Here is a 58,629-nt window from a genome sequence, read left to right as displayed (position 1 = left end):
ACTTTGATTTTTCTTTCTTCCTTAATTGACTAAATGAATTGATCACTGTGCTGGTGTGTATAAATAATTTGATCATCCTAGTCACAGTCATCTGAAATTCTGAGCTCAAAATGCAAAGCAATTTTGAGAAACATATACACCCATTTCTTCCTATATGCTGCCTTCCAAAAAAATCCATTTTGAATTAATATCAGCATTTATTGAGTATTCATTGTGCCCTCAAATGGGGCTTACATTGGTTTACATTAGTCATGACCATGATTAGAAGTTTGCTAGTCTAAGTGACATATAATATCATGACAATGAAATATACTTAAAATATCAGACCACAGTGTAGTATTTTCTATACACCAGAAATAGTCACACAATTCTGAGAACAAAAACACACAGTTTCTATTAGAACAAAACTTCTACGATAACCACTAATTCCTAATTCATGTCCTTATTTATCTTAGAAAAATCTAAGTGCGATTAGGTCTTTGCGGAAAATAAAGGTATGGTGAGATAGATACACACACACACACACACACACATATATATATATATACTTTTAGACTTGCCTTTGGGGGCCAATTGCTTCCCTCTCAGTCTCAATTTCCCTGTTACTAAAGTGGTTTCCCACCTATAGTTTGGTTTCCTACAGTCTCAGTTAGCTTGTTATTACTTTCTGCCTTGCTTTTGTCTCAGGATTATTGTGAGGACCAGACGTCCTCAAGTGTGGAAACCACCATGTCCACAGCATCAACCTGTTACACATGAGAGACTCCCACCATTACTGCCACATGGCAGTTCCCAACTTTCTCACCAAAAAGCAGCTTTTAAAAATATTTATTTGTTTGTTTATTTATTTGTTTATTTCAGTAGCTTTTGGGGTACAAGTGGTTTTGGTTACATGGATGAATTACACAGTGATGGTGAATTCTGAGATTTTGGTACACCCGTACCCGAGGAGTATACATCGTACCTAATGAGTGGTGTTTTGTTCCTGGCCTGCTTCCCACCCTCCACCTTTTGAGTCTCTAAAGTCCATTATATCACTCCATATGCATCTGCATACTTAGTTTAGCTTCCACTTATAAGTGAAAACATGGTTTTTTGTTTTTGGTTCCTGTGATTTCCCACTCCATTTCACTCAGAATAATGGCCTCTAGCTCCAACCAAATTGCAGCAAAAGACATTGTTTCATTCTAACAGCTGAGTAGTAGTATTCCACGGTATATATATATACACCACAGTTTCTCTATCTACTCATTGGATGATGGATACTTAGGCTGGGCATCTTTTTATTTCTTGAAATATGTATTTTTCCCAAATGGCTTTCTTAAAAAAGTTTAATAATTCCTTCATTTTTGTTCATAAATATGTTTATAAATATCAATGAAATGTTTAGGATTATTATAGAATAACCTTTGTTACCATGCCAAGTTACCTTTTTCCTAGTCAAAAACAAAGAAGTTTCATGTTTTCATACATGCTAGTAAGGGATAAAAATTTAGAGTTTGTTTTTAATACTGAAAATAACTCGAAGTTCCTACTACTACTACCATGGGTCTTTAGCATTCACGGGCCCTGGCCTAGTTATAAATCCCCAACTGGAAACCAGAAGATGTGTTGTTTTAGCCCTGGCTCTGCCTTGAGCTGCTTCTGTGGCCCTAAACAAGTCAATTAAGTTCTTGGGGTCTCAGGTGTTAAAGCAGTAAAATGGGTTGGTTAATCAGACCATCTCTAAGGTTGCTTTTCGTTTTAACATTCTATGATTCTAGATCATCCAGAAGCATTCTAAGTAACAAGTACCCCATGCAACTAACCAAGCCCATTCTACCTCATTACTTTTACTGCTTTCATTGGGAATAGCTCACATTGAGTGAATACCTACTGGGCATACTAATGAGGTAGAAGGTGGGACTCTACTCCAGAGGTGGGGCTCAGATACCAGACCAAATTGAGGGCTAGCTAAAACAGGATGGGGACAGAAACAGCTTTCCAATCAGACATGCCCACCAGCATGCCCTGTCAATTAACCGTTGCCATGGCAACACCTCAGTTACCACCCCTTTCCAAGGCAAAGACCCAATGACCTAAAAGTTTCTACTCCTTCCCTAGAAATTTCTGCACAAACTACTCTTTAATCTACATCTAATTAAAAGTAGGTGTAAATATGTAAAACTGCCCTGAGCTGCTACTCTCGGCCTGCAGAGGTAGCCCTGTCTGCAGGAGCAGTCATGGAGCTGTAACACTGCTGCTTCAATAAAGCTGTTTTCTACCTCTGGCTTGCCCTTGAATTCTTCCCTGGGCAAAGCCAAGAACCCTTGCAGGCTAAGCCCCACTTTGGGGCTCCCCTGCCCTGCATCACTAACAAGTGAAGAAAGGCCACTAACAGGTGCAGAAACTCAGGCTGAGAAAGACTAAAGTACTTGCAAAAGTTATGTAAATCGTGAGAGAGAAGGAATTAAACCCCAAACTAAGTCCCAAGTCCCTTCTCTTTCCACTACACCAAAGCACTCGCCTTCTCCACAGACAGCAATATGTCAAAGAGAAATGTGATTATAGGTGGCTGTCTTTATTCAGGAGAAAGTACATGACACTTGACAATATATTCTCTACTATCCCTGTCAATTGTATGTTTTGTTGTACACAGCAGCTCTGCTTTCTCTGTGGCGATTACAGTCTAAAATAAAATGAGGGTATACGATGAGTATTTAAAAAGGTATTCATGTTTCCAAGGTAAGAACAAACCTTTTTTAAAAAGTCAGACTTCACTGATTAGCAGTGTCAGCAGAGAAGAAATATTGGCTGGATCATTAACTTTGAATTGAAATGCAGAATGTTTGGCAACTCAAACACATTTTCAGTTTTCTGATGAGCATCAATAATCAAGGTAAAACAACTGCCCTTAACGTTAATAATTGTTTATCCTTGATAATATAATAATTTAAAAAATGGTATTTCATTTTTCCTTCAAATTGATCTTGAGGCTGGGCGCAGTGGCTCATGCCTGTAATCCCAGCACTTCGGGAGGCCGAGGTGGGTCTACTGTGAGTCTGTTAAACTTCTTTCCTTTATAAATTACCCAATCTCGGGTATGTCCCTATAGCAGCGTGAGAACTGACTAATACAATATGGAAGTGTCTACATGTGAGTAAGTGGAAAACTACACTGACACCATTTTGAAACTACAACAGGAAGCAAGTTTGAATGTAGCAACACAACTAAATGAAACTCAAGGAGAGCTCATCCCGTGTCTGATACACAAGAAGTTAGGGAGTTATTTTTACAGGATTATGTAAACAGCAACAAGGATGTTCCGTCCAACATTCTGATGGACAGAAGCCATGTTCCCTGAGATAGGTGGATATAAAAGACCCATAGAGGACAGCTTTGTAGAAGAAAGCCTTTCTTTGCAACAAAACATTTTCCTGGTCCACTGTCACCATGTCTTGCTGTGATTCCTAGCTCCAAGGATGCTGCAGTGTCCCCACTGGCCTGGCCACCACTATCTGTCCCTCTGACATAAGCTGTCAATGTGAAGCCTGCCTGCCCAGCATCTGCCCTCATGAGATCAGCCTCCTTCAGCCCACCTGCTGTGAAACCTGCTCCCTGCCCTGCTGCGTGCCTGACTCCTATGTGCCATCCTGTTGCCTGCCCAACAAATGCCACCCAGCTCCAACCCTGAGTAGGCTCTCTGTCACCACCTGCGTCCAGCCTTATGAGTGTGAACCACTTTGCTGCTAGCCAAAGAGCTTTGCCCACATTGCCCTGAGGACCTTCAGTAGTCATTAAGGGCTGCTCAGCAAATGGCGTTTAATTAGGCCATTTGGAAGAAAATATTATAGCACTGTGCCTTCAGTTTTACAGAAGTTTTCTTTTCCTGTTTCGAACAATGATTTCAAATGAGAAATGGGAAAAAAAAAAATGCTATCGTGGATCTCCTTACTTCAAAACTAAATAAACACCACAACTCCCCAAACCACATACTGTCTCAACATTTAATGCTATAATTACCCAACGACTCTTGACACATGCATCATGAACTTATAAGTATATCCAGCAGAATTACACTTTCTGATGACATCAACATAAATTTCATAGCCAAAAAGAGGCCTCACAGGCATACACAGATACCTGAAGAAAACTGTGAGGATAGTGAAATGCATTAGGCTCTAAGCTTAGAGTCGTTTTAAATGCCAAGGTCAGCATCTAACTTTAATTTTTGTTTTTTCCCTGCCTCTAAATAAACTCACATGTGTCCTTAAAGAAGGAGTGAAGCTGGCAATTTGAGATCAACATGCTCACAGAAAAGACCTCAAAGATTGAGCTAACCCCTATTTTTTTCACCATCTCATTTAAGTAAATCTTCGAATTTAAAAATGTTGGTTGGGCGCGGTGGGTCATGCCTGTAATCCCAGCACTTTGGGAGGCCGAGGCGGGTGGATCACCTGAGGTCTGGAGTTCGAGACCAGCCCGACCAACATGGAGAAACCCCGTCTCTGCTAAAAATACAAAATTAGCCAGGTGTGGTGGTGCACGCCTGTAGTCCCATCTACTCCGGAGGCTGAGGCAGGAGAATGGCTTGAACCCAGGAGGCAGAGGTTGCTGTGAGCAGAGATCACGCCATTGCACTCTGGGCAACAAGAGCGAAACTCCATCTCAAAAAAAAAAAAAAAAAGTTTTGACAACTGTAAAGCAATTCACACAAAAAATGAATCACTCTGCTTATATAAAGCGTTACTGTTATAAAAGGCCATTACAAAAATAAATAAATACCTTTTTAATTCTAATTTGAAATGTAATCCAATGCAACAAATATTTATCAAATGCCTACCCTGTTTCAGGCATTGTCCTAAGTGCTTGAAAAAGACAAATAAGGCTAACATACGATTACCACTTCCAAAACCTTGCACTGGAGTGAGGAAAACAAATTTAAGTGACAAACTATAAAATACAGCAGAAAGAAATGAGGTTGAAAGGGAAGAATAGGCAGCCCATTTTGTGAGAGCAGAGAAAAGGATGCAAACATCTAGAAGAATCACCTAAAGTTTCTTTATGAAGGGGATGTTTGGCTGAATCTTGAGGGATCAACAGGATTTGGAAAGTAGAGAACTGGGAAAGGTCAGTTTAAGTTAAAGAAACAGTATGAACGAGGTCACAGAGGGTAAAGTACCTAGGAGACTCCCGCCTTCACTTTATGTGATGTGCTGTATGATTAACATATGCATGATTCACATAGCTATCATTTTTGTGGTGAGAACACTTAATCCATTCTCTCAGCATTTTTCATTGCAGTATATGGTTATTCACTATAGTCACCATGTTGTATAGTAGATCTCCTGAATCTATATAATATTTCAAGATAAATTTTAAAAGAGAAGTCAGAGAGAACACAGAGAATGGGAGAGGGTCTTCTCCATATATTCTACTTGCCAAGCCACTGGCTTCTCTATGAGAGAGACTGGTAAGTCAAGAGTAAGTAAACATTAAACATTTCCTTGACGGTTTCAATACTAGTTCATTAACTTTGAATTTTATAATATACTCGGAAGGCCACTTGAATTTGCTTCTCTGTTCTTCGGTGGTAAAGTGTAGGTATTGAGGCAGGAGAATAGCAAAGGGAATTAAAACTTGGATAAAGAGCGGAGTGAATAAAAGCAGGGACCAGAAGCAAGGTGAAGGGGCAGGTAAGCAAGAAACAAGATATGAAGCAGAAGTTAGACTAGGTGCGGTGGCTCATACTGTAATCCTGGCACTTTGGGAGGCCAAAGCAGGTGGATCGCTTGAAGTCAGGAGTTCAAGACCAGCCTGGCCAACGTGGTGAAACCCCCCGCTCTACAAAAAGTACAAAACTTATGTGGGTGTGGTGATGGGCACCTGTAATCCCAGCTACTTGGGAGTCTGAGGTAGGAGAATCACTCGAACCCAGGAGGTGGAGGCTGCAGTGAGCAGAGAATGCCACTGTACTCTAGCCAAAACAAAAAGTAAGTTAAGAGAAGAAAGCAAGTCCCCCATTGCCAGAGCAGGATAAGGACCAAACCAGTAAGGGGCAACTCTTCATGGATAAGCATGTGCGTTAAAGAGAAAAAGTATCCTTAACATCACCTTGTATGAAAATCAGCTCATTCAGGCTTATGCATATGGACCGCATATCACGTATGTACTTAGAATTATGGGCTGGAGGTGGTGTCCAAGCACACAGAGACCAAAGTAACTAAGCAACACACCTGTCCATCAAAGAGGCAGACACTGGCTAGAGATTAGGCAGTCTTGGGAAGACACACACACACACACACACACACACACACACACACAAAGACCCAAACTGCACCAAGCTGGGGGCTGATCTCATCTCATAGAGGTCGGTTTGCTCTCCCCCTCTTAGAGTGTAATACTGTGCTTAATACACTTTTGCTGCTTTGTTTTGCTGTGTGTGTCTCGTCCGATTCTTTGTTTGGGACACCAAAAGCCCATGGCACCATCTGGTAACAGTATGATGTTCAACACCCTTGGCATTTGTTGTAAATTCCTGCTAATAAAAATGATTTGAAAGTTGTTTTCTGTTTTTTTGTTTTTAACTTTTAAGTTCAGGGGTACACGTGCAGGTTTGTTACATAGGTAAACTTGTGTCATGGGGGTTTGTTGTACAGATTATTTCATCACCCAGGTATTAAGCCTAGTGCCCATGAGTTATTTTTCCTGATCCTGTCCCTCCTCCCACCTTCCACTCTCTGATAGCTTTCAGCGTCTGTTATTCCCTTCTATGTGTCCATGTGTTCTTATCATTTAGCTACCACTTATAAGTGAGAACACGCAGTATTTGGTTTTCTGTTTCTGCATTAGTTTACTAATGATAATAGCCTCCAGCTCCATCCGTGTTTCTTCAAAGGATGGGATCTCCTTATTTTTTATGGCTGCATAGTATTCATTGGCATACATGTGTCACTTATTTTTGTTGTTAAAAAGAATAAAAGATAAACTGGTTGTTTTAACATATAACATATAAGGCTTACCTATGAATGACATTTGATATTTTCCACTGATTTTAGTCAGTTTTCTTCTCTTTTAAATAGATCTTACTGGTTTTTGGTAATGTGACCTCAGAAACAACCTACCAAGAATCTTTGCTTTCTGTTTATTCAACAAATTGCCACACAACGAGTATGTAACTTAAATTATACAATATTATCTGAAAGGATTTGTGCTGATCATGGACAGGTGTAGGAAGATGTTGGAATCTAGACTATCACACTTTTGAGATTATCTGGTTCAATTTCTGGCTGACTGAAGTAAAAGATGTTGTTTACGGCATACCTCAGAGGAATTTCAATCTAGTTCAAGATCCAAGATACGAAAACAAATAAACAAGCAAAGTAGGGAGTAGGTCAGTGAAAAAGTGATTTTTATGAATGCCATAGTTCTAAATTGCATTGGGTCAGATTTCCTGCCAAAATCCACTGTTGTTCTGTGACTCTTAAGGTTTCTCCTTTTAATTCCTATTTCATCTTATTTGATGAAAATGAATCAAGGCTGAGGTGGTTTTCTTTTAATGGTACATTCAACAAAGAATTGTCACTGTGTGGATCCTTCCTTCCTTCCAATGAATTTATACTTTGATTCACCACAAGATTGGCATAACTTTGGGACTCTTTTAGAAAAAAACAATCCATAGAATAATACAACTTTGAGAAATTCACTACGAATTTATTAAAAATAATAAGAAGGAATTTCATCCTGTACCACTCTGCCTCTTTGCTTGCTCAATAGAACCTGAATTATAATATCACTAAATAATGCAAACGTATCTGAGATGCCTGTAGTCACATGAAACATTCATCTGTAAATAGCCATATTCTTGTTGACTTTATTGAGTTGAAAATAGTCCAATTCATCATTTGAGTTACTCATTCTGAAATTAGTCATTAGAAATCACATTATGTGATCCACAGTATTTTAAATTAAGAGGGAAAACAAGAAGAGTTTGGCCTCCAAAATTACAGCTGAATTGTCACTTGGATTGATTACCCATAAAAGTCATGTAAGGTTTGGCATGCCAGAACCCTGTGAAGACAAAATGTGATGATCTTGTGACAAAAATGACAAGTCAATGACTCAAAAATATGATTAACTTAACAAGAGCGGGAACTCTTAATGGACATGTAAATGCCAAACAGATTAGAGAATCTCAGTGAAAAAGGGTGCCATAAACAAAACAGGAAGCCTTCCAGCTGGACCAATGCCCACTTGGGAGGGTATATAAGAGCCCTAACAAGAGAGGAGACATTTGTACCTCACCAACCTCATCTGTCTAAGAAACTGAAAGCTAACTAGACACCAATTGCCATGGATTGCTGTGCCTCTCGCAGCTGCAGTGTCCCCACCGGGCCCGCCACCACCATCTGCACCTTCGACAAATCCTGCCGCTGCGGAGTCTGCCTGCCCAGCACCTGCCCACACACGGTTTGGTTACTGGAGCCCACCTGCTGTGACAACTGTCCCCCACCCTGCTACATTCCTCAGCCCTGCGTGCCCACCTGCTTCCTGCTCAATTCCTGCCAGCCAACCCCAGGCCTGGAGACCCTCAACCTCACCACCTTCACTCAGGCCTGCTGTGAGCCCTGCCTCCCAAGAAGCTGCTGATGGATGGCTACTTTGCTCAGTGCCCGACAACGAGGAATCCAGAAGCTGTCTCGTCAGTAGTCACTTGCCTCAGTAGTTTACCAGATGTTAAGGCAGATCAGATGGCCCAGATATGAAGAATTTACCTTTGGTTTTAATGGCGGGAAAAAAGAAAAGTATTTTTCATGGTTATTTAGCTGAATAACCATTTGGTTCCTGTGGGCAGGTGAATGTTTTATTAGCAAACTACTGTTTCAATCTGTAAGACCTCAGATTACATGTTCTTGATCATACTGCTTCCTGGCTCTTGTTTCTTGTATTGGGTATTTCCATAGAAGAAAATTTCTTGGTGGTTTTTCCAATAAACTATATTTCTCTGGCAAGATGTGTCCTTTGTTTATGTTAGTTTTGGGTATATTTCTTCCATTTTAAAAAGGTAAAAAAAGATGATTATTTTAATTTTTTAAAAAAGAATCTATTGGCAGAATGACTAACATTCTGGATACTACTAATATGGCTTGCTAACTTTTAACAGGTTCTCTTTTATATTTGCCTTCTCTTCTCTCTTCCTCCTCAGACAAATGTAATTTTGGTGTGAACCAACATTTATTTGTCTACTCTTCACTAGTAAATCATTCATTTAGTCCTTGAAACAGCACTAATGGACAAGAATAAATGAAGTTTTAAGAGTTATTCAACATTCTCAAAGTCATAAAGTTACTTACTTAGAAAATCAGAATTCAGCCTCTTGTATGTCTGACTCTAAAGCCCAATTTTTCCTACCACAATACTACCTTCAATACTAATGAAGCCGGAAGCTTAATGAGCACAGTTATGAAATAAACCCAAAATACGCAAGAGAAATAAAACATGTAAGATTCTTTAACAAAATCCACATTGTATTATAATAGAAAAAGAGTACATTGGTTCATAGATTAAAATTGGCAAGTATTCAATTCTAAAATCTGGGTATTTTGGAGGTGTCCCTATTTCAACTTCATCTTCTCTTAGAGAGAACTCAAAGTGGTCAACTCTAGTCACAAGGCACCAGGAATATACCTCTATTTGCCACCGTACTCTGCACAGATGTTCTACCACAGTAATCAATAGAATGCTAATACTTTTCAGGTGTCTCAGGTTAAGAGCTAAAACTCTGATTAAATATGCTTTAATTCATTACTAAATTTTATCAGCCTACTTAATTTTATCTCACAAAGATTTTTCTTTTCCAAGCCTAGAGAGAACAAGTACATATATGTATATATACTATATATATAATACATCCAATACATTTATGTAACACATATAAATATATGTGTGCATGCATATCTATACACAATACATATATAAAGACACAAGTCAAAATCTGAAAATGCCTTGAAATAAAACCACAAGAATACATGCAAGGAAAAGAGGAGGACAAGCAAGGGGAGAAGAAAATGCTTTTAAGCATGCTTGTTTTAAAATGTCCTCAATGTACCTGTTAGTCCCTTCAGAAAGAAATTTCTCAGGGGATTCCATAGGCTTTTTACATCTCAACCTTAAATGAACAGAACTTAGCAGCCATGGAGTCTATGGGACACAACAGAGGATACTGTCAACAAGAGATTCAGTCCATTCACTCATTCATTTGTCCATATTTCCTGAGTGCTTATCCTGTGTCAGGCATCACATTAACGCCAGGAGTAGAAAGATAAAAGAAATGCTATTGCCTCAAGTCTCTAGTGCCCTCAAGTCTCTCCCAAATCTGATGAAGGAGAAAGACAAGTTATAATCACAATAATTGCAATGCTGAGGGATTCTGCTGTGACTGGGAGGTGAACAGCATGGCATGCAAGCATACAGAAAGAATAACTAAAACCCAGATTTGGTGATTCAGTGTCAGAGGTGAGAAATAGTTATGGAAAGCCTCTGAGTTATCCAGCCTAAGCTTTAAAAGATGAATAGGCAGCAGGAGAGGTAGGAAACAGTTGTTCCAGACAGAACAACAGCTTAATAAATCATGGAGGCAGCAAAGAGGTTGGGGTTTTTAAGCCACAGGAGGTAGTTGGGAATGACCGGATGAACAATGCATTGAAGAGGGTGAGGCAGAGAAGACAGAAATACAAAGACCCAGACACAAGGGACTCCCCAAAGCAAAGGGGTTTGGACTGAAACTTTGAAGCAATGAAAGATTTCAAGCAAGAGACCAATATAATCATGTTTTGCTTCTAACTGTCTCTTTTCATTATTAATCTTGGATTTACATCTTCACTGTCCTGGATCCCTCCATTGACTGTAGAAAGATACAATTAAAACTGGACTTCTTGGATGTGTGCTTGTGCGTGTGCGTGTATGTGTGTGTCTAGATTTTTAGCACTCCGAAAATCTACCATCTCATCAAGAATCACCATGCTTTTCCTACAATTGCTTAAAGAAAAAAGATACCCTTTGTTTTTAAAAATAAAATGCTTAGTATCTCTGACACATAGTTTAAACTTCCATTTCTAACCACATAAAAGGTAGCTCTATCCCAATAGGTCCTATATTTAGTTTTTAACACACTGGCTCCCAAACCATCTAAATCATCTCACCTCTCTATGAATCACTATCATCATTTATAAACAAAGGAGAGTAATTCCCAGGTCTCTTAGACCACTGCAGAGAAAATACATTTTAATAAAGTGCTGCACGTCTTGTTAATAAAAGAGAAGAGCTTATTATAATAAACTTGTTGCATTACAACTGTTTGTAATCTGTAACCTTGTCTTATTTATCATTAGAGAAACACAATGTTCTGCATAAACAGTAACAGTTTCTCTAAGCTTTTACGGTGAACTTAAAGTAATATTGTATCCCAGGTAAGAAGCTGATAGCTTTCTGCCATGAAATTCTAACCCTGAGGGTCTGCAAGCCATGTTTCCTTTGTAATGTTTCCCTCAAAATAATTTTTTTTCTTTTATTTATTGTCTTTTGCCCTTAGAATCCAATCTTTTTCCTTCCTATTATAATGTATAATAGCAGCAACTTATAATAATATGTTATGTGTATGAAAAATTCTTCCCCCAAACTATAAACTTCATGAGGGCAAGGATGGTGCCTATTTTGTTTATTGCTATATATCCAACATTTATTACAGTGACTAGCACATAGTAACTGCTCAGTAAATGTCTGTTGAATTATTTTTTTAATAATAAGTGAAATAATAATCAGTCCTAAGTAAAAGGATGCATACTTTGGCAGGTATTCATACAAAAATAAATCTGGTGAAAGTCCAGGAACCAGCAGATATCATGAATTCTGTCTTTCAAGCAGAGCCATAGAGAGATTTTCAAATTTTTAAGTTTGTTAATTTATATGCCAAGCACTTTCTCTAATAGTAGATGTGATTATTTATTTATTTATTTGTATAAACTTCTAATATAAATGTTTGCTCTTTCCTGTAAGGTTGCTCTCTTGCTTACCTTCATCTCTTTTTCTTTTCTTCTTTTGACTGTTTCTTTTATCTTTACCTTGCCTTGAATTTGATCTGTAATTTGCTTTAATCATGATAATAATTTATTTTTGCATAGCACTATATGGTTGTCCATGAGCTTTCACCCTTTTTATCACATGTGAACCTCACAGTAATCTCCTGAGTGGAGGAATATGTATGTTATTACCCTAATTTTGCAGAGAAAAAAGATGAAGCTCCTAAAAGTGAATTACTTACCATAACAAGGAAGGTAACCAGCAGCACCGGGAACAGTCAAGAGCTCTTCTGACTCCTAATGTGGTCCTCTTAAATACACATCCCCATTCCCAAAACATACAGACATGCACCCCACCATGTACCACTCTACAGGTGTGCCTAAGGAGGAGGTGGGAGGAATGTGAGAAGAACCATGGCTTGCAGGATGCATGAGACCAAGCTGAGCGGAAATGGTTTGAGGTTTCTAAATGATATTGGCCACAAGCCCACCTTGTGCTCCCTCTTAAACACTGAACTATGCCTGCAGTCTAAACAGCGTACTGATACTAGAATCCAGGTCTTTCCTACCACAGCTACATTTGATTTCAGGAAAAAATGCAATACTTTGTAAAAAAAAAAAAAAAAAAAAAAAGGAAAGAAAAAAAGAGAATGAAATCAAGTGTTAACAGATTAATTTAGCTCAGGCTCATAAGTTTCCTTTGGTGATAATTTTACTTGAATTTTAGTTTTGTATTCTTATTATTTTATTTAGTCTATATAGACAGAAGCTAAAAATTCAATTTGCCTACAATTAGCAGTGAAGGAAAGAAAGCAAGCCAGCTCTCAATAGAAGACAGATGGCCAATATGCATATGAAAGAATATTTCAACCTAGCTGGTTATAAAAGAAATACAAACACAATAATCATAAAATTGTGTTTTTCACCCAAGAAACTGGAACACACCTTTAAAATAAAGTATCTGTCAACGGTATAGGAAATGGGAATTCTTAATCAAACACACCTGGTAGAAATAGGTAATTTGAAAAAAAAAAAAACCAGGTAAATAGAACCATTCTGAAGAGCAGTATGGCAATGATATGAAAGGCCTTAAAACTACTAGAAATTAACATTTGCCCCTATAATTCTACCAAATAATTAATTCTGTTTCTGAAATAATCAAAAATATGCACAAAGATTTATATACAGAGGTGCTCTATTGCCACAACTATTGTAGAGAAAAGTTGAAAATAACCTCAATGCACAGTAATATACATTTTTAAAGTAACATAGAAGTGCAATTATATAATAAATACTAAAATATTAAAAGTAACACTATCAAATATCTTTTAAAATATAATTATATACAGATACATAGATATACACAAAGGCAAGTTTCAGAACCTATGCACAATGTGATTCCTCCAGTAATGTAATGTAATACTAAACAAATGTATACAAAATATTTGTAGTAAAAAACTACAATAATAAGTGTTTTATAAAGTTTTTCCATATTTCTCAACAGCATATTTCTCCATATTAATGTAATTTTGATCTTCAAATCCTCAAAGCTAAAAGAAAGTAAAATTAAGTTCAACTCTTTAAAACAAGGATACTTTATCAGACAAATTGGTATAGATAAAGTGACAGATTAAAAATAAAGCAGCACTGGAGAGCAGGCCCACATATTGTACAGACTCACTGTCATGCAGTATTCCCCAGCAGGGCTGGTGTTGAAAATATAATAACAGAAGGCTTTGGTGATACCTCATAAAGCTTGTGTTCCAGTGACAAATAGCAAGGGTAATCAGTTCAGATTTAGCAATGAACTCAAATAAAAGTTAATTAGGAAAATGGGGACTCTTTACAGTGTCTAAATGTCAAACAAATTAAAGAATAATGGGTACACTAACATAAACAAGAACCAGGAAAGAAGCCTCTTGGCTGGACCAACTCCCAGTGGAGAGGATATATAAGAGCCCCAGAGAAAGGAGAGATATTCACGCCTCAGAAGACTTGTCCTTCTTTTCAATCAAACCCATAAATACCACAGACACTGATTGCCATGGATTGCTGTGCCTCTCGCAGCTGCAGTGTCCCCACCGGGCCCGCCACCACCATCTGCACCTTCGACAAATCCTGCCGCTGCGGAGTCTGCCTGCCCAGCACCTGCCCACACACGGTTTGGTTACTGGAGCCCACCTGCTGTGACAACTGTCCCCCACCCTGCTACATTCCTCAGCCCTGCGTGCCCACCTGCTTCCTGCTCAATTCCTGCCAGCCAACTCCAGGCCTGGAGACCCTCAACCTCACCACCTTCACTCAGCCCTGCTGTGAGCCCTGCCTCCCAAGAAGCTGCTGATGGATGGCTACTTTGCTCAGTGCCTGAGGCTGAAAGAGTCAGCATAGAAGCTTTAGCGTTCACGTATCTCAGTACCTACAACTAATGTGCTCTGTTTTAGAAATTGGAACAAGGATGTTGCTATCACAATCACCCCTTGCAAATAAAAAGAGACCAAGAAACTTTCAATGACCATTCAGCTATAACCAACTGCAGCTGTAGGTGGATGCCTACAGCTTCCCGAAGCTGTCCGATTCCTTCATATTAAAGTGTCTCTTTCTGTGGGTGCTTTGGGAATTGTTTCCAGTCTTGGGTGCTATCTTTCTGGAAATTAAGGAAGTTCTTCATGATTATCCTAATAAACTTTACATCTCTGGCATAGCACAAATGTCTACAATTACTTCTGTTTATTTCTGTTCATTCATTAAATGTGTTTCTTAACTCTGAACATTGGCATTTTAAGAAAAACTGGGAACCTTAGTGAAACTAAAAATGGTGGCAGTATGGACAAAAATTTAATTTTGCTGTTTTAAGAAAATTAAACGTCCTTGCATATAAGATGGTCTAGTACATCGGCATATTTGAAAGTAGACTTTTCCTGACTTGTCCTCCAAAAAAAAATGGTTTCAGACAGGTTGAGAAATATTGAACATTACCCAAACACCAAATATGACAAAATACATAAACTAATCCATATGACATGAGCTATTTATGAAAAAATTATAATAATGTCATTATTTATTCAACTAAGATTTATTAAATGCCCATGGTGTGTCGGGTGTTTTATTATCCTTGCTGAAAATAAGCTAACCATCTGGCAGGTGAAACAAATACAAACACAACATCCATTTGTTTCTTCCTACAGTTAATAATTATTTGTCAAATGTCAATTGCTGTGTTACAATAAAAAAAAAATGATGTGTTCTACCAGGAGTATTAGTAAAGTGCTGTGGGATCATAAAATTGAGAACAATGAAGACTGTTGTCATGGGGGTAAAATGGGAAAGACATGGTCAAAGAGGAATTGACTGCAACCTAGAAGGAGAGAAGGAGGAGAGAATTCAAGATGGAAATACTCTGTTCTTCTTGCTCTAGACATGTCACATTTGCAACACGAGTAGCTGTATCTAAATGGAGTTTGGAAAGCTATTCTGGAGAGGAAGAAGATATATGTAGGTAAGTGAAGAAGACTGTGTAAAAGTTCTCAAGTACTTACAGAAGGTGCAGTTGCATATACGCTGGCTGAAATTCCATCAGGCACAGCAAAGAGTGGCTGCTGGGTGGTTAGAAGCTGAATGGAGATACCAGAGGTCATTCACTATTAACAGACTTTGAGGTTCCAGCCTACCAGAGTAGAAAAAAGGATTGAAAAAAAATTGAAGAAGCTAAGAAGCCTGTGGGAAAGTATCAAGTGGTGAAACAAGGATGAAATTGGAGTATCAGAATTGACAGGAGTTAAAGAATAGAAAATAAAAATTTGGGAGGGAATGAAAGCAAACATTTTCAAAATTTGATGACATATTTTATTAACCCACATATTCAAGAATCTCAACAAACTCTTAGCAGGATAATTGCAATACACACACACACACACACACACACACACACCACCTACACATATCATAGTCAAACTGCTGAATAACAGTTAAGAAAAAAAAAAAAAATCAAATAGAAGGCAGCAAAGAAAAAATGAATGTCTGACTTCTCTTTAGATAAAATGAGTGTCAGAGGAAAATCAAACCTCATTTATAAGGTCCTAAAGGAAAAAAACTGTGAACACTACAGTCTGCAAAAACAACCTTCAATATTAAAGAAAAAATAAAAACACTTTTAGGTGAATAAAGCTGACTTCTTTTTTAAGTGCCTGAAAATCTATACTATAAGAAACACTAAGGAAGTCCTTGTGGTTTAAGAGTAATTTTACCTCAACGACAAAAAACAAACAAACCAGTTCAGAAAAGGACAGAGAACTTGAATAGACATTTCTTCAAAAAAGATATACAAATAGCCAATAAGCACAGGCAAAGCTACTCAGCATCACATCACTAATCATTAGCAAAGTGCAAATCAAAACTACAATGAGACATCACCTCCCACCCATTAGGATGGCTACCATAAAATAAATAAAATACAAAAAACAAAACGGCCAGGTGTGGTGGCTCATGTCTATAATCCCAGCACTTTGGGAGGCCAAGGCAGGCAGATCACTTGAGGTCAGGAGTTTGAGATCAGCCCGGCCAACATGGGGAAATCCCGTCTCTACTAAAAATACAAAAATTAGCCAGGCATGGTGATGGGCTCCTGTAATCCCAGCTACTTCGGAGGCTGAAGAAAGAGAATCACTTGAACCTGGGAGGCAGAGGTTGCACTGAGCCAAGATGGTGCCACTGCACTCCATCCTGGGTGACAGAGCAAGACTCGGTCAAAAAAAAAAAAACCACACAAAAAAAATATATATACCTATATATATTATATATATATATATAGAGAGAGAGAGAGAGAGAGAAACTGGAACCCTCAAGCATTGCTGGTAGGAAGGTAAAATCGTACAGTGACTATGAAAAACAATATAGCAGTTCCTCAAAAAATTAAATGTAGAATTGCCTTATGATCCTGCACTTCCACTTCTGGGTATATGCCCAAAAGAATTGAAAGCAGGGGCTCTAAAAGACATTTGTATACTTGTGTTCATAGCAGCAATAATCGCAATAGCTAAAATATGAAAACAAACAAGCATTCATTGATAGATGGATGGATAATCAAAATGTGGTACATCCATACAATGGAATATTATTCAGCCCTAAAAGGGAAGGACTTTCTGACACATGCCACATGAATTAACCTTGAAGACATTGTGCTAAGTGAAGTAAGCCAGTCACAAAAAGATACTATTCACTTATATGCTTTCACTTATATGAGGTAGTTAAATGTAGTAAAAAAATCAGAGATGAAAAGTAGAACAGTTCTTGCCAGGACACAAGGGTGGGGTTAATGGACAGTTGTTTAAAGGAAACAGAGTTTCAGTTTTAAAAGGTGAAGAGAGTTATGGAGAAGGATGGTGGTGATGCCCACACAACATTTGAATGTACTTAATACCACTGGGTTGTACACTTTAAAACAGTTAAGATAGTAAATTTTATGTTACTTGTATTTTGCCACAATAAAAAACATTTTAAGAGTAATGATACAAAATGAAGTCTCAGACCTTCAGGAAGGAAAAAAAATCACTGAAAATGGTAAATACATGGATAAAATATGAGACTTTCTCTTTTTTGTTTTCTCAATATTCTAAAAGACAATTATTTCAAGCAAAAGCAATGGCATCGTGGGGTTTCTACATGCAGAAGTAAGCAAATTGACAATAATAGCACAAAGAACAGAAAGGAGCAAAAAGAACTCTACTGTGGTAAGGTTCTCATATTTTACATAAAGTGCTACATTATTAATTCCAAGTGGACTGTAATAATGTAAAGATGCATATCATAATCCTGGGAGAACTATCCCACCCTTTAGAAAAGCCATTAAAAGATATATACTTATAAAGCTAGCATAGAAAATAAAGTAGAATGTTTGATTGGCCCAAAATTAGATGAGAAACAAAGGGGAAAGGAAGCAAAAAGACATGGAAATAAAAAACAGATAGCAAGATGGTAGATTTTAAACCAACCGTATCAATAATTACATTAATTATAAAGTAAGCACTCCAAAAAAAGTCAGAGGATGTCAGATTGGATTTAAAAAGAAAACCCAACACTATGCTGTTTAAAAGAGATTTGCTTTAAATATAAAAGCACAAGAAAATTGAACGCTATAGTCTGAAAAAAAGACATACCATGCAAATAGTAATGATAAGAAAGAAGTTTGGTCATTTAAATATTAGATAATTTTTAAAGTGATATTTCATAATGAAAAAGGGAAAATTCATCAGGTGGTCCCATAATCCATAAAAATATGACCCAATAACAGAGCTTCAAAATAAATAAGGCAAAAAAATCCCAGAAGTCAAGAGAGAAACAGATAAATCCAAAATCACATTTCATGATTTTAATATCCCCTGTCAGTATCTGAGAGAACAGACAAGAAAATTACCAAGGATAAAGAAGATTTGAATAATAGTATCAAGCAATTTTACCCAGTTACATTCACAGAATGTTACCCCTTACAATTACAGAATATACATTCTTTTCAAATGCACAAGGAACTCTCACCAAAGTAGACTATATTCTGGGCCATTAAATTTGTCTCCATAAATTCCAAAATCTAAGAAAATATGTTATCTGACCACAACGGAATTAAATGAGAAATCAATAAGATATTTAGAAAAATCACCAAATACTTGAAAATCAAACAACACAGTTCTAATAACCTATGGATCAAATAATAAATACCAATACAGCTTAAGAAATATTATGAGCTGAATGATAATGGAAACACAAGATTTTAAAAATTAATAAGATACATACAGCATTGGATTAGTAGAAAATATACAGCAAATGATTATATTAGAAAATAAGATTTACATCTTTATCACCTTCATTTATATCTTCTTTAATCACTTAAGTTTTCATTTCAACTAAATAGAAAAAGAACAATTAAAATTCAAAGTAAGTAGAAAGAAAGAAATAATAAACATAATATCAGAAGTCAATGAAATAGAAAGCAATGAGGAAATTAATGAAGCTAAAATATGATTCTTTGAAAGGATTCATGAAGTACTTCTATTTAGTTATTTTTTAGTTGGCAAATAATAATTGTATATATGTATGTTTGTGGGGTGCAATGTGGTGTTTTGATTTATGCATTGTGGAAACAGTAAATCAAGCTAATTAACATATCCATCACCTAACACCTTATCATTGTTTTATGGTGAGAACATAAAAAAATCTACTCTTTCAGCAACTTTGAAATACACAATACATTAGTATTAATCTGATGAACATCAAGCCAGATTGATGGGGGAAGCATGAAATAAAACACAAATTACCAACATCTAGAATTAAATAGTGAGAATATATAGACACTACAGATACTAAAATTCATGATAAGGATTATTACGAACCACTTTATTTCAGTATTTTTGCAACTTAGGTGAAGTGAACAAACTCCTTGAAAAATGCAACTTTCACACAAAATGAAATAGAACAACTGAATAGCTTTGTGGGGTTTCTATATGTAGAGGTAAGCAATTTGATATTTTTTAATATTTGATGTAGAGGTAAGCAAATATATATATATTTGTGTGTGTGGGCGTGTGTGTATGTGTATGTGTGTTTGAAACGGAGTCTCACTCTCATCCAAGCTAGAGTGCAATGGTGTGATCTCGACTCACTGCAACCTCCACCTTCCAGGTTTCACCAATTTTCATGCCTCAGCCTCCCGAAAAGCTAGGACTACAGGTGTTTGCCACTATGCCCAGCTATTTTTTGTATTTTTAGTGGAGACAAGGCTTCAGCATATTAGCCAGGCTGGTCTCGAACTCTGCCCTTAAGTGATCTGCCTGCCTGGCCCCCCAAAATGCTGGGATTACAGGCTTAAGCCACCATGCCCAGACTTTTTTTTCCTAGTTAAAAACAAAACACAACTTTTTCACATGGGAGACTCCTGGAAGAGATGGCCTCACTGGACTCCATCAAACATTTAAGGAAGAAATAACACTAATCTAATAGAATCTCATGAAATAAAGAGGAAACATTTCTCAATTTAATTTATGAACAGTATTACTCCATTCTCACACTGTTATAAAGAAATATCTGAGACTGGATAATTTATAAAGGAAGGAGGTGTAACTGAGTCCCAGTTCCACATGGCTAGGGAGGCCTCAGGAAACTTACAATAATGGTGCAAGGGGAAGCAGGCACTTCTTACATGGGGGCCAGTGAGAGACAGCGGGTGAAGGAGGAACTGTCACACACTTACAAAACCATTAGATTTCCTGAGAACTCACTCACTATCACAAGAACAGCATAGAGGAAACTGCCCCTATGATCCAATCACCTCCCACCAGGTCCCTCACCTAACACGTGGGGATTTGGGGATTACAATTCAAGATGAAGTTTGGGTGGGACACAAAGCCAAGCCATATCGTGAACCCAGTATACAACTTGATACCAAAACCTAGCTAGGTCATTAGAAGAAAGGAAAATTACGGGCAATATTTCTCATCAACATAGATGGGGGGAAAATCCATTTGCTAATCCTGTCAACTAATTGAATAAAGCAATTTATGTAAAAGATAATGTAGAGTGACCAAGTCATTCAAGATGATTGATCGTACTGTAGGGTCCCCCAGATCAGCCCCCACTTCCTTCTTTGCCTTGGGAAACAGAGTGCCTTGATCATCCCGTGGCCCAGCCAGCTGTGTGTTCCCCTTGCAGCTTGAACCCGAGCCGGGCCTTGAACATTCCCAGACACTGTTAAAGTTACTTAGGTTGTTGCCCAAAACAGTGAAAATCAACCTTGTTACTGCGTGTATATACTAGCCTTGGCCCTGAGCCAAATTTCTTAAAGCCGCATGTAAACTCTTATAACCTGATGCACAAATGTTAAAAGCCACAAGACAACTGCTATAGCAGAAATGCATGCGAAGTGCTCTGGGAGGAGCCCCACCTCCACATGAGGCAGCTGAATGATGTTTCAGCTAAGTCTTGACATGTGAGTTCATCCAGGAAAGGAATGGCAGAAGAGCATTTGACCAAGAAAACAGTACCTACAAAGCTTGAAGGATGGCTGGAGCTTAGGGTTTGTGAAAGAGAACATCATGAAGTGAGCCCAGAAAGGTAAATGGGCACTAGGTTAGAGAAGGTCATATTTGCCAAGGTAGAAAGCTTGCACTCCATAAGTGGAGGGCGACGAAAAGCAGGTGTGTATTTTAGGGAAATGATTCTGGCAGCCTAGGTGGATGTTGTAAGTATTATACAAAATAAATAATACAGAGTATTATACAAAATAAACTACAGTGTTTTTGTTTGTTTTTGTTGTTGTTGTTTTCTGTTTTTTTGGTTTTTTTTTTTTATCATGGCCTTTCATGACATCTATTTCTTTTTCTGTATTCCCAATGTTCCTTTCTTCTGATGATGGTGCACCACAGAAATTGTCACGGGTGATTAGCGACTATCTGGGGCTGGCGGCATGGGGGTAAAAAGAATTTATCAACATAGTTGTAGGTAAAGAAAGGCAGATTTATTAGAGAAAGTATGAAAATACGTTGCAAGGAAGCAATGGGCAGCACAGCAGAGAAGGGGCTGTCTGCAAGGAGGAAAAGGTGTGCTGGAGATTTTACAGCATGGTGCTTGTGCTGTGTGCTGAAGAGGGTTTGTGCAGTACTGATAACACAAAGGTTGCAGTGAGCTAAGTTGCATTTTTCTATCAGCTGAAAGTCTGGTGATAGCTGGGTGCAGAAATATTGTGCAGGAGGGTTATGTGTCCTGGACCATGATGAAGAAGATGAATCTTATAGCGTATCTGCTTTCTTTCTTTTTTTTATTTTTTATTTTTTATTTTTATTTTTTTGCTTTCCTCTGGTCCTGCCAGCCTGACTTCTCTTCCCTAAGGAGGACTCCACAGAAATGAATTCTGGGTGATTTCCATATTCTACGATGGAGACTATAGCTATAGATCATTATTATACAACACTACCTAATTAATCAAGAACAAAACAAATAGTCCTACCCTGCAGGACACTAACTAGTAACCAATACTTTACAATTAGAAATTAGTTCCAGACAAAAGGAAATATTTCTTATTTTACCTGCAGTTACATGACTGCGCTTTAGCTAACTGGAACCTGTGATGGACAACCAAAACGTGGGTTTTCTTCAAAGATACTTTTCTTTTGACTCATTAGGTTACTGTGAAAAGATAATTTTCTTTCAGAGATTTGTAATTTTTCAGAAGTGTTTTTGAATCCTTGAACTCATATTTGTTGCAGAGCAGCGTCAATATACCATGAGACACTCTAAGAACTTTTTGCATAAGTGTTGATGTGTAAAGAGAATCACTAAATTCAAACCTAACTCTGCCCAGGGAGTAATAAATCCTCAGAGACTATTTTAACTCACTTACATATGTTCTTCTGGTTTGGTTTCTATTATCAGCTACCCAGGAAGTAGCCCTCAGGATTAGGGGAAAAAATAAGTTTATTCTGGATCAAAAAATTTTTAACTTTTTCAGATTACTGTGTTTTCTTTTCCTATAATGTTCTCAAAAATTCTACAGGCAATTTTCTCTATGCACCTTTGAAAATGAAATAAACATAACGACTAAAACCAAGCAAAGTGAAACAGATTATGCTTCATAATGGAGCTGAAATCCAAGACAGAATCCAAAAAAGTTACACATCTCAAGTTCCTATCTGTCAGATTTGGCACCAGAGATTTCATCCAGTGGAATCACTGATTTGGAACCTAAATAAAATTTTATTTTGCAAGTTCCAGCATTATTAATTTTCATGAAATTCAGGCCTTCATAAATAAATAAATAGGAGAAAACAGGCTGTACATCTCAGAAGAAAAGACTCCTGTGGGTTCCTTGTCCCTACTCTGAAGTATAATCATTGAGGAATTCCCAAGGGACTAAAAGGTTATAACTTACAATTTATATTTCACTCTCATTAGAAATACACGTAAAATAGTATAACTTATCTAATAACAAGAAATGAGAAATGGGGAGAAGGCAAGTTTCAGAAAATCAAAGATCATAATTCCAGCTCTAACCAATTTATATTTTAGCCTGCAGAAAAACAAGTTATTCCTATCAGTTACGTAAAGTGACTTTTCCATTTGTACGCAGGTAGACATGTTTGTATACACACACACAAACACACACACACACATTAAGTCTAATATATAGCTCACTCCTCCAGTCTTGTCAGCACATACTCTGAGAACACAAAAAGCATTGAAAGATTGCTAATCACACTGACCATTTTTATGGTGTGGCACAAACAAATAAATGTCATTTTATGAGCTGTAATACTAATTTTAAAAGGGGACCCAAGCAATCAATGCACAGAATCAAAATCTGTGGACATGTTATTTTCCTGATTTGTAATGAGTTGTATCTATAATTATTGATTGGCCAAATTTTCTCTTTCTTTTCTTATTCTGTCAAAAGGACAATGTTTCCTATGACAATTTTCTGAAATAAGTGTTTTGTCTGGCACATGGAAATGGTGTAGGTCCTGCTTCGGTAACCTAAAGTTATCCCTCTTTTATGAGGCATAAAACTCTTCCTCAGTAAATAAACAACTCTAATGAGATGTTTGTATGAAAACTGGCACCATCAGTGATAAAGAAAACATCCGGTGCAGTCTGTAAACACCCATTTTGGGGCGTTATAAAACTCTCAGGAGGGAAGGAGAGTTTTGGAGTCAAGGCAACTGAAGTTTTGCAGCCAGCCTCTGTCTTTGCTTCTGGAAGGATGACTTCTGACTGTTCCTCCACACACTGCTCTCCTGAATCCTGTACCACGGCCTCCGGTTGTGCACCTGCCTCAAGCTGTTGCATAGAAACAGCTTGTCTCCCCGGTGCCTGTGCTACATCCCGATGTCAGACTCCAAGCTTCCTATCCAGGTCTCGCGGGCTGACCGGTTGCCTCCTGCCATGCTACTTTACTGGGAGTTGTAACAGTCCCTGCTTGGTGGGGAACTGTGCCTGGTGTGAGGATGGGGTGTTCACTAGCAATGAGAAGGAGACGATGCAGTTCCTGAATGACAGACTTGCCAACTATCTGGAGAAGGTGCGCAGCCTGGAGGAGACCAACGCAGAGCTGGAATCCAGGATCCAAGAACAATGTGAACAGGATATCCCAATGGTGTGCCCGGATTATCAGTGTTACTTCAACACCATTGAAGATCTCCAACAAAAGGTGTGTGTCCTGTTGCCCTAGTGCTCCACCTTCCGGATCTATGACTTGCTTTATCTTTCTACCAGAGGGACGGTTTTCCAGAAGGCAACCAAGGGAAAGGGGAATTCCAGGATTAATGGTACATAGGGGAGACCACTGGACTGAAAGTCAGAAAACCTCAGCACCAGCGCCAGAACTACCCCTGATAACTGAGTGACTATAATAAAGTAACTCGCCCTTAGGCTTTTCCTTCATCATCTATAGAATGCAGAAAAACTGTATTACATCCAAAATCGCTTTTGTATTTGACACTGAACATTTATATTATCTGAACACAAATCGTCAAATGCCATCTTTTTAACCACCTAGTAATCATTTGCTTGTCTCCTTGATGAATTTCTATTATTATGGGAGAGGATAGAGTCATAATACAAACTACTGATGGAGAAAACGTTAATGGTGTTCAACTGCCTAGGGATGTTGCAAAGTGTCTTATGTTATTAAAAAACTAAACCTTTTTATTTCTCTATTTTGCTTCTAAATTGGCACTGCTTTTTTCTTCATGAAGCGACAAGGTCAATAAGAAAAGCAGGCTGAGGGTGATTTTATACTTTCTTATAAAGACTTTCAAAAGATAACTAATGGCATAGCTGTTGGATAGAAGTTTATTTAGGTTTCTCTCAAAGAATCATTTGTCACATAATGGCTTGCTTCCCAGATCTTATGCACGAAAGCAGAGAATTCTAGACTTGCTGTACAGCTTGACAACTGCAAACTGGCCACTGATGACTTTAAGTCAAAGTAAGTTTAATTTAATTTAATTTAATTTAATTTAATTTACTTATTTTGAGGAGTTTCACTCTTGTCGCCCAGGCTAGAGTGCAATGGCACTATCTCGGCTCACTGCAACCTCTGCTTCCTGGGTTCAAGCGATTCTCCTGCCTCAGCCTCCTGAGTAGCCGGGATTACAGGCAGGCGTGCGCCGCCACCCGCACCCAGCTAATTTTTGTATTTTCAGTAGAGATGGGGTTTCACCATGTGGATCAGGCTGGTCTTGAACTCCTGACCTCAGGTGATCCACCTGCCTCGGCCTCCCAAAGTGCTGGGATTACAGGCATGAGCCACCACACCCCGCCTTAATTTTAATTTGAAAATAATTTATGGCTCGCTCTCTCTCTCTCTCTTAATCTCTCTCTCTCTCACACACACACCCACCCACAAATATTCTCTATATAATATTTTAAAGTCAAGAATGTTTTAAAAGCTTGAATTTATCATTACTTAGGAATTAAGAGAAATTATGCATGTGGCTTCCTGAAGTCCATGTGTCGATCCTCCACGTATCCCCACACTTTGCACAGCGTTCAGCAAAGTAAGCATTGGATTTCTCTTTTGCCGTGAAAGGTACGAGAGTGAACTGTCCTTTCGCCAGCTATTAGAGGCAGACATCAGTGGCCTGCATGGGATCCTGGATGAGCTGACCCTGTGCAAATCTGATCTGGAGGCCCATGTGGAGTCTCTGAAGGAAGATCTCCTTTGCCTTAAGAAAAACCATGAAGAGGTGAGGAAAGCGGCAACGCCACTGAAGGACTCCGAGAGTAACGTACTTAACACTGACAGATGATCTGTTGATGTTTGTAAATCAAATTTGGGCAGATGTTGCTTAAGCTGGAATAAAACTACTCCAGGCAGGGCCAAGCGTGGTGGCTCATGCCTGTAATCCGAGCACTTTGGGAGGCCGAGGCAGGTAGATCACAAGGTCAGGAGTTCGAGACCAGCCTGGCCAATATGATGAAACCCCATCTCTACTAAAAATACAAAAATTAGCTGGGCATGGTGGCGGGTACCTGTAGTCCCAGCTACTCGGGAGGCTGAGGCAGGAGAATAGCTTGAACCCAGGAGGCGGAGGTTGCAGTGAGCCGAGATCTCGCCACTGCACTCCAACCTGGGCAACAGAGCAAGACTCCATCTCAAAAAACAAACAAACAAAAAAGCGGAAAAACTACTCGAGGCATTATTACTATTCAACCTGATCATTCCAGCGTGTCTCTGAATTAACATGTGAAATAGCCCCTAGACAGTGCCAGACAAAGGAACCAAACTCTTCTCCTGCCCTTGCCTTTGTGGAGGAGGTGAGTAACTTCACAAATGGCTTCCTTTGGAGGCTTTATGCCACCCCTAGCTCCAATCCACAGGGTATGAAAATCAGTCTGAGAAACAGACTATGAAGTCCGTTTCAAAAAAGGGATAAGGACTCATGCACTATCTGGACCAGTGTTTTTAAATATTCCGCATTTATAAACTTTTAAAAGTCATAAAATATAAAGTGATTAATACAGTGATAAAGCTAGAAAATGAAAAGCTGAATGATGTAACAAAGTACGTTTGCTCTTTGAATATTTGTTGATGACAATCATAGCTAACATTTATTGACACCTTACTATGTGTCATAATTAACTTTTATAAGTTAATTATGTGTAGATTAACTCTTCTAGATCTCACAATAACCTTCTGGAAAAATGTCCGATTATTATGTCCATTTTACAGACGAAGAAATTGAGGCCCTTCTAAGTGGTGAAAAGAGATTCAGCCCAGACAACCTGAATCAAAATCTCACACTTTTACCTACTACTCCACAAAACAGAAGTAGAATGCCATTGGATGTCAAATGGATTTTTCCCCATCATTCTGTGACATCTTTATGCCATCCCACTTTCAGGAAGTCAACTTGCTTCGTGGACAGCTTGGCGACCGCCTCAGTGTGGAGCTGGACACTGCCCCCACCCTTGACCTCAACAGGGTCCTGGATGAGATGCGCTGTCAGTATGAAACGGTGCTTGCCAACAATCGCAGAGAAGCCGAAGAATGGTTTGCTGTTCAGGTCAGCACCCAGATCGAAAAAATGGCAAGGTTACAGACTTCCGCCTTTTGTGAATTCTCTAATGGTGCCTGTGTTTCAGACAGAAGAGCTGAATCAGCAGCAACTGTCCAGTGCGGAGCAGCTGCAGGGCTGCCAGACGGAGATCTTGGAATTGAAACGCACAGCCAATGCTCTGGAAATTGAGCTCCAAGCACAGCAAAGCCTGGTGCGTGAGGCAAAGGCAGTGTCCGTTATGTCACTGATAAGTCAGGCTCTGAGATGTTAAGCCCTCTTCCATATCCAGGGATCACATTTCCTTGCCTTTCCCAAGTACTGCCGTTTACCCAGTATTAATAGAAGCAGAAGTGACAGGTCCACAGCTTGTGTTGTCCCTCTAAGATGCCTTACCTTCACTCCTGGGCTTGAGTCTGATGCTGCAGCAGCCTCCAGAGACAGGGAGGGAGAAGCAGAGCGAGAGAAACCTCCAGGCCATGGTCACTTAAGCATTCCAGCAGGTTTTAATTCTCATTTGATTCAGGCCAGTTTTCCAGGCTCACTGTTATATCTAAAACAAAGAATCATTTTCAAACATTTCATCCTACAGTTTCCCTACAGGATCTACACTTCAACCTGATCCTTCACTGTACCCCACCCCACTCAAGCAACAAGAACACCATGCGTCCAAGATGACATGAACCAGTTCTGGTCAAGCACCACTGTGTGCATGTCATTAGATCCTGCGGAGAATACCTAGGAGAACAATAGCTGAGCATTCATCCAGTGAGAGGCACTATGCTCATTTAAGCCTCACAGTAACTTCACGGGATAGATACCTTTATCCCATGACACAGATAAGGAAAACTGAGACTCAGATTAAGTAACCTGCAAAGGATGCAATTCTAAGAGGCAAACTTGGAAGCTGAGTTCAGCCAGTTGAATCCCAGAGCCTCTTCTCTCTCTCTTTTTAAATTTATTTTTATTGATATACAATATTTGTAAATATTTATGGAGTAGATGTGCTATTTTGTAACATGCATAGAATGTGTAACGATCAAGTCAGGATATTTACAGCATCCATCACCTCAAGTATTTATCATTTCTACGTGTTGGGAGCATTTCAAGCCCACTCTTCTAGCTATTTTGAAATGCACAGTGTATTGTTGTTAACTGTAGTCACCCTTCTCTGCTGTCCAACATGAAAACGTATTCCTTCTGTCTAGCTGTATGTTTGCACCCATTAACCAACCTCTCTTCATCCCCTTACCACACACATGCCCTTCCCAGCCTCTGGTATCCAGAGCCTCTTCTCCTAACAGCACTATACTACCCCTCCCTGCCAAGAGCCCAAACTCAATCTTTCCTCTCATATGCTGTTGATAGTCCTTAAGCTTCACAAATAAGTCATGTATTGCTGTAGTCATAGTGGTGGTAGTGATAGCTGACATGTAGAACAGTGGCAGTACGGCTGGCACTGTTCTAAATGCTTTACACATATTAACTCTTAATCTTCACAACCCTCTAATGAGACAAATACTTTGCATATAGAGAATAAAACTGAGACTCACAGAAGCTAAATAATTTGCCAGTGGTCACATAGCTAGAAAAGGGTAAGCAAGGATTTGAAAATAGGCACTCTGGCCCGAGAGACTGCACTTCATGGTCCTTTGGACAATGTTTCCTCCTGCAGACAGAATCTCTGGAATGCACCGTGGCAGAAACCGAGGCCCAGTACAGCTCCCAGCTGGCCCAGATTCAGTGCCTGATCGATAACGTGGAGAACCAGCTGGCCGAGATCCGCTGCGACCTGGAGCGACAGAACCAGGAGTACCAGGTGCTCCTGGACGTGAAGGCCCGGCTGGAGGGCGAGATCAACACGTATCGGGGCCTGCTGGACAGTGAGGACAGCAGGCAAGTTCCACAGTTACTCATGATATCCCCCAGAGTCACAAAGAGGCTGATGTAAAAGAATCCTGTTTCCCCAAGGTCTGGACAAGTTCAAACCTCCCCAATGTGCTCAGGGATCTTCTTAAAAGAGGGCTGAACAGTGGCTGAGGTTAAGCACATGACACTAGAGATATTTTTAAAATATTATAAAGGCAGATTAATTATTAGTGTAACATTTCATACTGGCATCTCCCTTTGTTCCTGTTTTCCACTAAAGGAAAATCAGGAATAGGCCTGAGATAACATTTGCAAAATCAAGAAAAAATATAAAATTCTATTCAACTGCCACTGCTACAGTGAACATGAAGTGGCAATTCTGGGTGCGGAGAAGAAACAGGCTTCAGTCAATGCTATTGTGCAGAGTTTTTTTCAGAACATAATTTGTGGACAAACTTTGACATGGTTTGTCTGAGTTTCCATTTTATCAAGATTCCCTTGCTAAGCTTGGTTTAACATCAATTTTTCCCCAGGCTTTCCTGTAACCCATGTTCGACCACATGCACCTCGAGCAACACTTGTGAGCCATGCTCAGCCTATGTCATCTGCACGGTTGAAAACTGCTGTTTGTGAATGTTAAGGACAGCAGGTAGAGGAATCAAAGCCGGCAGCATCCTAGAAAGGAGATGGGGCTTCAACAGGGGCATCCAAACAGGAATCACAAATCCAGGGGACGCTCATATCCTGGAACTGCCCTCCAGGTATCCTCAGTCTTTCTGCTTTACTATTTCCTCTCCTTCCGGCTTATTTGTGGTATGCTGGGAGCCCATAAAGTGTTCTTGCTCATCTCCAAATAAAACATGTTTTACTCCTTTCACATGGTAAATATAGCTCTATGGCTGATTAGTGTTGATAGAATATTCATTTTATGGCAAGAGAATCATCTAAACCCATAACCATAGTTTCAACATACAAAAACCCAGGTTGAAAATATTTTTTAACTCCTCAAATACAAACACATTAATGAACCCATGCAAAATGTCATATATCTTAGAAAACAGTTGTGTGTATCTTTCTGAGAAAAAAATTAGGAATAGAATAATAAATTGTATTTTTTTATTATAAAAGTACTAGATTCTCTTTTCTGTAATTTGGCTGATTAAAAGGGAAAAGGTCACTTATGATTTCATCTTGCAAACAGCCATAGTCAATATTTTGGGGTACTTTCTTCTGGTTTTCTTTCTTATGATAGATTTTTCCACACAACTATAATCATACTAACATATGCACACACTTGTGTAATCTTTCTTTCATTTATGTCATCTAAGCATTTTTAATTCTAATCAAAACATAAGATTGTATTGTAGCCATTTTTTGTTTGTTTGTTTGTTTTGTTTTTTAATTTGAGGCAAAGTCTCCCTGTGTCGCCCAGGCTGGAGTGCAGTCGCGCTATCTCGGCTCACTGCAACCTCCACCTCCCAGGTTCAAGCGGTTCTCCTGCCTCAGCCTCCCGAGTAGCTGGGACTGCAGGTGCATGCCACCACGCCAGGCTAATTTTTCGTATTTTTTTTTTTTTTTTTTTTTAGTAGAGACAGGGTTTCACCATGTTAGCCAGGATGGTCTCGATCTCCTGACCTTGTGATCAAGGTCCTTGTGATCCGCCCACCTCAGCCTCCCAAAGTGCTGGGATTACAGGCATGAGCCACCGCACCCAGCCTGTAGCCATCATTTTAATGGTTGCATAATGTACCATAAGGTGCATTGATCTGTTATTGGACATTTAGGTTATAAGAATAATTATTCTCATACATTTAAGAGACAAGGTAGAGAACTTCCAGAATGATTCTATTTCCATATTCCTCCTCCTAAAAACCCTGGAAATTACATATCGAATAAACATAAGAAGACTCTGAAAGGTAGAAGAAGAAGCCAAACCACCTAAAGATATTGAGACCCCAGGAGTGACACTGTGGTGGGCTCCCTGGATTAACTCTTTATCTCATAAATCCCAGAGTGGGAGCTGGACAAACCAACAACCAGAAACACCAATAGGTGCAGACAAAACAAACAAACCAGAAGAGCTTGCTCTGCTTAAAGAACCAAAAAAGAGGCAGCCTAGAAAGGCAGAAAACCTTTAGACAACAACCACTCAACTCAGCCAAACACCACCGAAAATACCATTTTGCCCACCCATATCCACACCAGAAAAGGCCAGGGAGGGAGTCCAGTCTTCTATCCTTCACAGGCTGTAACAAGGCACTCAAACTTCCCCACTGGGGTGGAGTCAGGGAAAGGTAAGTGAGAGATCCAGGACTTTCATTCCTGCTAAGAGACATGGAAGCACCCCCGCCCCACCACCATGGTGTCAGTGGAGACCACACGGGAAGCCTGGACTTAACTCTACAGGCTGCAGTGAGGCTCTTCTTTTCTCCTCTGGGGTTTAGTGTCACAGGAGGCCTACTGGACAGTCAGGACTCTCTCCCTCCTCCAGCAGTACCAAGGCCACCCCCCATGCAGTGTCAGCTGCATGGGAGCAATAACAAGATATTCTTGCCCCTCCTGGCCCGGGTGGTATCAGCAGAGGCCAGATAAGAGTCTAAAATCCTCCCTCCCAGCCGTGATGAGGGGGGCTCTCCCCTTGGGTGTCAATAGGGGCAAAGTGGAGAGAACCTCTATTTCTAATCCCACCTGGTAGGAATGAAGCAGTGTCCCCCGTCCCCTACCAAAACAGTGTCAGAGGAGACCTGCCAGAACAGAAGATTAAATAATATCCTGAATCTCATAACATAATGCCCCAATGTCCAGGTTTCAATCAACAATTACTCTTCATACCAAGGATCATAAAATCTCAACTTACATGAAAAAAGATGATCAACAAATTCCAACATCAAGAGGAAAAAGATGTTAGAATGAACGGACAAGGGTTTTTAACTTTTTATTTTTTATTTTTCTGGGTACATAGATGTATATATTTATGGGGTACATGAGATGATTTGATACAGGCATGCAATGCGTAATAATCACATCATGAAGAATGGGGTGTCCATCCCCTCAAGCATGCATCTTTGGTGTTACAAACATCCAGTTATACTCTTTTACTTATTGACAAGCATTTTTAAACAGTCATCACAAAAATGCTTCAATAAGCAATGCTTCAATAAACTCTTATAACAAATGCAAAAACTGAAAAGTCTCAGTGAAGAAGAAGATGGAAAGACTCCAGTGGAAATTTCAGAACTGAAACATACCATAGAACCAAAATAGAAACCTCAGTGCAGATGGGCTTAACAGCAGAACAGACAGGCCAGACAGGAAAACATCAGGGAATTTGATGATACAATAATAGACATCATCTGACCTGAAAAACAGGAAAAAAAATAGTGTTAAAAAGATAGAGTCGGCCAGGCGCGGTGGCTCACGCCTGTAATCCCAGCACTTTGGGAGCCGAGGTGGGCGGATCACGAGGTCAGGAGATCGAGACCATCCTGGCTAACACGGTGAAACCCCATCTCTACTAAAAAATACAAAAAACTAGCCGGGCGAGGTGGCGGGTGCCTGTAGTCCCAGCTACTTGGGAGGCTGAGGCAGGAGAATGGTGTGAACCCAGTAGGCGGAGCTTGCAGTGAGCTGAGATCCAGCCACTGCACTCCAGCCGGGGAGACAGAGCGAGACTCCGTCTCAAAAAAAAAAAAAAAAAAAAAAAGATAGAGTCTCAGGGAACTTTATGGCTATATCAAATGATCTAACATTCATGTCAACGGAGTTCTGTAAGGGAGGAGAAAAAGTGAGGCCAAAAACATTTGAAGGAATAAACACTGAAAATTTTACAAATATGGCAAAAGACAAAAACCTACAGATTCCAGAAACCAAGCAAACCCCAAAAATTATAAACCCAAAGAAATCTACACCAGGAAATATCATATTCAAACTTTTGAATACTAAAGACAAAACAAATTATGAAAGCAGTGAGAGAGAAATGACACCTTACCAATAGAAGAAAACAATTTAATTGATGGCAGGTCTGTCACCATAAACCATGGAAGCCAATATGAAGTAGGACGACAGTTTTCAAATGCTAAAAGAAAAAAAAAAAAAAAAAAAACTGTCGGCCAGGCGCAGTGACTGACACCTGTAATCCCAGCACTTTGGGAGGCCAAGGAAGATGGATCAAAAGGTCAAGAGATCGAGACCATCCTGGCCAACATGGTGAAACCCTGTCTCTACCAAAAATACAAAAAATAGCTGGGCATGATGGCGGGCACCTGTAATCCCAGCTACTCGGGAGGCTGAGGCAGGAGAATCGCTTGAACCCAGGAGGCGGAGGTTGCAGTGAGCAGAGATCATGCCTCTGCACTCCAGCCTGGGTGACAGAGCAAGACAGAAAAAAAGGAAGGCAGGAAGGAAGGCAGGCAGGAAGGAAGGAAGGAAGGAAGGAAGGGAAGGAGGGAGGGAAAGAAGGAGAGGAAAGAAAAAAGAAGGAAGGAAGGAAGGAAGGAAGGAAGGAAGGAAGGAAGGAAGGAAAGAAAGAAAGAAAGAAAGAAAGAAAGAAAGAAAGAAAGAAAGAAAGAAAGAAAGAAAGAAAGAAAGAAAGAAGGGAGGGAGGGAGGGAGGGAAAGGAGGGAGGGAAAGGAGGGAGGGAAAGAGAAAGAAAGAGAAAAAGAAAGAAAGAAAGAAAGAAAGAAAGAAAGAAAGAAAGAGAAAGAAAAGAAAGAGAGAGAGAGAGAGGGAGGGAGGGAGGGAAGGAGGGAGGGAGGGAGGGAGGGAAAGAAAGAAAAAAGAAGAGAAGAAGGAAGGAAGGACGGAAGAAAGAAAAAGGAAAGAAGGGAGGAAGGGAGGGAGGGAGGGAGGGAGGAAGGAAGGAAGGAAAAGAAAGAACGAATGAATGAACAAAAGAAAGAAGGAAAGAAAGAAAGAAAAGAAGAGAGGAAGGAAGGAAGGGAGGGAGGGAGGAGGAAAGAAAGAAAGAAAAGAAGAGAGGAAGGAAGAAGGGAGGGAGGGAGGAGGAAAGAAAGAAAGAAAAGAGAAAGAAAGAAAGAAAGAAAGAAAGAAAGAAAGAAAGAAAGAAAGAAAGAAAGAAAGAAAGAAAGAGAAAGAAAGAAAGAAAGAGAAAGAAAGAAAGAGAAAGAAAGGAGGGAGGGAGGGAGGAAAGAAGGAAGGAAGGAAGGAAGGAAGGAAGGAAGGGAGGGAGGGAGAAAGAAACTGTCAACCCAAATTTATATACCCTTGGAAAATATCATTCAGAAGATCAAAGAGAAATCAAGACATTCTCAGACGAAAGAAACTTAAAAGATGTCACCAGCAAACCAACCTAAAATGATGACTAAAGAAAGTTCTCTAAACACAAACGAAACTATAAAATAAGGAAATGTGGAAGATCAGACAGGAAAAAATATAATAAAAATTAATATATGATTAATTTAAATAAATTTCTTTCTCTTCCTGAGTTTTCTAAATTATGTTTCGTGGTTGAGGCAAGAAGTATAACACTGTCTGATGTGGTTCTCAATATATGTGTAGAAAATATTTAAGACAATTGTATCAAAATGGAGGCGAGTAATGGAATATAAACAAAGGCAAGTTTTCCACACTTCACTTAAACTGATAAAACGTTAACACTAGTAGACTATGGTAAGTTATGCATACAGCATGAAACACCTAGAGCAACTATTTTAAAAGCTATGCCAATAGGTGTACTCAAAAACATAACAGATAAATCAAAATGGAACTCTAAAGCATATTCAAGTAACCCACAGAAAGGCAGGAAAAAGAATACAGAGAAAGAAACAAAAAACAGAAGGAACAAACAAAATACAGTAAATAAAATACGGCTAAATATCGAAAATTACAGCAAATGGGAAGAGTCTAAAGACATCAAAAAAAAGACAGATCTTGGCAAAGTGGATAAAAAAGCATGACCCAACTATATGATACATTCTGCAAAAAGCTCACTTCACATATAACGATACAGGTAGGTCGAAAGTAAAAGGATGGAAGAGATGCACAATTGTTCATAGCAGTTTTGTTTATAATAGCCAAAAAATAGAGATCACAGAAATGTCCTAAAGATCTCAAGGCCAGCATGCCGAGTGAAAATGGGCAATTCAAAGGGCCATATATTTGATAATTCTATGTATATAACGTTCTTAAAATGACACAATTATAGAAATGGAGAACAAATTAGGCATAGGACAAAGGAAAGCTCTGTGGTGATTGAATAGTTCCATAGTTTGATTGCACCACCCATGTGAAGAAAATATATATATGGCCAGGTGCGGTGGCTCGCACCTCTGACCCCAGCACTTTGGGAGGTTGAGGCAGGCAGATCATGAGGTCAGGAGTTCGAGACCAGCCTGGCCCACATGGTGAAACCCCCGTCTCTACTAAAAATACAAAAATTAGCCAGGCATAGTGGTGTACTCAGCTACTCAGGAGGCTGAGGCAGGAGAATCGCTTGAACCCAGGAGGCAGAGCTTGCAGTGAGCCAAGATCGCACCACTGCACTCCAGCCTGGGCAACAGAGCGAGAATTCGTCTCAAAAAAAAAAAAAAAGAAGAAGAAGAAGACGCACACATGATTCAGGAATCTAATATTTACAATATTGAATTTAATATTTTAAATATTTAATCTATGTAAATTTAATATTTACAATTCATGGATTCCTCACTGGCTCTACAGAGGCAGATGAGGCCTTCTTATCCCTCAGCTACCAGTCTCAGGCTGGCCCCAGTGCCCATTCTTCCTATATTGTGCACAATCCCTTTCTCAGAAAGACAGGGCACAAAGCTGTCAAGAGAACTTTCTATCACTTCCAGATTCGATCTTCCAGGACAGTGTGGACTTCAATTTTGACAGCTGAGATTCTCCAAAATGACACTCACAAAAAGAAAAGAAGAGAAGAGAAGAGAAGAGAGGAGAAAAGAGAGAAGCATTTCTAGAACAGCTGCCTTGTCAGTTCCTGGGGCAGGGAAGAGACAGCCCAAAGATTTTGAACCAGAAAACAAAGTCTTGGTAAAACCCTGCCTAATTGCAAAGGGGCAAGAGAGGGTAAGCCTCCCATGTGCCCAAAAGGAGAGGAGAACCAGATATGCGTAAGCCCTAGAGTCTCTTCCAGAACACCCTTGAAACACACAGATGAGGAAAGGTAGAGGGAACTCCAACAACAAATGTGCAGTGGAGGGACAGAGCAGGAAGAGCTTGGGGGATGGCAAAGGATGCAGTTGGGCTAGAATGTATAGAGTGGGTCGGGGGTCCTGGCATATGAGGTAAAGTCAGCTGGGTCAAGATTGTTGAGGGTCTTGGCTGCCAGGCAAACAAGAATTTGAGCCTTGCTCTGTCCATAGGAAGGATGAACATTTCTGCACCGGCAATGGAGCTGTATGAAGGTAGATAAAGAAGATCTCCGAGGTGGAGTATGCAGTAAAGTAATTTACAGGCTAGCCAGATTGACAAAAGTTAACAAATGACTTGGTGGTAGAAAAATAAAGATTGACAAATACCCACTATTCTGTCAAAAGGTTTGGTAATGAAAAGAAGGCAGAAGCCACCTTCATGGAAGGAGTGCCTCACGGCTATGGGTCAGACATACTGTAGGATCAGTTAACAGCCGTGCTTATAGGGCAAGAAAAAATCATCCAGTAGTAAAGAAGACATGAAAGAGGCAAGAAAAGGGGGAGCATAATGGATGAAATGTGGTCCTGAAGAAATCAAAAGGGAATCAGCCATGGAAGGAAGGAACAACTCTGCATGTGAGACACAAGAGGAACAGAATAAAAATTATTAGAAAGGTGTGGAAGCAGAAAAAAGGTCTAAGAAACTAACGAAGCAGAAACAGTTTTTCGGACAATTTTTGTAATGATTCTAAAAGGGATACATTCAATTTGTGGAATGCATATAAAAACATAAGAAAATAAGATTCATCAATAACTACAAAATGCAAAGAATTTCACTGCTAACCTCTTGATGTATTTACTTTCAGTCTTTTTAATACATTTTCAGACTAATGCACTATTTCAAACATTGCTATTTTATGGAGTCGAATTTATCGAATTTTTTGTGGGTTCTTAATTTCAAGTCACTGTTACAAAGGACTTCCTCATCTGAATTTGTAAAAGTATTCTCCTGCATTTTCTTTTAGTACATTTATGATTTTCACTTTTCACATTTGAATCTTTGATCCATTTGTAATTTAAGTATATAGATAAAGCAGTGAACATTCATGCAGCTACACAGTTGTATCAAATATTAACTTTTCATGTTAATTCCACGTTATTGAGATATAATTTTCAGACAATAAAATGCATCAATTGAAAGTGTGCAGGTCAGGCTGGGCACAGTGGCTCACGCTTGTAATCCCAGCACTTTGGGAGGTCAAGGTGGGAGGATCAGTTGAGGTCAGGAGTTTATGCCAGGCTGGGCAACACAATGAGGCCCCATCTCTAAAAAAAATTTTTTTAATTAGCCAGGCATGGTGGCATGTGCCTGTAGTCCCAGCTACTTGGGAAACTGAGGTGGGAAGACCACTTGAGCCCAGTAATTCTTTTTTTTTTTTTTTTTTTTTTTTTTGAGACGGAGTCTCGCTCTGTCGCCCAGGCTGGAGTGCAGTGGCGCGATCTCGGCTCACTGCAAGCTCCGCCTCCCGGGTTCACGCCATTCTCCTGCCTCAGCCTCCCGAGTAGCTGGAACTACAGGCGCCCACAACCGCGCCCGGCTAATTTTTTGTATTTTTAGTAGAGACGGGGTTTCACCGTGGTCTCGATCTCCTGACCTTGTGATCCGCCCGCCTCGGCCTCCCAAAGTGCTGGGATTACAGGCGTGAGCCACCGCGCCCGGCAAGCCCAGTAATTCAAGGCTGCAGTGAGCTATGATCATGCTACTAAACTCCAGCCTGGGCAACAAAGTGAGACCCTGTGTCTAAAAATAAAAATAAAAGTAGGCAGCTTCATGGAGTTTGAAAGCACATGAACTTGTGTAATCAACACCCAGATCAAGATACAGAATAGCATTTCAACATGTAGAACATCAACCTTAGAAATTCTTTCTTACTGCTTTCCAGCCAACACATCTCTCCCACAGAGACAACCACTATTCTTATCTCTAACTATATCAAAGATGAGTTTTTCTTATTCTTGAAGTTAATGTAAATGTAGTCATACTGTTTGTACTGTTTTGTGCCTGACTTCTTCAGCTCAATATGTTTTTGAGATTTTTCCATGGTGTCGTGAGTACCAGCAGTTTATTCTTTATTGTTGTTGCATACTACTCCATTACATAAACATGTCACAGTTTGTTGATCCATTCTCCTGTTTATGAGCAGTTGAGTTATTTTTATTTTAGTGCTATTAAGAATATAACTGATATAAGCATTCTTGTGCAAATATTGTTGTGAGTATAAAACATATACATTCATCTCTCTTGGACATACACCTAACCATGAAATTGCTGGGTCCTGGGGGGAGGTCCTTTGTTAGATAGATAGATAGATAGATAGATAGATAGATAGATAGATAGATAGATAGACAGACATAGATATAGTACATTACTGTATAAATATGTGTTTATTTTTATACTCATATTTATTTATAGAGTCATGCACCACATAATGACATTTCAGTCAACAATGATGGAACACACACGTACAAAAGTTGTCCCAGAAAACTATAATGTCATATTTTTATTGTACCTTTTCTATGCTTAAATGTGTTTCCAGATAACTAATACTTACCATTGTGTTACAGTTGCCTACTGTATTCAGCACAGTAACATGTTGTGCAGGTTTATAGCCTACAAGCAATAGACTATAAGTGTGTTATAGGCTATACCATCCAAGTTCATCAAGTCCACTGTGATGTTTACACAACAACAAAATCACTAAAGGTGAATTTCACAGAATATATTCCCACTGTTACAAAAGATATGATGTTGTGTATATATGTGTTCTAATGTATGTGGGGTGGGGGGGGGGTGGTGGGCGTATGGAGAGAGAGAGAGAATATTTTCACCCAGGCTGTGGCTTACCTTTTCACTTTCTTAGCTATTTATTTGATCAGCAAAAGTTTTCATTTTGATTAAGTTTAATCTATTTATTATAGTGTCCTCCATGAGCTAAGAAGTTTTCACATGGCACAAGGTTATGAATATAATCTTCTGAGTTTTCTTCTAAAAACTTTAGACTTGAAATCTTCACATTTAAGTGTTTAATCCAACCTGAATTAATGTTTATACATAGTGTGAGGTAGGGATCAAGAAGTATTCATTTTTGCTATACAAGTATCCAATCGATTCAGCAACAAGTATTGAACAGTATTGAAAAACAGTATTGAAAAAGCTTTCCTTTTCTCATTGACTTGCTTTTGGATCTTTGTCAGAAATCAATTGATCACATATATGTGAGTCTATTTCTAAACTCTATATTCTTTCTCATTGATCTACTGTCCAACCCCTAAGCCAAAATCACACTGTTTTAATTATAGTAGCATTATAGTAACTTGCATGAATTTACATTTCATTGCCACAAGCAATGAGAGTGCTATAGGCAGAAAATGTATCTGTTATCAAACTTTGACTTTTTTTCAGTTTGATAGGTGGAAAACTAAAGTATCTCAGTATGATTTAAATTTACATTTTTCTTTTCATGAGTGACATTGAGCATTTTTTCTTATTTTAAGTGCCTTTTGTATTTTCCTTTTGGTCATTGTCTGGAGTGTAATTGTAATATTGTTTCCCAGTTTGTCATCTTGTCTTCTGGTTTTACAGGTTGTATTTTTCATCCAAGCACAAGTTCAAACACTGTTATTTTATGGAGTCAAATCTAACAGTTTTTTATGGCTTCTTAATTTTGAGTCATCATTGGAAAAGTCTTCTGACTCCAAATTTATAAAATAATTATCCTTTGGGGCATATTTATTATTTATTTTTCATATCTGAATCTTTGATCTACTTGTAATTTGTCTCACTGTAAAGAATGAAGTATGGTTTCAACATTCCCTGCCCCCACACCAAAGGGAATATAGAATTGTCCCCAAAGTACATATAATGGTTTACCTTTTCCCCATGGCTTTTATTTTATATTTTATTTTACTTTGTTAAAAATGAAATCTCACTGTGTTGCCTACACTGAACTTGAACTGCTGGGTTCAAGTAATTCTTCTGCCTCAGCCTCCTACAGAATGGGAGAAAATTTTTGCAATCTATCCATCTGAGAAAGCACTAATATACAGAATCTACAAGGAACTTAAACAAATTTACAAGAAAAAACAACCCCATCAAAAAATGGGCTAAGGATATAAAAAGACACTTCTCAAAAGAAGACATTTATGTGGCCAACAAACATATGAAAAAAGCTCATCATCACTTGCCATCAGAGAAATGCAAATCAAAACCACAATGAGATACCATCTCACACCAGTTAGAATGGCGATCATTAAAAAGTCAGGAAACAACAGATGCTAGAGAGGATGTAGAGAAATAGGAACACTTTTACACAGTTGGTGGGAGTGTAAATTAGTTCAGCCATTGTGGAAGACAGTGTGGTGATTCCTCAAGGATCTAGAACCATAAATACCCAGTAATCCTATTACTTGGTACATACCCAAAGGATTATAAAAATCATTCTACTAAAAGGACACATGCACATGTATGTTTATTGTAGCACTACTTGCAATAGCAAAGACTTGGACCCAACCCAAATGCCCATCAATGATAGACTGGATAAAGAAAATGTGGCACATACATACTGTGGAATACTATGTAGCCATAAAAAAGGATTAGTTCATGTCCTTTGCAGGGACATGGATGAAGCTGGAAACCATCATTCTCAGCAAACTCACACAGGAACAGAAAACCAAACACTGCATATTCTCACCCATAAGTGGGAGTTGAACAATGAGCACTCATGGACACAGGGAAGGGAACATCACACCAGGGCCTGTGAGGGAGTGAGGGGCTAGGGGAGGGATAGCATTAGGAGAAATACCTAATGTAGACGACAGGTTGATGGGTGCAGCAAACCACCATAGCACGTGTATACCTATATTGCAAACCTGCACGTTCTGCACATGTATCCAAGAACTTAAAGTACAAAAAATCTCATAATTCAAGAAAAAAAAATAGATGAAAAGGGGCCACTAGCTGAGGATGTGGACAGCCTCTAGAAGCTGGAAAAGGCAAGAAAATGATGTTCCCCTAGAGCCTCCATAAAGGACTAGGAACAAGTAACTTTCTTAAGAAAATGCTGAGTGAGTATTCCTCAGAAAGAAAACACACCCCTTTCAATGGATCCTATTTAAATATCCAGTATAAACCAACACTGTGATAAATTTTTATCTAATGTAATGCCACAAGCAAACATTAGCACTAAAAATGTTACAAAACGTGGACTTCGGAAAACCAAAAGATAGCCAGTTTCTTTTCAAGAAATTTCTTATTAGCAATCAAACCCTACCTTTTCCCCATGGCTTTTATTTTATTTCATATTTTATTTATATTTTATTTTATGTTATTACATTTTATGGAAAGCTAAAGCATAAATCTAGCAATTATCTTTAAAACAAGTCTTTTAAAACACTGACATTTTAATTCATACTCACATTGTCCTGACACTGAAAATGGGGAAATCATCTGGGTAGAACAAACTAAAATATTGACTTCTGATTTCTAAGTTTACCAATAATTATTAGACATTAATAGTTTCCCTTTCCTAGAGAAGAAAGGAAAAGAAGGACGAACTCATTCCTGGTTAAGCTCAGTGCCAAGTGGAGAGGTCAAGAAGAACGTAATGAACTTAATATACTCACACCTGCTTAATAATGGATGCTGTTAGGACAGTTCCTTTTGAAGACATAATTTGAAGCTCTGGGTCCAATAGACAAGTAGTATTTATGATGGGTAATAACTTAGTAACAGCCTAAATGCACATTTTTATGAGACAAATAACTCTTCTTAAGCAAGTAAAAAGCAGACTAATAAGATGTTCCTACAGGATTTGACATAAACCTGAGAAAGGAAAACATCCCACCTGTGTGACACCACATAGAAGAGAGGCTATATAAGCACTTCAAAGAGGAAAACACCAAGAGTCTTGGAATTCAGACTCCGTGGAGGTGGCTTGAGCTTTTCATCCTGGTGACCACAGTCTTGGAAACCAACTAAAGCCGGACACATACTATGGATACCAAGGGCTGCACAACAACCAATTCTCCTTCAACCCCATGTCAAAACTGCTCTAGGATTACAAATGTTAGTACCATCTCTTCTAACAACTGCTGCCATTCTGGTGGCCTTAAAGTCAAGAACTGTCAACCAGCTGGCCACACTCTCAGAACTACCCGGGACCAGGGCTGCCAACCCACTCCTTGCTTTTGTCGCAAGCCCATCTACCTAATAAACAACTTCATCTTGCATTCCTCTCTGGATGACTGCAGCTGGTATGGTGAAGGCATCAACAGTAATGAGAAGGAGACCATGCAAATCTTGAACGAGCGTCTTGCTAACTACCTGGAAAAGGTGCGAATGCTAGAACGAGAGAATGCTGAACTGGAATCTAAAATCCAGGAAGAGAATAACAAAGAGCTCCCTGTTCTATGTCCTGATTACCTGTCTTATTACACTACCATTGAGGAACTCCAGCAGAAGGTAAGATTCCTAGGAACCTGTTTAATCATGTTGCGAATTGATGGTTTCCAAGCAACAGTTATTTGCTAAGCTTTAATATTTTTTGTTCAGTTGATGCTGAAACATTTTTTGAAGAATAGAAAAATCTCTTGAGCGAAATTGTCATCTTGAGGCAGCATTCAGAGTCTGCTAGTATTTCTGACCAGGCGCAGTGATGCACACCTGTAATCCTAACACTTTGAGAGGTTGAGGTAGACAGATCACTTGAGCCCAGGAGTTCTAGACCAGCCTGGCAACATGATGAAAGTCCATTTCTACAAACACACACACACACACACACACACACATTAGATGGGCATGGTGGCACATGCCTGTGGTCCCAGCTACTTGGGAGGCTGAGGTGGGAGGATCACTTGAGCCCAAGAGGTCGAGGCTGCTATGAGCTGAGATGCTGCCACTGCACTCCAACCCAGGCAAAAGTGAGACTCTGCCTTTAAATATCAAAAACAAAAAGAAGAGTCTCATGATGTTTCCTTTCTCCAGAAATACACTCTACCATTATAACTAGATAACTCAGGACCAAAAGATGTTAACAGCAAGTTGTTGCCATTTTTTAAATAAAAATAGGGAAACAGAGATCAGAGAAAATAAATTTTGTTTTAATGAGTTTCTGAACAGTTTAGTTTTTATCCATTTTGCAACCATCACCACCTTTTTCTCCTTTTATGTTTATGTTATCATCTCCACATTGATTGGTTTGTTTCTACACCAAACCTAAGTTTGTTATGCACAGATATATTCTGCTACTACACATCTGGATTTATTCAGTTTTATTCATTCAACAGATGTTTACTGAGCAGTAACAATATTGAGCCAAACATTATTCTAGATTCTGGGAAAATATTGGTGACCTTTAAAAAGTCCCTGCCCTCATGGAGTTGACATTCTAGTGGATCATGGTATTCATATAAATCCATTCATATAAATGGATTTTTTTATTTTTATTTATTTATTTATTCATTTATTTATTGAGATGGAGTCTCACTCTGTCACCAGGCTAGAGTGCAATGGTGCAATCTCTGCTCACTGCAACCTCCAGCTCCCAGGTTCAAGTGATTCTCCCTCCTCAGCCTCTCAAGTAGCTGGGTCTACAGGCACGCACTACCACACCCAGATAATTTTTGTATTTTTTAGTAGAGATAGAGTTTCACCATGTTGACCAGGATGGTCTCGATCTCTTGACCTCATGATCTGCCCGCCTCAGCCTCCCAAGTGCTGATATTACAGGGGTGAGCCACTGTGCTCGGCCTGGATTTTATATTTTAACAACAACAACAAAAAAAAAATACTTAAAAGTTTCTAGGTAAGTACTTTTTGCTGATCTTTTAGGAAAATAACAGGAAATCTGACTTTCTGAAGTTTTCCAAGCTTCATGAGCATAGCTATGAAGATTACTTTTAGTCTATTTAGCCTTTTCCTGTTACTTGACACACACACAAGCCCCTTGGTTCTTAAAGAAGGAAATCTTGGTGTTTGCTTCATTTGTGTGTACAATCTCTTAATTCTAGATCTTGTGTACCAAGGCTGAGAATTCCAGACTGGTCTCGCAAATTGACAACACCAAACTGACTGCAGATGACTTGAGAGCCAAGTAAGCCCACACAACACCATCATCGATGACAGAGCTCACCTTGAGTCTGACCGAGGTGCCCTCAACAAAATTGTCCCCATGTCTACTAACCCTCTTGCCCCAGACCATGTTGGCACAAGCCCAGAAAAGACTTTCAAATACAATGAATGACTAAGATTAATAACTGCTCACATGTATACAGTACCTATAGTTTTGAACTTGTGAACCCATCTGATTACCTACACAACAGTTCAGTAAAATAGGTAGGGCTAATATATTGTTACCCTCTTTAAGGTGAGAAATCTGTGGCTTAGTGAGGCTAAGTTACTCACCCAAAGGTAAGCATAACTAGCACAAGTCAGAGCCAAAACTTGGACCCACGTTTTCTGAGCCCTAATCCAGTGCTTTCTTCACTTACACTGCATTGCCACTAGGGGCAGAGGAAGGACAATACATTCCCATATCTCAAAGGACAGCAATGTAGATCCCCCTAGCAAACTAATTTGGGAATAATAATTAAGTTATGATCTATATCAAATGGTTTCACCTCTAAAGAGAATAAAACTTTTAATAGAAATACACTAAGTGAGGTGCCCAGAGAAAAATGCAGATGGGAGTTCTGCTTGGCTTGGTTTGCATCATCTCCTTTCAGATGTCTCTGTTTTCCCATCTGGTTTTTTAAGGTATGAAGCTGAGGTGTCTCTCCGCCAGCTGGTAGAGGCAGATGCCAATGGCCTCAAGCAGATCCTGAATGTGCTGACCCTGGGCAAGGCCGACCTGGAGGCACAAGTCCAGTCTCTGAAAGAGGAGCTCCTTTGCCTCAAGAACAACCATAAAGAGGTGAGAGAAAGACCAGGAGAGTAATCACAAGCTAAGCCCCTAAAAGTAGCATCAGTTCCTTTGAGTTGCACCTGATAAAGGGTGTCCCCGCTTGTATTAGTTCGTTCTCACACTGCTATAAAGAAATACCTGAGAGTAGGTAATTTATAAAGGAAAGAGGTGTAATTGAGTCACAGTTCCACATAGCTGGGGAGGCCTCAGGAAACTTACAATCATGGCTTAAGGGGAAGCAGACACATCTCACTTGGCAGCAGGAGAGAGAGAGACCAAAGGGGGAAGAGCCCTTTGTAAAACCATCAGATCTTGTGAGAACTCATTCACTATCCTGAGAACAGCATGGGGGACACCACCCCCATGATCCAATCACCTCCCACTAGGTCCTTCCCTTGACAGGTAGGAATTATGGGAATTACAATTCGAGATGAGATTTGGGTGGGGACACAGAGCCAAACCATATCACTGCTACATACTACTCTGGTTTAGCCCTGAAAATACCCACTGCTACTAGCACTGGTTCAATGTAGTATTTCAAATCCGCTGGCTCCAACACAATATCTGGAGCCATAAGGGGAAGAAAGGCCTCCATCATCCCCTCCAGCTTTTCCACAAGAAGGATCCCAATTTTTCTGTCCTTACAGTCTTCCCGTGTTTGTAGGCATCCCTACACAGACTTCTGCCACCTCCCATTGGTACAAGTCAATATTGCTGCAAGTCAATATAGGCACAATCCCATATTTGTACCATAAAGACTATAATCTCTCATGATCAATTCCACCTTTATCCTGTTTCACCCATTATCCAGCCCTGGAAATGATCTAAATTTTTTGGAACTCTGGTCTTGCTACTCATTTTTTTTTTTAATTTTGCACATATTTAAACACACAGTCCTACTTGAAATAGTCTTAAATCATTTTATAGCATCAATAACACCTGTAAATCATGTATTCCTTTGTTGTGGGCTATATTTTAGACATAATTAAGCTAAATCGTAGCAATTAGAGTGAAACAAGAACACAGGGGGTCATCTGTTCACCAAGTGACTTCACATTCTTCTTCTTTTCACAGGAAATCAATTCTTTACAGTGTCAGCTTGGGGAGAGACTTCACATTGAAGTGACTGCTGCCCCTTCTGTTGACCTAAACCAGGTTCTACAAGAAATGAGATGTCAATATGAGTCCATCATGGAGACAAACCGCAAAGATGTGGAACAATGGTTCAACACACAGGTGGGGGAAATAGAAAAGTCAAAAAGAATAAGCTGATGCTGCATTTCTAGGGCCCTTTAATCAAAGTCATGTTTTCCTCCCATAATATTCTCAGTCTCTGGCTGTGTGTTTCAGATAGAGGAGCTGAATCAACAAGTGGTGACCAGCTCTCAACAGCAGCAATGCTGCCAAAAGGATATCATAGAACTGAGACGCACTGTGAACACTCTGGAGGTTGAACTGCAGGCCCAGCATCGAATGGTACCGAGCAAGCTGACCAAGCCGTGCTCAGCACAGATGGCAACAGTCCCTGACACCTGTGTGTTGCAGTATTTCCCAAACTGTGTCTCTCAGAACAACAGTTCCTCTTTTGTTAAAGGGTCTATGGCTGAAAAAGGACTTTGTGGCCAAATAAGTCTGGGAAATGCTGGACTAAACCAAGGTTAAACAGGGTGCCTTCCTGTGAGCCATTAATAAGTTAATATACACCATGAATCTCCAAGAAGGGGATATATGGTATTCAGCATTCCAAAACTTATTTGACTGTGGATCCCCTGCCCCCCTGCCCACTTTTTTTAGAGCATCTCATGGTATTAATGATTCATGAAGTACACTTTGGGAAACACTGGGAGAGCATTTTATTATATGCAAAGCATTTTTACAAGCTATCACGTGAAATTTATAAAGTAATCCTAAAAGGGGGGTGGCATAATTATTAACGCATGTTACAGACGAGGCTCCAAGAGCTAAGGGGATTTTCCCAAGCAAATCCAAGGTAAGTTTCAGCCCACCTATTTTATAAATAGAGACACTGAGATCCTGAGACGTTGAGAAACTTGTCCAAAGTCACAAAAGAAATAAGAGTCTGAGCCAGAGTTTAGATTCCAAAGCCAGTACCATTCTGTCTCATGATAATGCCTCTCTGAAGCAGAGAATTGCTTACATGCTCTGATGTGAAGCATTTTAGGAAGACCTTGCCCCACACTGGTTTTGTCACCGGTTAGTCATGGGACCTTGGACAACATATTGAACCACTTGAACCTCAGGTTTCTCATCTATAAAAATTGGGGTAATCACACAAATAATAGCTATTAAAACCTAAAATCCCATCATTATCCATAGACTTACAGAATGATAGAACAGGAATGAAATTTACTCATCAGTTTCAACATTCATATTTTACATATAAAGGAATTGTTCTGGTGGATAAATTGTATATGGTTAAACATTTCTTGCTTCCTTTTCGATGATACAAACACTCACTGAATGAAGTGCCATGGTAATGGGTTTTGTTTTTTGTTTTGTTTTGTTTTGTTTTGTTTTGTTTTGTTTTTGAAATGGAGTCTCACTCTGTTGCCCAGACTGGAGAGCAGTGGCTTGATCTCAGGTCATTGCAACCTCTACTTCCTGGGTTCAAGCAATTCTCTGCCTCAGCCTCCCAAGTAGCTGGGATTACAGGTGCCCACAACCACACCTAGCTAATTTTTTTTGTATTTTTAGTAGAGATGGGGTTTCACTATCTTGACCAGGCTGGTCTTGAACTCTGGACCTTGTGATCCACCCACCTCGGCTTCCCAAAGTGCTGGGATTACAGGCGTGAGCCACCATGCCCAGCCAGTGATGCATTTTTAATGCCTGGGTGTGCAATAAGTTATTTCTTTTTCTCTCCTAAGTAGGAAAGTGTGGTGCAAGATTATCAGGTGGTCAAGAAAGTGAAATAAATACTTAAAAAGAGGCAAAAAAAAGAGAAAGAGAGAAAGAGGGAGGAGATAAAGGAAAGCAGATTTTAGCATAGTTGATCATTTGGGTTTTGGATTTATTTGCTTAGGAAACAATAAATAAAGTGCTTGGAGATCTATCAGTAGTGTCACAAAGAAACCATTTTTTTTTTTTTTGCCGGGCACAGTGGCTCACGCCTGCAATCCCAGCACTTCGGGAGGCCGAAGTGGGCAGATCACGGGGTCAGGATATCGAGACCATCCTGGCTAACACGGTGAAACCCCATCTCTATCAAAAATACAAAAAAATTAGCCAGGCATGGTGGTGGGCACCTGTGGTCCCAGGTACTTGGGAGGCTGAGGCAGGAGAATGGCATGAACCCGGGAGGCAGAGCTTGCAGTGAGCTGAGATCGTGCCACCGCACTCCAACCTGGGCAACAGAGCGAGACTCCATCTCAAAAAAATAAAAAAAGAAACCATTTTTTTTAAATGATACAGGTCACAGGTGACCTGGGCTTAAAGGAGTCATCATTATAAACCCTACTATCCTTCTCCATGCTAGAGAGATTCCCAAGAGTGCATCCTGACGGAGACGGAGGCTCGCTACACAGCCCTGCTGACCCAGATCCAGAGTCTGATCGATAACCTGGAGGCTCAGCTGGCAGAGATTCGGTGTGCCCTGGAAAGACAGAACCAAGAATACGAGATCCTGCTGGACGTCAAGTCCCGGCTGGAGTGTGAGATTACCACATACCGCAGCCTTCTGGAGAGCTTGGATGGCAAGTACGTAAAATAACAACAACTTCTATGACAAAGAAGTGCAAATGAACCATATATGTCATGCCACTGGCAATAGGGGACAAGTGCTTTGTTTGACCTTCTTGCCAGTGATGGGGAGCTTGGACAGAGGCATCCACACACCCTCTCAAGCTGTGCCATGAGGAAGACTTGCAATTGTAACCTCATCCAAATTTGAGGCGTTGGCTGTTCTGAGGAGCCCATGCGCCAGGTTAATTTCTTATAGGTTGCTTACCTTCTTCGAGTTTTAAAAATTACTAGAGAAAAAATGATTTCCCCTTAGATGAATATTCCCGGTGACCATTCCAGATGTTTCCCCACTGAGATGAACATTTGATTTTCATGAGCTTGTACAAAACAACCCAGGCTCCTTTGGAGGAACATTCTGCTCAGGCTGAAACCCCTAACCCTATCTAGCCACCAGTCCTTGAGGCCAACAGAGGCACGTACACATGTATGTTTTAGCATCTTTTTTAAAAAATGAAAGTTATAATTTTTGTAAACAATAAAAAGCTAACCAACCCATAAGTAAACATACCTGGAGGATGAGTTCTTTGAAGTAACTCAGTCCAAACTAACACCTGAGAGACTTAGGTACAATTGTAAAGGAGACCTACTTCCCCAAAATAATCAGTGAACTCTTCACAGCATTCTTTTAATTGGCATGACCACATTATATGAGCACAATGGTCATCAATGCCGTCACCTTTAGGAGCCGTGATCATATACCAAAATACCTTGAATCATCAAAGAAAGATTATGTTTATCAAAAGAGTGTTTACTATGAACTGCTTTTTACTCCAATTCTCTAAAAACTATGTATAGACGGCTAGAAGGCATTTTGAAGCTTCCTGATGACACAGTGAGGACTCTTTCATAGCTGGAGTTAGGCCACCACTATTAGTATGACTAACTCCGCAATGAGAAAAATATCTGGTTAACTTCCATTCCTCAGATAATAATCCCCTCAACTTGTTCCTTATCACTGTTGATCCTGTAGGTTTAGTTTCCATTATATCCATTCTGCAGATGAACAACTAAAGCTTGAGAGAGTTAAATGACTTAGCTGAGGTCACCAGCTGGTAAAGGACAGAGCTGTTGTCTGCCCCAGTCTTTGACTGCTAGTGCGGTATTCTTTCTACAATGCGATGGTATTGACTAACAGAAACTTACATAATCGAATACTTCTAAACCCAGGATGCTGATTTCCAATGGATTTGATCCAATTCTTTTTCTTCCACCAACTACAGTACAAAATGAATGAATAAGCATTTGGAAGCATGTGCTTGTCTTGAGCAACAAGTGTTAAAAAAAATTAGCCACGACCATTTTTCTCCATGACCATCATCGCCTTCCCTCAATCACAGCTAAAATTCTGTTTTTTCTTTAGGCGTCCCTGTTACCCGTGTACCACCAAATGTGAGCCTTCCCCCTGGACATCTTATAAGTCCGGAGCCATGGAATGCACGGCCCCAGCTTGCACATCCTCAGCCCCCTGTGGCTTAAAGGAGCACTGCAGTGCCTATGGACCCCTGTCCCGGATACTGGTTAAAATTTGCACCATCACCAAGGAGATTAAGGATGGGAAGGTCATTTCTTCTTACGAGCATGTGCAGCCTTGTTTCATCATCAGACCTGCCAAAGTCTAACATCCCAAGGTGATGAAAATGACCCACATTTATGAAAGAGAGGCCAATACATGCTCCTGCCAGAGAGGTTTAAGAAAACTCCCCAGTCCCTTAAGGTACTTAGTTTCTTACTACTATAGCGGGTCCCCATTGCTAAGTAGAATATCTTGTATTCTGCTCCTTCCCTAGCTCACCACTGCTAACATGATAATAAATTACATTTCTTTGGAAGGACATTTTGCATTTATCTGAGGGCTGGGAACTGATTTGTAAGCACCCAGAAAGATGGCCTACATTGCTTGACTTCACAGGTGATTGATGGGCAGGCCTCTCTCTTGTTTACTCAGGCCTTGTTTACTGACATTCCTCCTTAGAGCCAGTCAGACAAGTTTAGAGTTGTTTTTGGCCACTGGCACCTGAAGGTGAAAAGTTACAACCTTCCCTTCTAAATTTCTTTGGATACAGAAAGAAACATACATGGGAACAGTATAAATAGGGGAAAAGATCTTTAATATTTAATTCCCTTGTGTAGATAGTCACGAGTATGGATCCTATTAAACCCTGCTGTCTTAATTATAATTTATCTACACTAACATACTTGACCTTTCCAAAGATAGTTTTTAAATGTCCATGGTCTCCGAAACTTTGTGACCTATTAGGCTTTCCAAATATTTTATTTGAGAGTCAGATAAGTTGCGGGGAGTGAATCTAGAACACTTTGAAGAAATAGCATGGGTCTTTTCATTAAACATTTGCTATTTCTCTTTCTATTCTTTAGGGAATGGGAGTTTGTTCTGATTGTCTGACAAGGAACATTTAGCTGGAACTCTCAAGAAATAACCCTTCTTCCCCTCCCTGTGAAGAGTGACAAAGAAAAACATAGCTTAGATTCCTGCTTCAATCTATCCATCAGAGTAAATGGACATAATATCCACACATTTTGCAGAAAAGCAATAGTGAATAGTTGCTGCTTGTAAGCGCAAGGCAGTCCCAATGTGAGAAGGCATCAGTTACATACCAGCCATCATCACAGCTTCTGGCAGGATAGTCACAGAATATGTAAGTCATTCCCGACAATAATCATGGACATTGCCAGAGGTTTTAAGAAATAATTCAAAATCAAACACAGATGGAAAGTCAAAAGGCCCGAAGTTCTACACCTGCATTTCCCAGCTGTGACCTTGGGGAAAACATTTAGACTTCATCAAATTTAATTTCTGTGTTTCTTAAATGAGGATCATGCCTACTTCACAGGGTTGTTGTGAAGATCAAATGAAATTGTTTATGTGACACTTCTTTGAATGCTGAAAAGCACCACCCAATGTGATTTTTATGTAAGTTTTGCTTTTAGCTACAGCCCTAGACCTATTTTTGTAATTAGCTCATTTTAAAATTCTTTCTTCATGAATTTAGTTATCCAGTCATGATTCTGGAGTTTTAATAGTGTTTAACTTTTGGGAGGAAAAAAAAACACGATTTCCTGTGATCAGGCCCACAATTCTTCTCAATAAAGCATTTTTCAATTCTTAGGGTATGTATCACATATCAGTGAGTCAATGCCTGATGCCCACATCAAAGACACATGCATTGTGTAACTTACAGTTCAATGATTTACTTCCTCCAGACAAGTAGCAACTTACACTAGGCAAGTGGAATGCAGAACTCCCAGAATGACCTCTTTTTAATCAATAAGTTCTCTCATCTGAGTGGGCAGAGTAACTCCGGTCAGCAGTTAACTGCGTATTATCTCAGGCTGCAGGATGAAAATGTGGAAAGAGCATGGAACTGGGATTCAGAAACCTTGGGACGGAGTCTCAATCCAGCCTGTGCATGTATGACCTCGAGTAAATAGGGTATAACAATATAAGCCCTGCCTACCACAGGGCTATAAGGATAAAATGGAATAACGATGGTGAAAGGGTCTTGTAAACTGTAAGGTGCTTTGCAGAAGGGCATTCCTATTCCCTACATTGAAAACTAGACACATGTCATTTCCATCAACACCTTCTTCCTTTCTTTCTGGTTCAGTGCTGGGCCCAGGTGGACCTTGATATTTATCATCCACACTAAAATCTGCTCCGAGCTACAAAATTAGGGTTGAGGAATCTCACTGGACTCAAGCTAACCTTGAGCTGGTGCAGCAGTGCCATTTTCAGTTTATCCTAGAAGTAGGATGCCTTTCTCTTATGGAGTGCAAAATATCCCCCCATGCCATTCACGGTTTAAAAAAATACATGATTATAAGTTGCACAGTAAAGAGGGGAGTTAGCCACTCGAAGGCTTGCAGCTTTTTTTTTTTTTTTCAAGTATCTTCTTCAGATAAAAGAATGTAAAACCACTTGCTGGTTGTACGCGTGTGGTCAAACCTTTTAAAGGAAATAAGAAGTCTGGATTTTTACTGGGAGGCTAAATAAGTATCCTACACAGCCACAGGAGGAAATTTAAGGTTTTATGACAGTTCAGCATAAGTCAGCAGCTGGAGCAGAAAAGGGGCTCATGGGGAGGGAAACTGTAATTTTAGCACAATTCGAAAGACAACCATGAATCAGGATACACAGCATGGTCTCCAGAGCCTGAGGTCAAATCCTCTCTCTCTGCTTCTGCCTCTGAGGGTCTATAGTTCTATTCCTTAAAAAGGGAGATATTTTAGATATATTTTTTCTGGATTTTTTTCCTTTCTTCTTGTTGACTCCACTTCATGTCATAGCTAGTTTAAACTCTTCCAAAATACAGAAGTACCATTTGGCTTCTCTGTGCTTAGACTCTGGGCACTCACCATGGACTCTTCAAAGCTTATGTCCTTAGTTTCTCTTACAAGCTCTGACATTACTTACCATGTCTAGTTTTCTACCTCTGTAAATAAGAACTGACACCAAAAAAAAAGTCTTCCAACCTGCCCCCACCCCACCTTGCCAGTGTCTTTTAAAGGCAATTAGATGGTATCAGTGAGATCTTCATGTTCTTTAGAAGATAATGACTCTATGTTGTTATTAATTCCCATCATTTCCATTTTTTCAAACAATGAAGAAAAGTATCTTACTCCAGACAGAAACGGACCCCTTGCCTGAGTAAGTTTATCCTATTTCTGTCCATTTTGATTTGAAATTAAAGTTCCTATAATGAAAACCCATTTTAAAAGCAAACATCCACTTTAAATGAGAGAAGGGGGGAAAGATTAAAATTCAAGAGAAAAGGAAAGTGTCCCCAAAGAGAAGAGAATAGGTTCATGTTAGGTTAGGAAGAATTTCTAGGCTGAGGCAATCAGCATCCGTGACACAGCCTTGGGTTAGTCTCAGGGCAAGCAAACCTTGAATACATTGTTTCAACACTGTGATCAAATGTCTTTTATAGGAAATGAATCCTCTGGGTATTGGGCTGGCTAGAAGTATCTGGTCAGTGTGTTCATGCATGATTCATAAGCTTCATGGGAACAACCCACGCACCCAGTTCAAATGGGAGCAACCCTGTCTGGCAGCAAAGAAAGGTTTGCTGTAATTATCCTTTCAGGTTGAGCATCATATTTGGAGAGCTTTCCTAGGTGACGCTTTTAAGCCATAGGCTACCACTTACATGCACATGGGGAAAATATGTATATCAATGTTTCTAAACATCTTAAGAAGGCATCCCAATAGCAAAATTTCTGAATATGTTTTCTTGATCCTCTCTCTCTCTCTCTCTCTCTCTCCTCCCCCAACTCCCTTCCTTTCTCTCTCTCTGGAACAATACAACAGTCAAGGCGGACATACTAGTTGTACCTGGATAAAACATCTCAGACAGTAAGTTCTCTTACTCTTTTTAGGAGGACAGCAGGTTTGGGACTCCCTTCTCTTTTTCCTTCTCCAAAAACAATAACAAAAAAAAAGTTTCCGATATTACAGCTTGTTATGGAGGGTCACGGAGCCAGCTAATGCTCAAGAGTTCCCGGAAAGGGTTGTATCCACACGTTTGGTATCTGTGGCCCTTAAAGAAACTGCCTAACTCTGCTGACCCAGAAGACCTGGAGAGAGACCACACTTTGGGCTGAATATCTCTAAACCTGGGTAGTTGGTCATAAGGAACTACCCATCAACTGTATGTAAGGGTAAAAAGGTCTTCTCTCTGCACTTCTGTGCAGGATAAATATCTGTCAGCTCATTGTTCATTGACTGGAAAAAAATAACTGTGTTCTCTTCCTTCACTGCCACTTTCTAAGAAACACCCCCCTCCCCATTCCCAGCAGAGACTCTGGTTGCAGGGACAAGTCTCACAATGGAAGGTAAATAAAATTACTACCCGTGTAAGAGCACTCTGTAAGTTCAGTGGGGAAAAGAGACTAGGATGAAAACTCAGAACAAGCACCCCTTTAAAGAGATTAGAAAAAACTAGAAGAGAACTTTGGCCACCTTTGTTTAAAAAGCAGAATCATGTACTGATTAAGAACACATACTTGAATCTAGACCAGCTGGGTCTTTGATTCCCAGCCCTGCCATGTACCATGAGATCTTGGGCAAGTTACTTAACCTCTCTATTTCCTCATCTTTAAAATGGGGCTATTAATAGCATCTACTTCATAGGGCAGAGATGACATCATTAATTAATGCATGCAAAGCTCCTGGAGCATGCCTGGCACCCAGTAACCTTGTTAGTAGGATTGCCTTATACTGCTTCGTGAGCTTACTTCAGTTGGCAAACTAATCACACGAGAGCTAATGAATTATTTCACTTGAGCCAAATGACAGTGGCATAGTCATGCAAGGCCATTCTGATAACTAAAGAAAGTGCTAGATTAAGGATAGAACCTTTCTTTTTAAAAGAAAGCTGAATCACACCTGACCCAAAGTAAAATCCACATACAGGTCCAACTCTTCTGTTTTCCAGAATGTTAGGAAGCTCAACCATAAAGGACCTCTCCATCATGTTATCAACCTTCACAAGCTTTGCGGCCAGTAGGAAGAAGATAGCCCAGGAGGAGGAGGGAGAAGAGTTTGAAGTCATCCCTGTAACAGGATCACGTTTGTGGACAACTGAAATGACAGGGCAATTCAGAGAGGACTGATGGCCCTTCTCCTAGTACAGTATCTGTTACCCTTGTCCCTTGTGGCCCTGATGTTTCCTAGAGTCAGGTTTTGGTGTCAACGGAGAAAACAGCTGGAAGTCTTCTCCACCACCAACACATAATAAAAGTAATCACAGATGCACAGAAGCCACAGTGTCTCCTAGGGCCAAAAGGTAGAAAGAGCAATGCTTCTTTTATTCAATTAAAAACTGATTAAATATTATGCCTCTAGACACTGTGCTATACGCTTTACATGAATTATCTCACTCGATTCTCACAATGGCCCTATCATACTATGGTTATTACCACATTAAACAAGGGAACCAAGGCTTACAGAAGTTAAGTAATTTGCTCAGTGTCACAGCTAGTAAATGTTAAAAGTCAAAATCTGAAAAAACCATATCCTCTTTATTTCCTAATGCCCAATCAATTAAATGATTACTCAAGTTTGACAATGTCATACATGTAGCCTAATCAAAGCTATAAAGAATTAAAGAAATAATGCTGGTCTTGGAGGTCTAAAGAAGGTGAGCCGTATCCCTGGTGGTTCAAGTGGTGAAGAAAATGTTTTAAAAAGAGAAAGTGAGCCCTAAAAACACAACTCAACAGTGTCCAGCCCAATCCAGGAAGGAGCAACGTTGAACTCATGAACACCATCACATGAGCATGTGTGGACTTGAGGCAGTTCTTCAACCTCATTCCTCAAGACCCCACATCCCTCTTCTAGTTCCATTTTTGACAAAAGCCTTCATATTACAGTTTGGTTTCTCTAATTCTTAGATACAACAAAGAAGGTGCATTGATTCGCAGTTGGGAACTCTGTGGTTGCAAAATGGATCATCTCTCAATGTTAAATTAATAAGTTTGCATTCTGTCTCTTTCATCTGGCACTTAAAAGTCAGGTTACTGTGAGTCAGCTTGTGAGAATCCCTTCAGTTCTGGTGCACTAATAACCCACCAGCCTAAGAACAGACATAGACCACTGTGACTTCACAAAAAAGTATCAGCTTGTGAAGTTCTGCTTTGGAGACCAGATGACCTAACTCAACAACATCTTCATCTCTTCTCATTCTAACCACAACAATTAGGTTGCTGGGTCTGTGTGAAGTTTATTGCTAGAAGATTGGCATAGTAGAGCTCTGCTCTACTAGATATAAAGCCAAGAGGTCTTGAATGGAGAAGCACCGGGAAAGTGTAGGTCTCATTTCTAACTCAGTTCATATTCATGGCAAGCATAGGCTCAAAACAATGAATGCCAGATATTCATGTTTCCAACAATTTGTGGCTTCATCAGCAATTGTGCGCTGCCAAAGCTGCAGAGGATTTCCTGGTTTTGACCCATCCCAGATCCCAGGAGTAACAGGACACAAGGCTGGTAGGATGAACTACCCAAAGTCCACCCCTAGGATTCCTTTTTTTTTTTTTTTTTTTTTGAGATGGAGTTTTGCTTGTGTTGCCCAGGCTACAGTGCAATGGCATGATGTCGGCTGACCACAACCTCCACCTCCCGGATTCAAGCAATTCTCCTGCCTCAGCTTCCCAAGTAAGTGGGATTACAGGCATACACCACCAAGCTTGGACAATTTTTGTATTTTTTTTTAGTAGAGACAGGGTTTCTCCATGTTGGTCAGGCTGGTCTCAAACTCCTGACCTCAGGTGATCCACCAGCCTTGGCCTCCCAAAGTGCTGGGATTACAGGTGTGAGCCACCGTGCCCTCCCCCGCCACCCCACAGGGTTCCTTTTAATAAAGGCTACAAATTGTAATTGGGGGGATAGTAATCAGAAATGAAATCAAATGTGTTGGGAGAGAAACAGAAGATGCTATATTGGTGTATTCAGGAGAGGCACTGGGAGAAATAGACAAAATAAGAAAGAGGAAGGAGAAAAATGGGTATGCTTTTGTGGCTGCAGAATAAGAAGAACCAAGAAGTCATTTGGAACTCACTTAGATAGAATAGAATGTACAGTGGGACTAAGATTGCAGGGACTGTGTCCAGCGTCCCAGTTACAGCACCGTCTCTTTGTAGTAACGACACGAAGACTATGTAGTAAATAATAATTAGGGATGAAAGATGAGCTATTTCTTTCATCAAAGCCTATTTCCCACCTGATATCACCCTTTGATTGTAAATAAAAGACACATATTCACATTTGCCCTAATAATAGTTCCCACGTGCCCTGGATCTTCAGGAACAGCCTTTCTTTTATGTAATTTTGTACTTCTCCATAAAAATTATTTGTAAAATGTTTAATTAAATGTGATTTAAATTCTATAATTTTCTGAGGTATATCATATATATTAATTTGCAAATTTAAAAATCCACCTATAATTTGCCTTTTTAGGGTTTATGAAATATAGTAACTATAACTGTCTATGCTGTTATGCTAATAATTAAAGATCTAGACCAAGTATGTGTATGGAAAATATGTTTTATAAATGACATGGAAAAGATATTCTATTCACCTTGATTTAATCTTTGCGGGAGATTGGTCAGAGTGGTGGGAGAAACTATAGGGAAAGGATGCAAACCTTCTGAAAGTTCAGAAGGCTCTGCCTAGCTTCAAGAGAGAATAAGTTGAAGGAAGCTGTTCTCTGATCCTGAGGCAGAGGGCAAGGAGTAGGTAAAAGGAAGTACAGGGGAATTTATCATAAACAGGCTTGTTTACTTAGGTTGTCCAGAAACTGACCTTTGATAATCCATGCATGTGACTGTTCCCTGAAAAGGGGAAAAATAATGTTACTTACCTGCAGATTGTGTTTGCTCCAGGCTTTCAGCATTATGTCTGTAGTGAATAAAAGCAAGCAGCTTCAGCTATTCACAGCTGCTCTCTTCTTTGGCCCTAAGTGCCGGCAGACCCCTAGCTGCTCTTACACTGCATGCCTGTGTCTCAGTACTCCTTTCATTCAACACTCTGCCAGGGTCTGCAGGATAGACCTGGCAAATCTTCAGCAAAAATCTATCACCAGAGTTCCTATTGGATGTTTCCCCCACAAACACACATGCACTACGATGTTCTACTGCCACTGTAACAAAGTAACATGCATTTCATGGCTCAAAATAACAACATAACACAAATTTACTATCTTACTGTTCTCTATTTCAGAAGTCTGACTTGGGACTCAATGTACTAAAATCCAAGTGTTGGAGGTCCTGCGGCTGGGGGGATTTGTTTTCTTGCCAAACTTTTCCAGCTTTCAGAGGC

General features: G+C 39.7%; 4 protein-coding genes across 4 annotated transcripts; all 4 read left to right on the top strand.

Moving 5' to 3' along the window:
• The first annotated feature begins 8,258 nt into the window (after window positions 1-8,258).
• On the top strand, window positions 8,259-8,990 carry KRTAP3-3 (keratin associated protein 3-3). The gene has a single exon (XM_001083011.5). It carries the CDS (start codon window positions 8,332-8,334, stop codon window positions 8,626-8,628), a length of 297 nt encoding a protein of 98 aa, XP_001083011.2. The 5' UTR covers window positions 8,259-8,331; the 3' UTR covers window positions 8,629-8,990.
• Window positions 8,991-13,866: 4,876 nt separating this feature from the next.
• LOC697328 (keratin-associated protein 3-3) lies at window positions 13,867-14,763 on the top strand. The gene has a single exon (XM_001082888.4). It carries the CDS (start codon window positions 14,101-14,103, stop codon window positions 14,395-14,397), a length of 297 nt encoding a protein of 98 aa, XP_001082888.1. The 5' UTR covers window positions 13,867-14,100; the 3' UTR covers window positions 14,398-14,763.
• Window positions 14,764-22,769: 8,006 nt separating this feature from the next.
• KRT40 (keratin 40) lies at window positions 22,770-30,438 on the top strand. Its single transcript, XM_001102221.5, has 7 exons — window positions 22,770-24,240; window positions 24,938-25,020; window positions 25,624-25,780; window positions 26,939-27,100; window positions 27,180-27,305; window positions 28,767-28,987; window positions 29,494-30,438. The coding sequence occupies exons 1-7, from the start codon at window positions 23,794-23,796 to the stop codon at window positions 29,591-29,593; spliced, it is 1,296 nt and encodes a 431-aa protein (XP_001102221.3). The 5' UTR covers window positions 22,770-23,793; the 3' UTR covers window positions 29,594-30,438.
• Window positions 30,439-41,848: 11,410 nt separating this feature from the next.
• On the top strand, window positions 41,849-52,191 carry KRT39 (keratin 39). The gene is made up of 7 exons (XM_001102045.4): window positions 41,849-42,589; window positions 44,137-44,219; window positions 44,882-45,038; window positions 46,104-46,265; window positions 46,380-46,505; window positions 48,526-48,746; window positions 50,152-52,191. Exons 1-7 carry the CDS (start codon window positions 42,122-42,124, stop codon window positions 50,408-50,410), a joined length of 1,476 nt encoding a protein of 491 aa, XP_001102045.2. The 5' UTR covers window positions 41,849-42,121; the 3' UTR covers window positions 50,411-52,191.
• Window positions 52,192-58,629: the final 6,438 nt, after the last annotated feature.

Source organism: Macaca mulatta, chromosome 16, assembly GCF_049350105.2.
Source record: "Macaca mulatta isolate MMU2019108-1 chromosome 16, T2T-MMU8v2.0, whole genome shotgun sequence".
Lineage (NCBI taxonomy): Eukaryota > Metazoa > Chordata > Mammalia > Primates > Cercopithecidae > Macaca > Macaca mulatta.
The sequence above is the reverse complement of the archived record's forward strand: the minus strand, read 5'-3'. Positions and strand labels throughout refer to the sequence as shown.

Excerpts from the sequence above, each read along its gene's own strand:
- KRTAP3-3 (XM_001083011.5), top strand. The coding sequence starts at position 8,332 with ATGGATTGCTGTGCCTCTCGCAGCTGCAGTGTCCCCACCGGGCCCGCC.
- LOC697328 (XM_001082888.4), top strand. The coding sequence starts at position 14,101 with ATGGATTGCTGTGCCTCTCGCAGCTGCAGTGTCCCCACCGGGCCCGCC.
- KRT40 (XM_001102221.5), top strand. The coding sequence starts at position 23,794 with ATGACTTCTGACTGTTCCTCCACACACTGCTCTCCTGAATCCTGTACC. Across the intron at positions 25,021-25,623 it reads ACTGATGACTTTAAGTCAAA|GTACGAGAGTGAACTGTCCT; the intron begins GTAAGTTTAATT and ends TTGCCGTGAAAG. Across the intron at positions 27,306-28,766 it reads TCCAAGCACAGCAAAGCCTG|ACAGAATCTCTGGAATGCAC; the intron begins GTGCGTGAGGCA and ends TTCCTCCTGCAG.
- KRT39 (XM_001102045.4), top strand. The coding sequence starts at position 42,122 with ATGGATACCAAGGGCTGCACAACAACCAATTCTCCTTCAACCCCATGT. Across the intron at positions 44,220-44,881 it reads GCAGATGACTTGAGAGCCAA|GTATGAAGCTGAGGTGTCTC; the intron begins GTAAGCCCACAC and ends TGGTTTTTTAAG. Across the intron at positions 45,039-46,103 it reads TCAAGAACAACCATAAAGAG|GAAATCAATTCTTTACAGTG; the intron begins GTGAGAGAAAGA and ends TTCTTTTCACAG.